At 43.9% G+C, this 72,089-nt stretch overlaps 1 protein-coding gene across 1 annotated transcript; it reads left to right on the top strand.

Annotated features, from left to right (window-relative positions):
- The first annotated feature begins 10,648 nt into the window (after positions 1–10,648).
- kcnj5 (potassium inwardly rectifying channel subfamily J member 5) lies at positions 10,649–28,030 on the top strand. The gene is made up of 2 exons (XM_020533899.2): positions 10,649–11,624; positions 25,543–28,030. Exons 1-2 carry the CDS (start codon positions 10,691–10,693, stop codon positions 25,941–25,943), a joined length of 1,335 nt encoding a protein of 444 aa, XP_020389488.2. The 5' UTR covers positions 10,649–10,690; the 3' UTR covers positions 25,944–28,030.
- The last annotated feature ends 44,059 nt before the right edge of the window (positions 28,031–72,089 follow it).

Genomic DNA, 72,089 nt, shown 5'->3' on the forward strand with positions numbered 1-72,089 from the left:
AAAAATTTAGCGTAGTTAGAAAAAAGTTTGAGTGATCTGGCAGTCTTTAAAATAGATAAATCTCCAGGACTGTTTGAAATGTATCCCAGGTTGTTGAGTGAGGCAAGGAAAGGAAGGAAACAGCAGGGGCACTTGCAAAAATCTTCAATTCCTCTCTGACTACAGGAAAAGTGCTGGATGACTGCCAATGCGGTACCATATTCAAGAAGGAAGAAAGGGATAAACCAGGAATCTACAGGCCAGTCAGTCCAACCTCAGTGGTGAGAAAATTATTGGAAGTAGTTCGGAGACACAGAATTAATCTGCATTTGGGGAAGCACAGATTAATCAAGAACAGTAGAATGGTTTTGTTAAGTAGAGGTCATGTCTGACTGACTTAATTGAAATTTTTGAAGAAATGACCAGTTGTGTAGATGAGGGCAATGATTTGATATAGTCTGTTAGGACTTCAGCAACAATTTTGATAAGGTCCCACCTGAAAGACTGATACCAAAGGTAATAGCACATGTGATCCAAGGAAAATTTAGCAAATTTAATCCACAATTGGCTGAGTGACAGGAAGCAGGGTGATTAGTGAGGGGTGTATTTCTGACTGGAGGCATATGTCAGGTGGGGTCTCATGAGTCAAATTTGGGGCCCATGCAGTTTGTGGTTTAGACTTGAATGTAAGAGGACTAACCAATAAATTCACAAACAATTCAATAATTGGTTGGGGTGGTAAATAATGAGGAGGATAGTCTTAGACTACTCAAGGATATAGATGGGTTGGTCAGATGGGCCAAACAGTGGCAAAATAATTTAATCCATATAAATGTGGGGTGATGCACATGGGCAAGACAATCAAGGCAAGGGAATACACGATGAATGGTAGAACCCTGGTGTAGTGATTTAATGAGGTCAGCCAGCTGGACCTCTTAGAATATGAGTTCCCTGATTGGAGCTGGTCCAATCAGGGAGCCCTAGCTGACATTAAAGGGTGAGTGTCAGGGATACTGGGCCCGTTGCATGCCTGACTCAGTGAGAGGAAATACAGTCAAAGGCTATGCATTTGTAAATAAAAGACGATGGGATGCGGCCTCTGAAGAGATTTTTCAGCTGGGAAGCACCGAGGATCAGAGGGTCCTTAACGAGCCTGTACAATGGTTAATAAGTCATGTGGTATTCTTGCCTTTAATAGCTGAGGCACAGAGTTCAAGAGCAGAGAGGTTATGCTGAAACTGTATAAAACATTACTAAGGCCACAACTAGAGTATTATGTGCAATTCTGGAGTCCACATTATAGGAGGGATGTGATAGCACTGGAGAGGGTTCAGAGGAGATTTACCAGGATGTTGCCAGAAGAGTTTAATTAATGAAGAGAGAACTGAAGACAGACTGGGGTTTGTTTTCCTTAGAGCAGAGGATACTGAATGGGGACATGATTGAAATGTATCAAATTATGAAGAGCACAGACAAGGAAGACAGGAAGAGACTTTTCCCCTTGATGGAGAGATCAATAAGCAGAGGTATAGATTGAAGGTAAGGGACAGGAGGTGTAAAGGGGATGTCAGGAGAAACCTTTATACCCAGACAGTCGTGTGAATCTGAAAGTCACTGCCTGTAAGTGTGGTGGAAGCAGAAACCCTCATAACAGTTGACAAGTATCAAGATATGCAGTTGCAATGCTGAGGCAAACAAGGCCTCTTGGAGAGAAGGCTATGAGCTTAGAGCTAAAAATGGGCTTTGAATAGTTAGGTGGTTGTTTTTGACTGCTGTGGGCATGATGGGCTGAAGGACCTTTTTATGTGCTGTAGATTTCCAACACTCTGTGCCTGAGGACGTACCGGGGCAGCTTTCTACACCCTGGCATAGATGCCATGTTGTAGCCATATTTTACAGCTTGGTCAGGTGTGCAGCAAGTTTTTGAGCCCCTCTATTAAACCCGACCAGTGAAATATCAATGTGCTCTGCACTCATTATTGTACTCAGGGTCCAGGAATGGGGGCCTGGAGCTCATGACCTCCATGGTGTACAGGCTGATGGGAATCGGTGGGTAAAAGACATTGAAGTGTTCAATCAGCTGTGATTGTATTGAACAGTGGGACAGGTTCAAAGGGGCTGAATGGACTACTTCTGTTCCTACAGACAGAACAGGATCAAAGGTTAAAAACACCAAATTTTGCTGTGGTGAGAGCCTTAATTCTCGACTCTCCAGAGCCTCTCAACAAAGTACAAGGTAACATTATCATTCACCTGAAACGTTAGTTCAATTTCTCACTTCAGACTAGCCGAGTTTCTCCAACACTTTCTGGTTTTGTTGCTGTCGGCACATCTTTTGTTTTTGCACTATCACCCCGTTTGCAGTGCACCACCATTTCTGTCATCATTTAATCACGTTCAATGTAACATTCATGAAGTCAGTCATCAGCATTATCCCCAATTCTGTTAGTCATGTACACAGACATATTACCGTTTACACATCACACAGTACGGAGGTGTTCCCAGTCCCATACATTGGCTGAACCTCACTGCATGCAGGGTGGAGGTTCGAGGCCTTGTAGTAACCGAACCAAGAGGGAGCAAAGGCTGCCTGAGGGTTTCAGCATCTGATGAGCTGAAGCAGGGATGGATGATGTTACCTGGGTGTCTGAATTTGACCAATAAAATCGATGCATTCAGATGATTTCAGAATCGGCTTCTTTGATGTTCCGATTTGTCAAATTTGTTATCTCAATTCACAATGGCTTATCATTATTGTAAAGTTATTTTTAGCCTAATGTAATGTTAAGCTTTATAAAAGGTGATAGTTGACTGTGCCACCCTGTATCTTTTGAACCATCATCAGCAAACTGCTTAGGATGTTCATTATTTTACTTATTTTAGCGATCGATATCTTATTTCACATACACTTTCACACATCACCGATAAATAATCATTGGATGAGGTGCTCCATTACCTGAGAAAACGATGCCTAACACATCGAGTCACATTGTGACTGGTCATTGGGGAAACTCAGCAGAATATTTCTCGGTCTTACCTGCTGCAGCAGTTCGGAGTTTCTGGTGGTTTCTCCAATGAAAGTAAAAGTTGCCGTAGGTGGCACGTCAGGTTCTGATAAAGTCGGAGAACAGGTTGAAGCTGTTTCTCAAGCAGGAGGGTCCGTGATTAAGGGTCACAGATTTAAGAGTCATCATGCAGTCAGATGTGAGATGAGAATCTTTCATTTAGGGAGGTTGTCTTTTCTGGAATGTATCTAAAGGTGATCAAAATAGATTGAATCATAATTTTTGAAAGGGAATGGGGCAAACACTTGAATGGGAAAAGTAAAGGGTGGTGGGACTGATCCAACACCAACAGGATGGGCTGAACTATCGCTTTCTGTGCTTCAAGCTTCCATCATTTATTCTTAAATTTGACCATAGTCATTGCTTCAAACTCTATCACTGAATCCTCCACTGAGGGTCACCATTGACCGGAATCCAAGCTTATCTAGCCATTAATATGCAATGGCCACAAGAGGTTAGGAACCCTGCAGTGAGTAACTCAGCTCCCAACACCCCAAAGCCTGTCCACCACCTACAAGGCACAAGTCAAGAGTGTGCTATAAAACATCCCCCTTGCCTGGATGGGTGCAGTTCTAACAACACCAAAGAAATTTGACACCATCCACTTGATTGACACCATATCCACAAACATCCACTCCCTTCACCGCCAACACTCAGTAGCAGCAGTGTGTACTCTCGATAAAATGTATTGTAGAAATTCACCAAAGATCCTTAGCCAACACTTCCAAACTCACAACCAGTTCCATCTAGAAGGACAAGGGCAGTGGATATATGGGAACATCACCATCTGCGAAGTCCCCTCCAAGCCACTCCCCATCCTGACCTGGAAATATTCTTTAAGTGTCACTGGGTCAAAATGCTGGAATTCCCTCCATACTGACATTGTGGATCTACCTACAGCACACGGACTTATGCAGTTCAAGGCAGCTCACCATCACCTTCTGAAGGGTGATTAGGGGTGGGCAATAAATGCTGGCCTTGGCAGTGACACCCACCATCCATTGAATGAAATATTTTTATTAAAAACTGGAAATTGAAAGTTCCACAATGCTTTACATGAAACAGTTCTAGCTGCTAATGGTTTAATTTAATCAGATATGTACATTCCCTCACTCCTCAATATAAGGAATCTATTTACTTCTAGCCCAGCCCATCATTTCATAATTTCAAAGGTTGATTATATCCCCCAGACATGATGATGGCTTGAGTGAGTTACAATGAAACCCCAGCCCCCACCATTAACAGCTGACCCTGTAGTCTCTCTGCCCTGGCGCCTCTGATCTCCCTTATCCTGTTCCTCTTTAACTGCGTCTCTAACTCTAGTACAAAGTGCAGCTACTGACAGCATGAATGTGTTTGTTGCTGTATTTAGCCCACTCTACTGCGCTGCTAGACAACTCTGTGCGCTGTTGTCAAATCCACTTTAGGCTTGGCAGAGACAAAGATTGTGGATTACTCAACTGGGGAATTTGTGTAATGTGTTAATTGATGTTGAACAAGGGAGGAACATGTTACAAAACACTCTCACCCACTTTACTCTGCTACCAAAGGCAGCAGCCATATCAGGGATCGACTTTGGGTGAAGTGAAGTGAAATGTTTTCTATCTGTCCATCTGCTTTCAAAACATGACAATCTGAGGAACTTTCTAGGCCGTGATAATTAGCTTCATTAACCAATGCTCCAGTAAACTTACTGACGTGGCTATGACATAGAATGTGTAATTTAGTCAGGGTCAAAGATGATCAGCAATGTACAGGCTGATGGTAGTTTATTACGAATATCTAATTCCATGATTCAAATGTTTCTGGGATATAACTTTTCATTTGTGGAAAACTGAATTAAAATACCTGGCTCGAGAAACTGGTAAACAAATGTGCTGTAATTATAACTCAAAGAGTAGCCCAGGTTTATTTTAATGAGATCAGACCAGTAAGTATTGGAAACTGAACAGTGGTCTACCTCTCTAAACTTCTGAGCGGAGGTGGGATGTCCACATCTGTCTCAGTAAAAGGCTTCAGTCCTTCCCAGGTTTCCTGAAGCATAGGGAAAGTTTGGGAATTGGGGAAAATTAGCTTAAATTTCTCTATCTCTGACAACAAAGGGGTGTCACATTACCATGGAGTGGGATTGGAGGGAGTTCTTTTTGTGTTTGAGCTTTCATGAGTTGCATGATTTCTCACAGAAGCAGGTGCTGTAAAGGGATATCAAAAAGCAGAGGTGTTTTCTGATTCAGAGTCACTGAGTGGTAGGATCCATACTTGAACTGGGATGCCCACAATCATGAGGTGTTTAAGGACAGTTGAATGTTTTGCTGAATTGTACGCTAATGGAAGGACTCCAATAGATCTCAGCTCAGAGAATAGGAGGAACATGGAGGAGAATCAATGGGTGTTCCTGACAGCTATGGCACACATTGATTGGTCTCACAGAAAAGTGAAGAAATCTGTAAAATATGGCAGAACTCAAGACTGGAGTAACAGTAAGACACAGTAGGTTTATGACAGTTAATGTTAGGTTAATGCCTGGTTAATCCAACAATTGTAGAGAAAAAAGAGTTTTTATTTAAAATGTGCGAACTTGTGGCATAATTCTTTCATTTGATAATTGGAAATTCAGATTTACTTTTACAAGTTACTGATCTCTCCTTAGATCATAATAAGATTTGGACACAAGTCAGAAGTGCATTAGGCTTTCAATGGCACTTTCCAAACCAGTGAACTCTTACATCTAGAAGGACAAGGGATACATGAGAATAGCGCCACTTGTAAGTTCCCCTCCAAGCCACTCACCATCCTGATTTGGAAATATATCACCGTTCCTTCACTGTCGCTGGGTCAAAATCCTTGAACTCCCTCCCTAAAGGCATTGAAGATATACCTGCACCGTAGGGACTGCAGCAGTTCAACAAGAAAGCCACTTACCACGACCAGGGCAATTAGGAATAGGCAATAAATGTTTGCCTAGCCAGAAATTCCCATTTCCCATGAAAAAATAAAGCAAGTGGGCAATTGTCATCTTTCTTTTCTGCATCAAGCAGTACACAAAACACCCTGTTTCACCTATTGTTTTTACTACCTGCAGGCTCCATATCAGCCCCTTTGTAAATAAGTGCCTCTGCCAATGTAGCAGTGATTCTATCAACCATGCAGCTAAGATATGGATTCCTGTCCTGCTAAATGGGATATTGTTATGCCCAAAAAGAGAGTGTCTGTCTTCCACCATCCTCATTTCCGAGGGATTGGCCTTGGCTTCCATTGCATTGGCCCATGCTTATGAGTGAAGAAATGCAGTGGGTTTCTATTGCCTATGACAGAGTGGCTGACCAGAAAACTTGCCCTCTCCTGCTGCCTCCATCAGAATTAGAAGGTTTTACATGCTGGTGATCAACCTGTTTATCGTGACCCCTCTATATTTGGCCAAGTCGTGAACCTGATGCCAGCTCCCTATGAGGAGGACCAGCTAGATACATTGGGAGCCACATCAGGCACCAATACCCAGCTAGCTGCTAACTCCACACTCAAAATCCAGAACCTGATCTCCTGTCAGAGGCCTGAATGCGACCACTCACCCAGGACACCAGCAGCATTCAATGTTCAAGTCATGTTAAAAGGTCAGCCAATTATTAAAGTGATTGAGTAGGCACAAATTCTTACCTTCCTAGCCTTTTCCAAAGCTGTCTCACAAACTCTTAATGAACTTTGACAGAGCTCAAAATGCACGTATTCACATAGAATGAAGTGACAAAGAAGGAGCCAACATCCGAGATGATACACCTTCACACTTGTCCAGTGTTTGATTGGTGCAGTGACAGAAGTTACCCTCACAAGGCCACACTCATTGGTGCATGTTACAGCACCCAGGGGCTGATGAGAGGCCACTACTGGCTGGTGCTGATAGTAACCACGCCAACCCTGTGTTACTTGGTAGCAAAAAGTTCAATCTGAAGGTGGGTCTGGTATCCAGTGAGGAAGATGGGAGATGGGGAGAAAAGGAATTGATTATACACCATATTGTAAGAAGAGAGAGAAGAGAACTGTGTTCATGTTGTATATCGCCAACTGTTTCAGGACTACCCCAAGAATTACACACAATGGATTGCAGTTACTGTTAAGTGATAAATCTTTGTGATAGGATAGTTAATGGATTTGATTTTCATGCCGTAAAACACAGCACTTTTTTGATGATTACATTGCCATGTCAACAAGCAGGTGATAGACTATATATTGCAAGAGGATAGAACATACTTTGGAGCATGTCTCTTGTTCATGTTTACCTCAGCTTTTCAAATATTCTGCTTAAGGAGCAGTTCTGTAAAGCCACATTAATATGTCTTAGATTGAGAGTAATCTGGATGGCTTCAGGAAAACAGTGCTAGGGATCAGCATCTTAATGCAATGACTTGCTATGACTGAATATTGTTATAATGGAGATGAAAGGTGTGCTGTGTTCTTGAAGTACTTTGCTGTGATAATTACTGTGTTTAAATCAATGTAATTAGACCAGTCAGTGGCACTTGTGTTTCAAAAGATCAATTCCACTAATTAGACACATTGCCAAGAAACCAAACAGATATGTACTGTTCAAAGAAACCAAAAACAAATGGACAAAAACCTAAACCAATTAGACACACACTGTCCAGAAAAACCAAAACGAAGTGGACATGCATTTGAGATAGTAGGAACTGCAGATGCTGGAGAATCCGAGACAACAAGGTGCAGGGCTGGATGAACACAGCAGGCCAAGCAGCATCATAGGAGCAGAAAGGCTGACGTTTCGGGCCTAGACCCTTCATCAGAAATGGGGGAGGGGAATGGGGTTCTGAAATAAATAGGGAGAGAGGGGGAGGCGGATAAAAGATGGATAGAGGAGAAGATAGGTGGAGAGGAAACAGACAGGTTGAGGAGGCAGGGATGGAGCCAGTAAAGGTGAGTGTAGGTAGGGAATTAGAGAGGGGATAGGTCAGTCCAGGGAGGACGGACAGGTCAAGGGGGCGGGATGAGGTTGGTAGGTAGAGATGGGGGTGGTGCTTGAGGTGGGAGGAGGGGATAGGTGGGAGGAAGAACAGGTCAGGGAGGCGGGGACGAGCTGGGCTGGTTTTGGGATGCGGTAGAGGGAGGGGAGATTTTGAAGCTTGTGAAATCCACATTGATACCATTGGGCTGCAGGGTTCCCAAGCGGAATATGAGTTGCTGTTCGTGCAACCTTCGGGTGGCATCGATGTGGCACTGCAGGAGGCCCAGGATGGACATGTCGTCTGAGGAATGTGAGGGGGAGTTGAAATGGTTCGCAACTGGGAGGTGCAGTTGTTTATTGCGAACCGAGCGTAGGTGTTCTGCAAAGCAGTCCCCGAGCCTCCGCTTGATTTCCCCGATGTAGAGGAGGCCACAACGGATGCAGTGGATGCAGTATACCACACTGGCAGATGTGCAGGTGAACATCTGCTTGATGTGGAAAGTCTTCTTGGGGCCAGGGATGGGGGTGAGGAAGGAGGTGTGGGGGCAGGTGTAGCACTTCCTGCAGTTGCAGGGAAAAGTGCCGGGTGTGGTGGGGCTGTAGGGGAATGTGGAGCGGACAAGGGAGTCATGGAGAGAGTGGTCCCTCCGGAAAGCAGATAAGGGTGGGGAGGGAAAAATGTCTTTGGTGGTGGGGTCGGATTGCAGATGGCGGAAGTGTCGGAGGATGATGCGTTGGATCCGGAGGTTGGTGGGGTGGTACGTGAGGACGAGGGGGATTCTTTTTTGGTTGTTATTGTGGGGACGGAGTGTGAGGGATGAGTTGCGGGAAATGTGGGAGACACGGTTGAGGGCATTCTCGACCACTGACGAGGGGGAGTTGCGGTCCTTGAAAAACAAGGATATCTGAGATGTACAGGAGTGGAATGCCTGGGAGCAGATGCGGCGGAGGCGAAGGAATTGGGAATAGGGGATGGCACTTTTGCAGGAAGGTGGGTGGGAGGAGGTGTATTCTAGGTAACTGTGGGAGTCGGTGGGCTTGAAATGGATATCGGTTTCTAGGTGGTTGCCCGAGATGGAGACAGAGAGGTCCTGGAAGGAGAGAGAGGTATCAGAGATGGTCCAGATGAACTTAAGGTTGGTGTGGAAGGTGTTGGTGAAGTGGATGAACTGTTCGAGCTCCTCGTGGGAGCACGAGGCGGCGCCGATACAGTCATCAATGTAACGGAGGAAGAGGTGGGGTTTAGGGCCAGTGTAGGTACGGAAGAGGGATTGTTCCACGTAACCTACAAAGAGGCAGGCATAGCTTCGGCCCATGTGGGTACCCATGGCCACCCCCTTTGTCTGTAGGAAGTGGGAGGAATTGAAAGAGAAGTTGTTGAGGGTGAGGACGAGTTCGGCTAAGCGGATGAGGGTGTCAGTGGAGGGGGACTGGTCGGGCCTGCGGGACAGAAAGAAGCGGAGGGCCCTTAGGCCATCTGTATGGGGAATGCAGGTGTATAGGGACTGGACGTCCATGGTAAAGATGAGGTGTTGGGGACCGGGGAATTGGAAGTTCTGGAGGAGGTGGAGGGTGTGGGTGGTGTCACGGACGTAGGTAGGGAGTTCCTGGACTAAGGGGGAGAAAATGGAGTCCAGATAGTTGGAGATAAGTTCGGTGGGGCAGGAGCAGGCGGAGACAATGGGTCGACCAGGGCATTCCGGTTTGTGGATTTTGGGAAGGAGATATAAGCGGGCGGTGCGGGGTTGGGGAACGATGAGGTTGGAGGCCATGGGTGGGAGGTCAGGGTGGAAGCATTTTTGTGTCAACATCAGGTATGAAGAGCATGTTGATCCACTCACCGCAGTTGAATAGCTCATTAGTATTCATCAACTTGGTTCAAAACTGAACACTAGTCAATTGGACCATGCACTGTGTCAAATCCTTAAAGCACTTAACAGGCTGAGAAAATATGTCACCTCGCTTGAGAATCTAAAACATGGATCAACAGTATAGGAATGAGTTATCAGCTATTTAGGACAGAAATGAGGAGAACATTTTTAACTCAAATGTTTGTGAATTCTTGTATTCTCAGTGCCAGGTTGCTGGGACTGCTCAGTCATTGTCTATACTAAAGATAGAGCTGGTTAAATCCTGGATATGTGAGCAGTGTAAAAGGAAGGGTTAAGCTATAAGATGGACATGGTCTGGTTAAGTGGCTAACCAGCTGTGAAAGGTAGTCTACACCAGCTCCAGTTTCACATGGTATCAGGAATAAGTCGATGATGTGATACTCAGTAATGAGCAAGCACCCTATTCCTTTTTTTATCCCTCTTCCATTTGCCACCTGGATTAACCAATGTTGGACATGAATCATTCAAACTGGGTCATTTAGAGATTCCATTTTAATGGCTACAAGATTAGGAGCCTGCACATGAGTTCCCGAGGAAGGGGTGATGAGTTGACGCAGTAGGGAAGATGAAAGCACATTGATACTTACCATAGACATGATAATAACCTAATGGTATCTCAAGACCCGCTCTCTGTAATTTTAATCATGATGTAATATTATTGCTTGTTAGTTAGCCAGTATGTGCTGCTGCACACTCCGTGCAGCAAAATGTTCAAGTGTGCAATTTCACAGCAGAAATGATCTGTCTTTCAGGTGGTAACATTTGAATGAAAACCATCTTAGATCTGAGGGCAGTGCACAATGGCCGGAGATTCCAGAGTGCTCCCAAACAAGGACATGGACATCGCAGCAACTACAAGAGAGTCGAAGAAGTTACCCAAACAAGCACGGGACAACATCTTAACAACAGACAGGACACGGCTCCTCACTGAGCCCAAGAAAATCAAGCAAAGGTATGTTGACAAGGACGGGAAGTGCAATGTCCACCATGGAAATGTCCAGGAGACCTATAGATACTTCAGTGATCTGTTTACCACGTTGGTGGACCTCAAGTGGCGATTTAACCTCTTAATCTTCACATTGGTCTTCACTATTACCTGGCTGTTTTTCGGATTCATCTGGTGGCTTATAGCTTACATCCGGGGAGACCTGGACCATTTGGGAGATCCAACATGGACTCCTTGTGTGGATAATTTGAATGGGTTTGTGTCTGCATTTCTGTTTTCTATCGAAACAGAAACAACTATTGGCTATGGCCACAGAGTTATAACTGAGAAATGCCCAGAGGGGATTATCCTGCTCTTGGTCCAGGCCATCCTGGGATCAATTGTGAATGCTTTGATGGTTGGCTGTATGTTTGTGAAGATTTCCCAGCCAAAGAACCGAGCAGAGACCCTCATGTTTTCAAACCGTGCAGTCATATCTCTCCGAGACGATAAGATGTGTCTCATGTTCCGCGTTGGGGATCTTCGTAACTCGCACATTGTGGAGGCATCCATCCGGGCCAAGCTCATCAAATCCAGACAGACCAAAGAAGGAGAATTCATACCCCTCAACCAGACTGACATCAACGTGGGCTTCGACACTGGGGACGATCGCCTGTTTCTGGTGTCGCCACTGATCATTTCACACGAAATTAATGAGAAAAGCCCCTTTTGGGAGATGAGCCGAAGTCAACTGGAAAAGGAAGACTTCGAGATTGTTGTGATCCTCGAAGGAATGGTGGAGGCGACAGGTAGAGTCTGTATGGCACAAACAACTTGTCTGTGATTAAATAAGTGTGGCAGTGAACTGGGATGAGGGCCTCCCATTTTAAAGGGTGTGGGTGGCTGCTGTGTTGCACCCCAAAAAGGGTGAAACGAGCCCTTGGGGGTCTAAGGAAGTAAGGGCTCAGCAAATGTTGACGGCTTAGACATGCATCAAATCCCATCTGCCCAATCCCAGCCAGCTTCCCGATTCTGAGGAGCGTGTGTGCATAAGCTGGAGGTTGTAGCTAAAAACTCCTCAAGAGTCAGCCCCGAGCTTCCATGTAAAAGCAGTAGGGTTGGGGGGAGCAAACCCCATTGCTTGCTTGTGAAGCCTAGAAGAGCAGTTGGTCAACCTCCAGTAGAAACAGATACTTCCTGGGCCTCTGTAGGCCCATGAATCCCCTCTTCCCAGGTATAGTCTGACAGTGGCAGTATCAGCGATTTCCCTGCCCCGGCCTCAGGGTAAAATATTGGGTCAGGATACAGGAAAGCTGCTGTATCTCACCTGGTTTCCCACATGACGTGTTCAATCAAAGTTCTGCCCTCCTTTGTCAAAGATCACATCACACCATTGAAAGAAGAGCTTTCAAATTCTCCCTTGTGTCCTGGCCAGTTCTTATCCCTCAATTGACATCTCGCTTTCCAAAACAAATCTCTTTTTTATCACATTGCTTTCTGTGACAGCTTGTTGTAGTTGCTATGCTTCATTCGACACAACAGTGACTGCACTTTGAGATAGCAAGAACTGCAGATGCTGGAGTCAGAGACAACACAGTGTGGGGCTGGAGGAGCACAGCAGGTCAGGCAGCATTAGGGGAGCAGGAAAGCTGACATTTTGGATCAGGACCCTTCTTCAGAAAAGTGGGAGGGGGAAGGGAGCTGGGAAATAAATAGAGAGAAGAGGGGTGGGGCTGGGGAAGGTAGGTGGGATGGTAATAGGTGAGTGCAGGTAGGGAGTGGTGGGGATTAGTGGGATGGGTAGGGGGGATAGGTGGGAGAAAACCTGTCTATCCTTGTGACTACACTTTGAAAGGATTTCATTGGCTGTAATGGCATTGTGAAAATCTCTGTATAAAAGTTGCCTTTATGCAGGTATAAGTTAGACTCCACTTGTCAGAATGAAGAACCCATCAGTCATGGCTGACTTCTTGTATGGTCAGGCATTTTAAGCTACTTCACAGTTTCACAGTATTTGCTCAGTGTAACCTGGACCCTGGATCCTGAATCTTGGAGAGCTCCCTCCCTACACTACACCATGGGTGTAGCTTAGGTAAGTGTGTTACTCCCAGGAGCAGGAAATCAAAAGGATCATAATGTAGGAAAATGGCACTTGGACAGATCTAGAATGGCAGAGCAAGTCCAAAGGGTTGAATGGCCAAGTCCTGCTCCTATATATTCAAACTGTGTCAAACATTCTCTCACTATGACATCCCCTTTCACAGGGTATGAATGTTAATGGGAAGGTATTTCTTGCCCATCACTGGGTGCCCCTTGAGAAGCGGGTGGTGAGCTACCTTCTTGAACTGCTGCAGTCCATGTGTTGCAGAGATACCAACAGTGGAAGCTCCAGGATTTTGACCCAACAACAGTGCAGGAATGGAGATATATATTTCCGAGTCAGGATGGTGAGTGATTTGGAGGGGAATTTGGATGGTGTTCCCATATATATGCTGCCCTTGTCCTTTTAGATGGTAGAGGTCACCAGTTTAGAAGGTGCTAAGGATCTTTGGGGAATTTCTGCAGTGCATCCTGTAAATGGTGCACACTGATGGTGGCACAGTGGTTAGCACTGCTGCATCACAGCACTAGGGGCCTGCGTTCAATTCCAGCCTCAGGTGACAGTCTGTGTGGAGTTTTCATATTCTCCCTGTGTCTGCGTGGGTTTACTTCCACAGTCCAAAGATGCGCAGGCTAGGTGGATTAGCCATGAAAAATGCAGGGTAACAGGGATAAGGCTGGGGATGTGGGTCTGGGTGGGATTCTCTTCGGAGGGTCAGTATGGACTAGATGGGCTGAATAACCTGCTTCCACACTGTAGAGATTCTATGCTGCTACTGAGTGATGAATATTGTGACTGAGAGCCCAGTGAGTCAGAACACATACATTCATACTGCACGGAAACAGACCCTTTTCTCCAACTTGTCCATGATGACCAGATATCCTAACTCAATCTAGTTGCTTTTGCCAGCATTTGGCCAATATCCCTTTAAACCCTTCCTATTCACGTATTCATTCAGACGTCTCTTAAATGTTCTAATTGTACCAGCCTCCGCTACTTCCTCTGAAAATTTTGCCCCTCAGGTCCCTTTTAAATCTTGCCCCTCTCACCTTAAACCTATGCCCTCTAGTTTTGGACTTCTACCCTTGGGAAAAGACTTTGGCGATTCACTCTATCCATGCCTCTCATAAACGCCTCAGCTGTGACACTCCAAGGAAAAAGGCCCCGGCCTATTCAGTCTGTCCCTGTAACTCAAATCCTCTAATCCCAGCAATAACCTTGTACATCTTTTCTGAACCCTTTCAACTTTAGCAACATCTTTTCTACAACCAGGAGACCAGAATCGAACGCAGTATTCCAAAAGTGGTCTAACCAATGCCCTGTACAGCCACAACATGACCTCCTAACTCCTATACTCAATGCACTGACCAATGAAAGTAAGCATATCAATGCCTTCTTCATTACCCTGCAACTCCACTTTCAAGGAACTATGAACCTGCACCCCAAGGTCTCTTTGTTCGACATCACTCCCCAGGACCCTACCTTAAGTATATAAGTCCTGCCCTGCTTTCCCTTTCCAAAATGCAGCACCTCACATTTATCTAAATTAAACTCCATCTGCCGCTCCTCAGCCCATTGGCCGATCTGATCTAGGTCCCATTGTACTCTGAGGTAACCTTCTTCACTGTCCACGACACCACTAATTTTGGTGTCATCTATAAACTCGCTAACCATACCTGCTATGTTCACATCTAAGTCATTTATATAAATGACAAAAACTAGTGGACCCAGCACCGATCCTTGTGGCACACCGCTGGTCATAGGCCTCCAGTCTGAAAAGCAACCCTCCACCACCACCCTCTGTCTCCTGCCTTCAAACCAATTTTGTATCCAAATGGCAAGCTCCCCCCGAATCCCATGTGATCTAACCATGTTAAACAGTCTGCCATGCAGAACCCTGTCGAACGCCTTGCTGAATAGAGAACATCTACTGCTCTGCCTTCATCAATCTTCTTTGTCACCTACCAGGCATACAAGGCTATGGGCCAAGTGCTGGACAATGGGATAAGAATAGTTAGGTGGTTGTGGACAGGACAGGCCGAAAGCCTTTATCTGTGCTGTGGACCTAAACGACTCTGAGTCAGGACATGTACTGTCTGACTGTAGTCTGTAGGATGTAACATTGCAGATATTTTGCGGACTTTGCTGAGAAGCTTGCATGTCATGCATGGAACTTTGGAAATGTCCTTGACATTATCCCTTGGTTAACTCCCCTTTGCATGCTTCTGTGGAGTATTGAGTTAGGCTTTGGGCTTCTTTGGACGATTGTGCCAAAATCTGGAAGAAATCCCATTTTTTTTCTGGTAAAACATCCGTCACAAAATGCTGGACCCTGTCTTAGTGGATAAGGCAACTTCTTCACACACAAGATTGAGATGTTTTGCTGAACCCATTAACAGCTGTAGCGTACTGAATGGACCTTAGGCTGCTCACTCACTTTCTTAGCTCTGCCTTGCTCAGTACCTACCCAGATACTCTCAATATCCCCGCCTTGAATGGAGTGGCCTTTTTGCCACCTCAGCCAAAGCTCCAAGGATCACACAACTGCCGAATTGGTCAGGCCGTTGCCATGGACACAAAGCCAGGCAGTGTGCCATGGACACAAAGCCAGGCAGCGTGCCATAGACACAAAGCCAGGCAGCGTGCCATGCTTGTCAGCAGTCAATGGATTCAACTTGTTGCTGCTTGCCCCCTTGCTACACCAATCCTACACCAGTGCCACATGCAAGCAATGTACATGGCAAACACACTGCATGCGCAGCAAGCAAAGTCCCTTTTGGGAGATGAGCCGGTCAACTGGAAAAGGAAGACTTCAAGATTGCTTCAAGGATCATAACAAGTTGAATCCATTGACTGCTGACAAGCATGGCACGCTGCCTGGCTTTGTGTCCATGGCACGCTGCCTGGCTTGAAGTTTTCCTGTGTTTCTAGTGCGGCCAGTCTGGGGACACAGTAATGGAGCTGTATGAAATCAGTCAGGGGTCTGGTCACTCATCACTATAACTGGGTAAGTCATTGAAAGAGATGAGCCATGGTCACTCCAGGGGGTCAATCCACTAAAGGTCAAGGTCACATCAGCTGGTCAGTGCTGTGACAAGGAGACTGGGGAACTGAATGGTAAGGATTCATGGAGTCATAGAGATCTGCCAATCAGAAAAAGGCCCTTCGGACCATCAACTCTGTGCCAGTCAGAAACAAGCTCCTAACTATTCTAATCTTATTTTCCAGCACTTGGCCCATAGCCTTCAGAACAATGGGATGTGGGGGAGATAACAGCGTTGAAGGGAGGCAACTTAATATGTAAAGGGAGGATACAGTAGAACATGGGAGGCAAAGTGGGGGAGGGTGGGGTATCTTCAATTGTAAACGGCTAGATCAGTGGGTGTTGGGGAGTTGGGGTGGGTGAGAACAAGCAGGTACAGAGTGAGTGTGAGCTAGCAGCTAGCAAATGGCGGAACTTAATTCACCTTCTTCCTGCATTGGACTGTGGACTGCACCGACACATCGGACCAGCTGGCAGAAGCTGGTGTCATGGCCTTCTCTGGCACTCCCTGGAGGGAAGAGGACCTCCTTCCTCTGCACTACTCCATACACCAGGACCTCCAGGTTCCTGTCCATGGAGTGTGATGCCACTTTCTCCCTGTCGGCCATCCCTTGTGCCGTTGTGCAGGATAACTCCAGAATGTTAACGCTTGACCGTGTGCACAATGGCGATTTCAAGATGGCATCAGGGATGCCTCTATTCTGGGATATCTGGCCCGTGGTGAGAACTTCCAACTCCTGTCAGTGATAGATTCAGCTCGCTCAGACTAGAGAGATGCCACAGGGATGTGGTACACAGTTATGAGGTAGATTTGAGATGATCACACAAGAAAATGCATTAGGTATCACAGAGAGAAATCCCCTGTGAAACTCAATGAAAATGACATTTTGCTAAAATATGAGAAGATTCAGCCCAGGGTTTTTATTAAGACAGATATCTTGAAGTTTATTAACAGCATTGTTTACACTGTTATGATATCTCAAACTTACCCATGGTCTACACTGAGTGACACTACATTGACTACACTGACTCTGAAAGGGAGGCATTAAAAAAAGACTTTATATATAGATATGTCATGATGTTATATCTTAAAGGTACACTGCCCACCTGGTTCTAGAACCTCTAAAATAACATAGTAATGGAGATTGTGGGTTAGTGCACTTTTGAAACAGCCTTGGTGAAGTACTGGAGGATATCTTATGTTTGGTACACATAGTGTGTTGGTGTTGGAAGAAGTCTTACATTCTTTTTGGAACAATCAATTATTCAGTATTTGTGGTTTATAATTGGTTAGAATTTGGTTCATGTGTATCTAGGCATAAAGACTGCTCTAAGTGAGCTGAAAAACCCATTGGATATCTCCCATCAAGACTAGACTAATCCACCTTTTGAAGTAATAAGGTGTGGAGCTGGACAAACACAGCAGGCCAGGCAGCATCAGAGGAGCAGAAAAGCTGACGTTTCGGGTCTGGACCCTTCTTCAGAAATGGGGGAGGGGAAGGTTGCTCTGAAATAAATAGATGGATGGGGAGGCAGTGATAGAAAGTGGATAGTGGAGCAGATAAGTGGAGAGAAGACAGACAAGTCAAGGAGGTGGGGATGAAGCTAGTAAAGGTGAGTGTATAGGAAGTGGGGGTGGGTGTTGGTCAGTGAGGTGGGAGGAGCAGATAGGTGGGAGAGAAGACGGACAGGTCAAGGAGGCGGGTACGAGAGGGGGATGCTGGTCTTGGGATGAGGTCGGGGGTGAGGAAATTTTGAAGCTCATAAAGTCCACATTGAGACCATTGGGTTGTAGGGTTCCAAAGTGGAATATGAGGTGCTGCTCGTCCAGTTTTCGAGTGGCATCGTTGTGACACTGGAGGAGGCCCAGGATGGACATGTCATCCAGGGAGTGCAAGGGGGAGTTGAAGTGGTTCGGGACTGGGAGGTGTTGTCATTTATCATGAACCGAGCATAGGTGCTCCACAAAGTGGTCTCTGAGCCTCTGCTTGGTCTCTCCCATGTCGAGGAGGCCACATCGGGAACAGCGGATACAATAGATTAGCGGATGTGCAGGTGAACATCTGTTTAATGTGGAAGGTTTTCTTGGGGCCTGGGATGGAGGTGAGGGGGGAGGTGTAGGGGCAGGTGTAGCACTTCCTGCGATTGCAGGGAAATGTGCCGGGGGTAGTGGGACGAGTGGGGAGTGTGGAGCGGATGAGGGAGTCGCGGAGAGAATGGTCCCTCCTTCGTAGTGGGGTCAGATTGCAGGCGGCTGAAGTGGTGGAGGATGATGTGTTGAACCCGGAGGTTAATGGGGTGATAGGTGAGGACAAGGGGAATTCTGTCTTTGTTTTTATTGTGGGGAGGGGGTGTGAAGGCTGAGGTGCGGGAAACGCAAGAGATGCGGTTGAGGGCGTTTTCGACCACTGTCGGGCGGATATTGTGGTCCTTGTAAAACGAAGACATCTGGGATGTTCGGGAGTGGAAGGCCTCATCTTGGGAGCAGATGCGGCGAAGGCAGAGGAATTTGGAATAGGAGATTGCATCCTTGCAGGAAGGTGGATGAGAGGAGGTGTAGTGTAGGTAGCTGTGGGAGTTGGTAGGCTTGAAATAGATATCAGTTTCCAGGTGGTTGCCAGAGATGGAGACACAGAGGTCCAGGAGGGAGAGGGAGGTGTCAGAGATGGTCCAGGTGAACTTAAGGTTGGGGTGGAAGGTGTTAGTAAAATGGATGAACTGTTTGAGCTCCTCGTGGGAGCACGAGGCAGCGCCAATACAGTCATCAATGTAATGGAGGAAGAGGTGGGGTTTAGGGCCAGTGTAGCTGCGGAAGAGGGATTGTTCCACGTATCCTACAAAGAGGCAGGCATAGCTTGGGCCCATGCGGGTACCCATGGTCACCCCCTTTGTCTGTAGGAAGTGGGTGGAATTAAAGGAGAAGTTGTTAAGGGTAAGGATGAGTTCAGCTAAGCGGACAAGGGTGTCAGTGGAGGGGGACTGGTCGGGCCTGCGGGACAAGAAGCAGAGCGCTTTTAGAACATCTGTATTGGGAATGCAAGTATACAGGGATTGGATGTCCATGGTGAAGATGAGGTGTTGAGGGCCAGGGAATCGGAAGTTTTGGAGGAGGTGGAGGGCGTGGGTGGTGTCCTGGATGTAGGTGGGGAGTTCCTGGACCGGTGGGGGAGAAAATGGAGTTGAGATAAGTGGAGATAAGTTCGGTGGGGCAGGAGCAAGCAGAGACAATGTGTCGACCAGGGCAGTCGGGTTTATGGATTTTGGGAAGGAGATAGAAACGGGCAGTGCGGGATTGGGGAATGATGAGGTAGGAGGCTGTGGGTGGGAGGTCACCTGAGGTGATGAGGTTTTGGTGGTCAGGGGTGGGGTCATGATCAAAGGGGCGGTAGGAGGAGTTGTCAGAGAGCTGGCGCCTGGCCTTGGCGATGTAAAGGTCAGTGCGCCATACCACAACTGCACCTCCCTTGTCCGCGGGTTTTATAGTGAGGTTAGGGTTGGGGTTAGGGTTGGACCTTTCGAAGTGTTGTTTTACATCAGGAACAATGGGAGGGAAAGAAGGGAACAAAATAACATGGGCAAGGAGCTCCGCTCTGGAGCTTCTTACATGGTGGTATCCTCCAGGTGGCCCACGGCTTGGTCCAGAGTAGGAATCACAGCTGTGCAACATCATGGGGCTGTGGCTTTACTAAAGCTAGAAGCTTCTGGAAGCTTCATCCTCACAATTTGCATGGTGTCGTACCAGCAGTCTAGCCATTGTGTACATAGCACCACGTGTCATAAACCTTAAAACAACCAATAATTTTAAAAGCATGTGTTATTGCTCATTTAATTTGATCAATACAGATGGAAATTAAGGAGTTATTTCGCAGAAAACTATTATGTTGATTTTATAACAGTCATTAGAATATTTGAAATAAATACACTCTCCTGTATAATTGAAATTTAGAAAATGAAAATGGCCATACTTATTTTCTGATATGAATCAGTAATTTACCTCGATTCCATTTTAAAAATCACATCTACATTTGTCACATGAAGCAGCAAAAAGCCAGTGAGCTATTTCTAGTTTGCTGAGTTCCTGTGACTGCTGGTGAGTTATTTTGTGGTGGTGAGTGAAAGCAGATGGGATGGGACTGGTTGCTAGTCCATGGGAACTTTCGTCCTGCCCAGGTGATCCTCAGATATAAAGGGCTAGGAGCCCCTGTTTTGAATGCTCCTTTTCAAGCCCTGATCTGTAACGAGCATCCGACTGAGTACAGTAACCAGGAGTCCTGCTGCACTGTGATGTGCAGTTGCTTTTTTGGTGCTCCCAGGAATTTACTCCAAACCCTTTATGACCCTCCAATAAGAGGTGTCGCCTATTATTGATGCCTCCAATCAAACCATCTCTGAATGGGATGAGATGGGTGGGTGTTTCCCACACACTATGGCATACCCACCAAGCACTGAAGGGTAATATTTGGCTCACCATGCCTGGAGCAGCTCTACAATTGTTATGCCCACCTTCTCTTTCCCAGAGTTCCTTTCCATTTGAAGTTTTCCATTTTGCTTTGTAGGTTCTGACTGAAACTACTAACCATCAACCTTTCAATGGTGAGTTCCAGTTCAGACAGTTCCCCGTGTGGAAAAAAACACTTTATCTCCCTGCATCTGTCTTCTACTTTTATATCCAGAGGCTCTCTCACAGATAACTGAACATGTTCATTTCTTCCCCCCATGATATTTGGGTGATTTCGTCTACTAACCGCTACCAGTAAATCACCCGAGTATCCAATTGTATCTGGCTCTCTTACCAATTATTTTAAATCTGTGCCACCTGATTAGGAACAGAGGAGGCCATTCAGCTCCTTGAGCCTATCCCACTACTTAAGGTGTAGATCAGTGTGTGGTTAAATTCATGCCACGGTGTCCTTGGAGAGGGAACATGCAGTGTCCATCAGTGCTTCGGATGTCTTTAGAGAGAGGGGGGCACCATGGGGCTTACAGTGCTTTATTTTGCCCTCCAACTTCCATTTTGATATAGTCTCTTCCTTGTCTCCCTAACCACCCCCCCTCACTTTTGATGGAAATATTAATCGGCTGCACAAGTGATTACTGGTGGTGGTTATTCGATTGGGTTACAAAAACAAGAAAGCCACAATGATATTGGTGGTGGGAAGGTCACTCAGTTGGCCTTAACAGATATCTTTGCATCCTCCTTGGCTTCGGGCAAGGTTCCAGAGGACTGGATAATGCCAATGTTGTTCCTTTGTTTAAGAAGGGAGACCGAGATAATCCAGGTTAATTACAGGCCAGTGAGCCTGACCTCAGTGGTGGGGAAGCTGTTGGAGAAGATGACGAGAAACAGAATTTATTCCTATTTGGAAGTGAATGGACTTGTTAGTGATAGGCAGCATGGGTTAGTGTGGGAAGGTCAGATCTCACCAATTTGATTGAGTTTTTTGAAGAGCTGACAAGAATGACTGATGAGGGAAGGGCAGTGGAAGTGTCTATAAGGACTTTAGTAAGGCATGTGGTAAGGTACTTCATTGCAGACTAGTACCGTAGGTAGAGAGACTCATGGGATCCAGGGTGACCTGGATAGGTGGAGACAGAACTGGCTTGGTCGTAGAAGACAGAGAGTAGTGGTGGAAGAATATTTTTTGGAACAAAGATCAGGAACACGTGGTGTTTTGCAGGGATCAGTGCTGAGATCTTTGTTGTACAAAACCACCTGTGTTTGAGTAAAAGCAAGAAATACTGTGATACTGGAAATTTGAAAGAAACGCAGAAAGTTCTGGAGAAACTCAGCAGGTCTGGCAGTATCTGTGGGGAAAGGAGCGGAGTTAATGTTTCGAGTTCAGTTTGAGTTCTGAGGAACAATCTTATCTGCATTTGTGCTTACACAACATTTTACACCAGCCCAAGATTTAATTTACTCTGTCAGGGCTCACCCACAAAAGTGCTGTGCTTCTCATTAAAAATTGCAGGGACTGCACCAATTTCATTGGTTTGAGAAGATTTTTAATTTGCATTCATTTTCCTCAGTAGGATGGGCTCTGATGAGCTGGTTTGGGATGTACTGAGAAAGTAACAAATGTAGAATAATGAACCAATTTAGTGGTTCATCATAGCAAGTCATTTCCAGTGAATTTTAAAATATGCTACTCACATGAAGAATTGGACATATTATGAAAAGTTCTTAGCTTATATGATAAATCCATTTCTTGAAACTTACAGATGACTGCTCTTAAACACATATTTTCTAATAGAAACCAATAGAAAAAAATCAATTGCTTTAGCTTGTGTTACTAATTGATTCATGGAAGATTTTCAGTTTGTGATCATACAAATTGAATTTATTTTTATATGTTCAGTCATGGGACATGGGCATTGCTGGCTGGGTCAACATTCATTGCCCATCCCTAATTGCTGTTGAGAAGATGGTGGTGAACTGTCTGCTTGAACTGCTGTAGTCCACATGCTGTAGGTTTACCCACAATGCTGTTAGACTTCATAGCAATTTATCCAACTGACTGGCTAGCTAGGCCATTTCAGAGGGCAGTTAAGAGTCAACCACATTGCTGTGGGTCTGAGTCACACACATGTAGGCCAGACCAGGTGAGGATGAAAGATTTCCTTCCCTTGAAGGACATTAGTGAGCCAGATGTTTCTTTCCGATGATCGACAATGGTTTCGTGGTCATCATCAAACTTTTAGTTCCAGATTATTTTAAATTTAATTTAATTTCCACTATTTGTGTAAATAAGATTGGAATGGAGCAGAGATGCCATAAATTCACATTGATGTTTTCTGACTCTGTGTAGTTATTGGTTGGACCCATGTCAGGAGCAGCTACTTTAGATCACACACTCTGATCCTGCCGTTGCCATATGGAGGTCCTCTCCCGGGAATATACATCAGAAAAGAAACCATGTACTCCTTGGCTTCTCGTGACACTGCAGTTCTACTGATTGTATGAGGATCAAGACCTGCCCAGTGCATATTGATGTCAGTGATATCAAAGAACAAAGAGAACAAAGAAAATTACAGCACAGGAACAGGCCCTTCAGCCCTCTAAGCCTGGGCCGATCCAGATCCTCTATCTAAACCTGTCGCCTATTTTCCAAGGATCTGTATCCCTCTGCTCCCTGCCCATTCATGTATCTGTCTAGATACATCTTAAATGACGCTATTGTGCCCGCCTCTACGACCTCCGCTGGCAACGCGTTCCAGGCACCCACCACCCTCTGCGTAAAGAACTTTCCACGCATATCTCCCTTAAACTTTTCCCCTCTCACCTTGAAATCGTGACCCCTAGTAATCGAGTCCCCCACTCTGGGGAAAAAGCTTCTTGCTATCCACCCTGTCTATACCTCTCATGATTTTGTGGACCTCAATCAGGTCCCCCCTCAACCTCCGTCTTTCTAATGTAAATAATCCTAATCTACTCAACCTCTCTTCATAGCTAGTGCCCTCCATACCAGGCAACATCCTGGTGAACCTCCTCTGCACCCTCTCCAAAGCATCCACATCCTTTTGGTAATGTGGCAACCAGAACTGTACGCAGTATTCCAAATGTGGTCGAACCAAAGTCCTATACAACTGTAACATGACCTGCCAACTCTTGTACTGAATACCCCATCCAATGAATGAAAGCATGCCGTATGCCTTCTTGACCACTCTATCGACCTGCGTTGCCACCTTCAGGGTACAATGGACCTGAGCACCCAGATCTCTCTGTGCATCAATTTTCCCCAGGCTTTTTCCATTTACCATATAGTTCGCTCTTGAATTGGATCTTCCAAACTGCATCACCTCGCATTTGCCTGGATTGAACTCCATCTGCCATTTCTCCGCCCAACTCTCCAATCTATCTATATTCTGCTGCATTCTCCGACAGTCCCCTTCACTATCTGCTACTCCACCAATCTTAGTGTCATCTGCAAACTTGCTAATCAGACCATCTATACCTTCCTCCAGATCATTTACGTATATCATGGGTTATCATTGGTTGAGGGGGAGACAACCTCACTCAAAATGGCTGCTCCAAGGCGGTCATAAGTCTGCAGTTACAGAGCATTAAACTAAGCAGTTTAAGACTATAAGAAATAGGAACAGGAGCAGGCCATCCGGCCCATGAGTCTGCTTTTCATTTTCCTGTATTTTCCTCGTAACCCTTGATTCCACCAGTGATCACGAATCTATCTGTCTCAGCCTTAAATATACACAAAGACTCTGCTCCCACAGCTCTCCGTGACAAGGAGCTCCAAAGACTCTCAACCTCCGAGACAAGAAATTCTTCCTCATCTCACTTTTAAATTGCCTCCCCTTTATTCTGAGACTATGCCCCCGGCCCTAGACTATCCCATGATGCGAAACATTCTCTCAGCATTTACCCTGTAAAAACCCCTAGAGAATCCTGTGTGCTTCGATGAGATCACCTCTCATTTCTCAAACCTCCAGCAAGTAGAGTCCCAACCTGTTTAGTCTTTGCTGATAAGACAGTGCCTCCATACCTGAGATCATCCTAGTGAGCCTGCTCTGAACTGACTCCAATGAAAAGACAACTTTTCTTAAATAAAGGGACCAAAACTGCTCACAGTATGCCAGGTGTGGTCTCACCAGCACTTTATACAGTTGCAGTAAGACTTCCCTACTTTTATACTGCGACCCCTTTGAAATAAGAGCCAACATTCCATTAGCTTTCCAGATTACCTGCTGTCCCTGTGTGCTAGCTTTCTGTGTTTCGTGCACAAGTTCCCCTAAGTCCCTTTGTGTTGTAGCGTTCTGAAGTTTATCTCTGTTTAAGTAATAATTTGTACTTTTCTTCTCTCTTTCAAAATGAACAACTTCACATTTTCCCATATTATACTCCTTTTGCTAATGTTTTGCCCATTTAGCATAACCTATCAATATCTCTCTGTAAACTGCTTGCATGCCTCTCACAACTTGACATTCCACCAATTTTTATGTCATTCAACAAAGATAAGCCTCTAAATATCCCAATACCTCGCACTGATCAGGCAGCATTGTGTTTGAGGACAACTTCACCATGTTCCAAAATGCTTTACAGACAGGAAAGCACATTTGAAATGTTGTTGAACTGCCGAAATGTAGGAAACACAACAGCTAACTTGTGCACAGCACGCTCTCTCAATTAGCAATGTGATAATGACCAGGTAATCTGTTTCAGTGCTGTTGGTTGAGAAATAAATCTCATCCAGGATGCAGAGGAAAGCTCTCCAGTTCTTCTTCCAATTGTGCTGTGCAAAGTTTTCCATCCACCCAAGAGGCCACACAGGTTCACATATTAACATCACATTTAAAGGACAGCCGTTCTGACAGTGCAGTGCTTCCTCAGTATCAGCTGTGATTTGTCTGCTGAAGTCATAGAGTGAGGCTTGAACCCAAAGCCTTTTGACTCGATATTGAGATTGTAACCACATGCCATGTGGCTATCTCCATATTGGGTGTCTAAGGGGGTCATATAAAGTGTCAGATAGGTGGATAACCATCAACTCTTCTGTATTTCACAAATATACCCCCATCCCCATGTTGTTGGAGCATTTCTCATTTACGTGTCCAATATATTTTCCAACAGGAATGACGTGTCAGGCCAGAAGCTCGTACTCTGACTCGGAGGTTCTTTGGGGACATCGATTCAACCCTGTGTTGACTTTGGAGAAGGATTTTTATGAAGTGGATTACAACAGTTTCCACGAAACCTATGAAACAAACACCCCAGACTGCAGTGCCAAGCAAATGGCAGCGATGCGGAAGGCAGGCCAGCTCCTATCAGAGCTCTCGTTCCCACACCATCCCAGTCAGGATGATCAGGTGCAGGAGGAGGAAAACCCTGATGGAGAAGACCTAATCAGTACAAACAACCCCGTTGCCAAGAAAGAGGAATTGCTGCCTTTCTCTACAACCGAAGACTCTGAATATTGTCCAGGGTTTTCAGCTAAGTTTATACAGGGACTGGAAGAAGCACAGAAACTCTAGTGAGCTGGGGATTCCCCTGGATGCCACTGTCCCATGACTTGTTGACCAAACTAGTGATTAATAACATAAGCAGAACAGGGTGCGAGGTGGATGTGTGCACATATATTTACATATGGAAGCTTAACATTCTACCAAATATGTACAGATTGAATTAATCAGAATTAGGACCTGGACTAGCATCATTTGTACATAAAGAATAAATGTCACCATTTCACTCTGTACCTGCTGATTTATTACTGGATACCCACTCTATGTTTTACCTTTAGGGTTGGGGCTGTTCCAAGATGGCGAGTATCAAATGGAAATTGAAGAGCTGTCCAAAGCTGGGACTGGACACAGATACAGTGCAAGTTCCTCTAGAGGGTCTGGTTTACTCTGTGCCATTAGCAACATCCCTACCATTGATACCAGAATCTGCTCTTTACACTGATTCTACTTAGATTCTGATGGTGGCACAACTTGCATTGACAGGATATAAAGCAGGGAAGTGTCTCCTCCTCTTTCTCCTGGGGAGGTTGGGTGAGTGAGCTGTGATCAAATCTATGGGTCACCACCTCTGCCTTCCCCTCCCACCTCAGCCACCTTACCGCTCCAGTTCTCGAGGCTGTTAATTTTCTGAATGATTCAGATTGTTGTTGACATCGACTTGTGATAGTAGACCCACATGCACCTCTTATTGAGTTCACCTCATGGACAGTGCATGAAGCACATGTCAGGTTAAAGCACCTGATGGCTAACTCACTGCAGCATTTGATTTATCCACCAGGTTAGTCTTGGAGCCCCAAGTCCTTTTCATTTGTTGCCCAGCCTGTTCATTTGTTTTAGCAGCTCAGGACTCAGCCTTTGACCCTTCTGTACAGGATACAGTGGCTGGGTTTGAGTGATGCCAATATCCCTTGAAGTCTGAGCTTGAACCAGCTTTACCACAGCCTCAGTGGTTTACATTTGAGTGGCTATTGACACATCCCAACCCTGCGTGTTCAGACACTGAAAGCTGCCATCTTCTTGTGATTACTTCCTGCTGGAAAATGCTTGGTGAAAAGCAGATGGCATTTGTAAATGTGTCCTGAGATCTAACTTCCTCCCCTATCCTTTAGCCTTGTCCTTATAGACACAATTATTCACCTGTCAAAGATGGCAACAGAACAAGTCTCTCTGTCCCAGTCTCTCTGTTCCCTTTCTCTATCTCTTTGGCCAGTGTTTCTCAACGTCCCTACATGATGGTGAGGGGAAATTACAGGAGGGTTATTACACTGGAGGCCATTCAGCCCATTGTGTATGTGCCTGCTTTCTCACCTAGTGTCACTTGACCACCTTCTGCCCAGATAATAAGCCAATTTTCTCTTGAATGCCTCACATGAGTCTGCCTCTGCTCCACTTTCGGGCAGGACACTCAAGATCCTAACCACTCACTGCATATTAACCTAGTTTCCTCATGTCACCATTACATCTTTTGCCAATCGTCTTGTTCTCAGTCATTCGATTAGTGGGACTAATATGTTCCTATCTGCTGTGTCCAGACTCCTCTATTTTAAACACCTCTTTCAAATTTCCTCTCAACCTTCATTTATCCCCAAGGTGAACAGCCCCAAGTTCTCCAGGTTTAAGTCCCCCTTCCCTGAACTATCTGATGAATCTTTTCTGCAGGCTTTCTGATGCTTTCACGTCTTTCCTAAAGTGTCCAGCATTGCACACAATCCTCCATTTGAGGCCAATTTTTATATAGATACCAGTTTCCATTCTGAAGTTTCTCCCACTAACCCGTTCCAAGCTGTCCTATTGGAATACAATATAGGGAAACTCACTTTATTTATTGTTTCATTCAGAAGGGAGGGAGGCTGGTGTGATCTTACACACAATATAAAAGATTCTGGTTTACTTTTCAGGACATCAGAGCATCCCATGGTCAATGAAATCATTTTTAAAATCGGTAAAAAGACAGCTTGGTTCCTCATTTCAGAACAGCAGGAGATAAACCAAGGGGACCAAAAAATAACAAATACTGGGGATGCTGAAGATCTGAAATAAAAGCAGAAAGTGCTAGAGAAACTCAGCAGGTCAGGAGCTGAGTCACATTGGACTCAACATTAACCCTGTTTCTCTCTGCCAGATGCTGCCAGATGTGCTGAGTTTCTCGAGCATTTTGTTTTTGTTTATGATAAACCAAGGGTGTTCTTTCTCAGTATACCACCATCTCTGTCGTGAGAGCTGTAGTTACAAGGTGAGATGTCAAACATGAAATTATTATTAGAGAGTGACTAGGTGAGAGACAAATCTGTCTAAGTGGAATCAACATTTGTCGGAATGCTTGAGTGCTTCCTAATATTGACATTGAGTTGCCGAAACATCAAAAAACCAATTGAAAATGTAAATTTTGCATTTTATTCTCGTCAGTCTGTGAAGATACAGACTATTTTGTGTAAAATATTCCCTTTTTTTCCCAACGACTTTGAGTATCTTCCTAGATCTTCAGCTATTTGCTGTTATTGATTTTGAGGAAGTGGTCAATTACCTGACTAGCAAACATCGATGGAGTCCATCTCACTCCAAGTGCTGGTAACTACAGCATTCAGTCAGGATGCAACATTTGATGCATTGTCCAACTTTTGAAAATTAGAGCCACCACCGACCTGCGTGGAAAAAGCATGGGAAAGGTGTGTAGAGTGTAAACAGTTCGGCATGGCGTTTTGCCAAGTAACCTCACCCTCACAGAGTTTCCAATATTTTCACACATAAGGTCCATTTAGAAAATACTGTTGAGCACCTAAGGAAATTTAACCCTACAGATTGAGACCAAAATTTATTGTCCTGGCACTGTGCCAAATGGTGATTGGTCCCATGAAATTTTGCAACATAACATTGTAACCAGGATGTTCACACATGTTCCAGGATCACATCACACAATCCATACTCTTGAGTTCTGTGAAAAATTAAATGCAGTGACTGGCAAGCTTACGTTGAGAGTGCAGTGGGATAGAGCTATAACCAGCTGGACACTCATTATATCTCACAATTCCAGGCAGAGAAAAATTGAACAATACAGAAATGCATGTTTCACAGAATTGAACCTGGTATTTTCTAAAAGGCCTTGAGGCACTTTTCCATGTGTTTTGGTCTGTATATTCAAGCTGCCAACAAAAGAATAATTCTGGACAGATTTCACATATTTTAGTTAATAAAGTAGTTCTTGCAAATTAAAATTGACTGAAGATTTTTGTTCTATCAGAAGGTAAGACAGAATACGACAATATTCCATCACGGTGGGGTTGCATAGGACGTCAGTGGTTTCAAACTGCGTCGCAAATTGGAGCAATAAGTGCCAACTGGCAGAACAAGGGTGGTGATGGAGCTTGCATTCGTAAGGGTTATTGGCACAGCCAGTTCCACTTCACAGAGGGCACCCAAGGTTTAATGAATGAACATCAAAAAGAGTTTTAAAAACTTCAGCTTCAAAGTGAGGCTTGAGGCAAGAGATTGAAAGGAATGGATTGTCTCCATTTGATTATCTTGAAGCATATATTCTGCGGCCTCAAGAACTCCAATCGGAAATCTGAGAGCTCAGTGACCGGAATACAGGTTTCCATTCCATGTCATCAAAATCCCACCAATCCATCTAATTCTTTTTCCCAGTTAATGCAGCTTTGTGACCCAATTCAACCAACCCCTGTAGTAATGAGTTCCATGTTCTTGCCACTCTCTCGGTGAAGGTGTACATCCTGAATTTACTGGAGACTAACTTTATTGGCTTTAGTTTTTGATACTGCCATGTGGGAATAACGTCCCTGTATCTATTCAACATACTGTAATGACCTTAAAGACCAATCTTCCCTCCTCGGTCTTTTTCAGGGAGAAAAATTCCAGACTGAAGTAAAAGTCACCAGTCATAGAGAACAGAGACTTCTCTGTGATTGGAGAGAGAGGAATGCATTGAGTTTAACCCGAGGATCACCACACCATATTTCATGGTGATCACAGATGGTACAAGAACCGATGCCATGCTGTTGGCATTAGCCTGTATTACAAACCAGCCACATAACATAGTGAGTTAACCACCCCCCAAATCCACCATGTTCAGGTTGTGAGGGCAGCCCAGGAACACCCATCATAGTTATTAGGATCCCAGCTGACAGTAATACCGGAAAAGGCAGATCCCAGAGTGAAACCTGGCTTGACAGACTATAGAGATAACAAGGTGTAGAGCTGGATGAACACAGCAGGCCAAGCAGCATCAGAGGAGCAGGAAAGCTGACGTTTCGGGTCTAGACCCTTCTTCAGAAATTTTTGATTTGTGTTCATCCAGCTCTACACCTGGTTATCTCAGATTCTCCAGCATCGGCAGTTCCCACTATCTCTTGACAGACTATAGGTTTGATGTTTGCAATGTGGTTATTGTGGATCAGTCACTGAACATACTCATGAGAGGCTGCTGATGTATTTCTAACAAATAAAATCAAAGATTATTACACATAGTAAAAAAACACAAACTATTTTACACTATATGAGAAAGATTTGAAATGGTCTTGTTACAGTATTCTTTAAGAAGAATTCAATATTTTTGCCCTCACATAAACCATACAGATCCTTGAAAACCAGTGAAGGGTCATCCTGTTTCCACCTTAAAGTTCCTTGTCCCCATTGACACAGCTGCACTTGATTTCTTTCTGGCAAGTATATGCATTCTTCTGATGCCATGTTTCTTAGTTACTGTTTCTACATGAAATCCTTAAGCTGTTAACCCAGCCTGCTTACTCCTAAAAATGTGTTCCTTTCACTGATTGATTCAACAGTATATCTTCCTATTGACATGTTAAACCCTTTTGACCTGTTCTCTGACTAAATTCTTACCAACTCGGGACTTCTTTCTTTCTGCCCTGACTATTTTGGAGACTGGTAAACTACACTGTTATTGTTGTAAACCTTTTCTCTGAATGACCCGCTTGTCTCTGAAAGAAACCTTGCACACTCAGTAACCTTGTGGCATCTTTTCGCAGAATCTAGAAATATAAATCAAATATATAGCAATCCACTTCAGAATTCATTTCCAAGTAGTAATATATCATGAACATTCATCGTTTGCCAGAGTGGAATTTTCACACATTTAACCCTGCGTTGTAAACTCTTATTCTTAAATATAGGTGCAGTTAAAGGGAAAATTGGTCAAAGTGGGAAGATCAAAGCAGCTGCAGCAATGAATGTTTCACTTTTATTTGAAACCCCTTTTTGGTCATAGTAGACTCATAATTTTTAAAAATTCTTTTGCAGTAATCCCAGGTTAAGTCCAGCATTTATTGCACATTTCTGCCTTTGATCTGAGTGGCTTGCTAAGCCGTTTCTCAGCAGTTAAAAGTCAAGCTGTGAGTCTGGAGTCACATGCAGGTCGGATTAGGCAAGGATGATAGATTTCCTTCCCTCTAGGTCATGAACCAGATGTTTTTTTTTAAAACAATAAGTGCAGTTGTGATGCTTTCATGGTCATCAGAATTTACTGAATGTAATTAAATTCCACACGGTGGGATTTTAACCCATGCTCCATGGCACTCTGACTTATCCAGGTATGTCACCACTTCTCCAACATTTATTACCAACCATCCCACCTCCCTCACCCACATCTTACCTCAACACCCTACCCCACCCCCACTCTACCTGAAAAGAGTTAGTGGTGGATTGTGAGGCAGATGAGAACAGATCTGGAATGCAAGTGCATAAGTATATGGAGCACTATAAATAAAGCTGGTGAGTGGCAGGCTGACTGAGAGACCAGAAATCCATTTGACTGTTGAAACACCTGAATCCCAAGTAATTTTACAATGTTTGTTTATGCAGGTTTAAGAGTTGGCGTGTGCTTGCAGTTTTTGCTATTGATACTTTTTCTGGCTAGTAGTAAGTTGAAATGAATGGCAAGTCAAAGAATGAATTAAGAGATAGTAGGAAGTGATGTCAGTCAGATGACCATCACTTTTAAAGAAACCAATCAGGATTCAAGAAGATGATATTGAGCAAATTTGTGCATCAAAATGCCAACTGGAATTCAGGAGGTCCGATTGTGTACAGACAGTAGCGGCTAGCAGATGTTAATAGCTTGTGATTCTTAGTGTTCAATGCACAAAAAGGAAGACCAAAGTTAAAAGGAGAATTTCAGTCAACAAAACAAAACAAGGTACAGTGCCCAGTCTTTCTGTGTTATGAACTGGTATCCCAAAGTGGATCAACTGAAAAGTCACTGCTTTTATCACGTATTATTTATCTTGTACATGTTTATGACAAACGTAATAAATTCTGTAAGAGTTGTGAAAATTTAGTTGTACCTGGAATGGATCTGTAACTAGTAAAATTTTACTTTGGCTCTCTCAAAATTCAGACCATGGCCTGAATGGAATGTTCTTTTTTGGCTAAGTGTCTGTTTTATCAAGTTTCACGAGGATTTCTCCCTGTGAGACCTAGTGAGATCTCTTGCTGCATTGTAGCAAATTCACCTCTTAAACCACAGTGAGCTCCTATGATATCCCTCTTGCCCAGTTCTAGCCCATTCTACAGCCTACTGTTCCCTGAACAGCTTGCCACTTAGTGGATATCTGCCAAAAGACCAGTATCCCTGGTACCTACACCCTCTTTAAAAACCCCACGTTGCTCCTCCCAGCAGCTACTCTGCCCATGGCACATGGTTGGTATGGCTGACATTCCCTCACACATACCAGCCCATTCTCTCCCCATGGTCACTGTTTAACCATCAGGCTGCACAGTTTCCCTGTCCTTAGCTCCATCCTGTCTAATCACACTCTCTAAATCACTGCTACTCTGCCCCCAATACCCATTGGAGACCACCAGCTTCTCATTGTCCATCAGGAGAAAAGCAACCAGACAATTCCAGACATGAGCTTTTATGGACACACTGCAAAAGTGAACACAAATGAAACAAGCAGAGCCCGCAGTTCACCTCCACAATGCAAACCAAACGCTGGCACCATGCCCAATGGTGATTGTACAATCCGTGATGGTCTGCTCTCCCATGGCCCTGCTCAAACATGTGACCAACCTGGTGAAGGTACTACACCGGCTGAGAGACCAGCATATTCCATCTAAAGGGGGCACTGCCTGCACTCCGAACCCCTTCCTATCCCAGAGCCACATCGATCCTGAAACGTTCCATTACATTCAGCCCAGACAATCTTTACACTGAAACGACAGATGGTAAGGTGATATTCCTCTCTTACCACAGCCCCATTGGAAGTTTCACAGTTGATGGGAAGCAATTGACCAGCAATCACCTCACTGTTGGTCAGGTCAGCATCGAGATGTCAATTTTTCATTTGCAAGGACTAATGACATGAGGCAAATTGCTGTTGACCATTATTTAAACCCTAAGCTTACTCGCTCTGCATTGCAAATGGCCAAAGAAATGATTGCGAATGAAATATAGTTGCAGATTGCAATCGAATGCTTCCTGTATTTGTTGCTTCAGTGTCCGAATGTGCAGCAGACGTGGATCCCACACTTTCACCCTTCAACGCCGCACTGACTCCGCCTACCCTCTGCATTGTTTCCGTGTGTAGTGAACAGCGAGTGATGGCAGGGTACACAGCTCGTGGTGAACACCATCAGTTCTGGACTCTGCCTGGTCACCAGGTAGATTCACCCACCCAGAGCTTCCATGTCCTGTTCAAAGTTCCACTATCCAACAACCATTCCCACTTATTCCCCCACTGGGGGCATCACCAGATTGAAGTCTGGCTCTAACTGTCCTCCTTGCCTCTAAGCCCCAACATCACACCTTGATGATGTCCACCCTAGTCCTCTATGCTCACCCTGTGGAGGTCACTGAGATGGTCACTAACAATAGCCATCCTCTCTCATAACCTAGCATGCCCTCTGACCCTTCACTGCATACCCCTTTTAGAGTCATAGAGCTTCACAACACAAACATGGCCCTTCAGCCCATCACATCCACATCAGTCAAAAATAACCATCTGACTATTCTAATCCTATTTCCTAACACTTGGCCCATTGCTTTGGCATTGCAAATGTACACCTAAAGACTTCTTCATTGGTTGTGAAGCCTTCTGCCTCTACCACCCTTATGGGCAGTGAGTTCTGGATTCTCACCACCCTCTGTATGAAAAGTTCTTTCCCACCAGCCTCTGTATGAAAAGTTCTTTCCTCACATCCCCTCTAAACCTTCTGCCCATTACCTTAATTCTATGCCCTCTGATCATTGATCTCTCCATCAAGGGGAAAAGTTTATTCTCATCCACCCTGTCTATGACCCTGATAATTTTATACAATTGAATCATGTTCCCTCTCAGTTTCCACAACCCCTGTCTGTCCAATCTCTCCAGCCCACGCAACATCCTGGTAAATCTCCTCTGCATCCTGTCCTATCACATCCCTCCTGTGATGTGGATTCTAGAACTGCACACAATAGTCTAGCTGGGGCCTAACAAATGTTTTGCATAGTTCTAGCATTATCTGCCTGCTCTTAAACTCTACACGTTGACTAATGAAGGCATGTATCCCATGTGCCTGATAAACCACGTTATCCATCTGTTCGTATACCTTAAGGGACAAAAGTAGATGCACACCAAGGTCTCTCTGATCCTTGGTGCTTTGCAGGGTCCTACCATTCATCACATATCCCCTCAACTTGTTTGTTCTTTTGCTGGGAGTTATCCCTTTCACATTTTTGAACCAAAATGACAAATACTTCTGTTTTCTCCCTTCTCCAGCCTTGACTGCCCCACCCCTTTTGGCAATGAGCCTGTCCTGGCTGCAGTCTCTAAGTGCCAGTTACTGGTGCACCGTACATCAGAGGTGTATTATTCTGAAGGGCCCTGCAAACGGGATGAGAGAGGTGGCGTTAGGACACTCAGGGGTTTGTAGTTATCAGATGTTAATGCCAGTGGACAAGGGGCGCATACAACTGGTGCCCAGGATACTGCCCTGTGATCCTGTTGCATGGTGACCAACAGGAAGATTCCCAGCAGTGAGCTGAAATCGCCAGACACCCAATCCAATTCCCACAGTGGGCATTCTCAGAGCCTAGTTTTCTCACTGTGAATGGTAGGATAGGAAGCTACATATTAATGAAGGGAGATGCGTAGTTAATAAGGTTACTAGCAAAATATTATGCTCTTGAAAGGCAACTCAGCACTGTCCAGTGAGAATTTCACACCAATGTGCAAACCCTAGTGAAAAGGTGCACTAATTTGTTCCTGAAGTCGAGATCAGCCTTGTTGGAGTCTGCCACATTTCTCACAATAGCCCCTGTCATTCAGGTCCCTATAATGATCCAACCTATCACTAATTAACTCAGATCTTACGACTAAATTTAGAGAGAGCCTCAACATCTAACAATGGAGAGGGAAGGATGGTAATGTGTGAACTGTGAGCTGGATGGCACTGGAATGAGGTGTCACTGAACTGAAACTAAAAACCCCAGCTTAACACCCAGCTACCCCTATGGTTGACTCCTTCCTGGGTTGGCTGTCCCAAAGGCAGCCCACACCTGGCCATAACTGAGACCAATGGGCAAAGCTGGGAACTTTTCCAATTCCCATTACTTGACTCAAGGATGAAATTCTAGGCCTCTAAGAACTCATGCCAGTTGAACTTTAAAACCTAACCATCACATTTATTTGATTTTGTTCAGGGTTAATTTTATAGTACTTCCATAACGTAATGTAAGATGTATGATCGATATAATTTATTCTGGAGTTTGGAGTTTTCAGTTTGCACTAGTAGCATATGGGTTTTCTGCATGTCTGGTGGAGCTTAATGATTAATCTGTAAGAAGTTCCCTAGCCATGGTAATGTGTTTTAAAAAGCAGTCTGTGGGAGATAGTGTTGAAAGCAAATGGGAATCTTTTTGCACTGGGGCATTTTACGAGCAGAGCTTAAAGCTCTCAGATAGAAGATTCTGGAAATGTTGGGAGTCTTGCGAAATAGTTTAGTTACAATGGGCTTTTTTTCAAGCTTCAATTTCTGCATTTCTGTGGGAGGTGTAACTGTCGCTTGATGAGTAAAGCAGTTGCTCCTGAGAAAAGGAATTCTTGGCTGTAGGTTACCTTAGCGTAAGGAATTTATTTTGATTTAAAAGTTCCAAACTAGAATTGTTTTGTTAAAACCCTGGAGGGATTATGTGAAGTTATAAAAGTCTAGGCTCAGTTATATCATGAATCAAGGAAGAAGCTTTCAGATTCTCAAGACTGGGAATTGAAGCCACTGCTAAATCAGCCCAAGATGTGGGATAAAGAAGGGTTTTTGCACTGTGATTTGAGTGTTACAATGGAGTGCTGTTTGGAGTAAATGGATTGTATTTTTACTGTGTATTTTGAAATCTTTAAACACATATTATATGTAACCAGTTTGGTCTTAAAATAAATGAAGATAAAACAGAATAAACCATAAGGAATATAATTGGAATAGGTCACTCAGCTCCTCAAACCTGTACTGTCATTAAAGAGTATCATGGTTGATCCAAAATTCCTCATATTCACTTTCCTGTATTCTCTCCATAACCCTTGATTCCCCTAGTGATCAAGAATCTAAATATCTCAGCCTTCAATGTACAAAAGAATTCTGCTCCCATAGCTCTCTGTGGCAAGGATTTCTAAAGACTCACAATACTCAAAGAAGAAATTCCTCCTCATCTCAGTCTTAAACTGACGCCCTTTATTCTGAGGCTAACCCTTTTGGTCCAAAACCTTTCCATGCGGGGAACCATCCTCTCAGCATTTACCCCATCAAGCCCCTTACGAATTCTATATGTTTCAATGAGATCACATCTCATCCTTCTAAACTCCAGTGAATAGAGTCCCAACCTGCTTTGCCTTTACTCATAAGACTATTCCTCCACATGGGGATCATCCCAGTGAGCCTTCTCTGAACTGCCTCCAATTAAATATCTTTTCATAAATCAGGGATGAAAACTGCTCACAGTACTCTAGGTGTGGTCTCCCCAGCACCTTGTACAGTTACAGTAAGACTTCCCTACTCTTATACTCCAACCCTCTTGAAATAACAGCTAAAAATTCCATTAGCCTTCCTGATTACCTGCTGCACCTGTGTGTTAGCTCTCCCAAGTTCCTTTGTGTTGCAGCTTTCTGCAGTTTTTCTCTATTTAAATAAGAGTCTGTTCTTCTGTTCTCCTTCCCAGAATGAACAATTTCACAATTTCCCACATTACACTCCATTTGCCAACCCTTTGCCCGCTTAACCTATCAATATCTCTCTGTAAACTGTTAGTATCCCTCTCACAACCTGCCTTTCCACCTATTTTTATGTTGTCTTCAAGTTTGGCTACAGCTCATTCGCTTCCTTCCTCCAAGTCATTAATGTGTTTTGTAAACAGTTGCTGTCCCAGCACGGATCCCTGAGGAACCCATTGGTCACAGGTCGCCAATCTGAAAAAGAACCCCTTATCCACTCTCGCTGTTTCCTGCCCATTCACCAACTCTCTATCGATGCCAATATATTACCTCCAACACCTTGGGCTCTTGTGACTTTTATGAAGTAACTTTTTGAATCTTTTGGAAATCCACAAACAATACATCTACTATCTCCCTTCTATCTGCTCTGGTTGAGATGTTCTTGAAAATTGCTAATAAATTAATCAGTCATGATTTTCCTTTCATGAAGCCAAGCTGACTGGTTGATTAGATTATGACTAAATGTTCTGCTATTACTACTTCTCCAACAAAGATGTCAGGCTAATTGCCTTGTATTTACTCGCTTTTTGCCTCCTTCCTTTTTTGAATAGGGGCATCAGATTGGCTGTTTCCCAACCCTCTAGTTCTTCTCCAAAACTGAAGGATTTTTGGAAACTTACAACCAATGCATCCATTATCTCTAATAGCTACCTCTTTTAGAATCCTAGGATGCAAGTCATCAGGGCCAGGGGTTTATTTGCCTTTTGCCCCATTAGTTTATCTAATACTTCTTCTCTAGTGATGGAGATGGTACTTAATTCTCACCTGTATTCTTTAGTCTTAATGGGATGTTTGAAGTATCTTCCACCATTAAGACTGATGGAAAATATCTGTTTAATCCTTTACCATTTCTATGTTCCCCATAATCATCTCCCCAGATACATTTTCTATGGCCTATGTTCACTTTGACCTCTATCTTCCTTTAATAGATTTGAAGAAGTTCATATTGTCAATTTTTATACTCCTCATCACTTCACCCTCATAGTTTACTTTCTCTCTCTTTATTATCCTTTTAGTCCTCCTTTGCTGGATTCTGAAATTATCCCAGTCTTCAGAGCTATCACTAACTTTTACCTCCTTCCATGCTTTTACTTTCAACTTTATAATCTCCTTAACTTCTTTGGTTTGCGCTAATTGGTTTATCCCTATCTTAGAATCTGTCCTCCTTACCAGGATATGCTTTTGCTGATAGTCATGCATTGCCTCTTTAAACATCTGCCACAGCTTGCTTACTGTCATTCCTGCTAATCTATCCACCCAGTTCACTTTAGCGAACTACATCCACATTTCATTGTAATTCCTTTTATTTAAGTTTAGGACAGTTGTTTCCAATTCAAATTCATCATTCTCAAACTGAATATTAAATTCTGTCATATTATGATCACTCCTTGGACAGGGTAGATGCAGGGATGATGTTCCCAGAACCAGAGGTCACTGTATGAGGAATGGGATAGATGATTTAAGACCGAGATGAGGAGACATTTCTTCACCCAAAAAGAGTAGTTGATGCCAAAACATTGAATGTATTCAAGCAGCAAATAGATATAGCACTTGGGACATTATCTCTTTTGTTAGTAAAGGTTATGGGGAGAAAGCAGGATTAGGCTATTGAGTTGGACAATCAGCCATGATCATGAAGAATGGCAGAGCAGGCTCAAAGGGCCGAATGGCCTTCTCCTGCTCCTGTCATCTATGTTTCTATGTCAGGTCATTTCTTAAACCTGCTTATTACCCAGTAGAAGATATAAGATAGCCTGTTCCCTGGTTGGCTCCATGACCTATTACTCTAAGAAGTTATCCCTAATGCACTCTATGAATTCATTGTTGTTACTGCCCTTTCCAATATGATCCCAGAGGCTGTTGCTAGACACAAAATAGCATAGATCCTTGTTTTCTCAGGTCTGTTCATCCAGCAATTAAGGACCATAAAATCCATCTGTTATCTCCCTTTATCTGACTCTTTCTCCCAAAATTACTTGTTTTTCCAGTAAACAGTAAACACAAGATATCCACAGTTCTCTTGTTTCCAAGAAATCTTATGATAAAGCCTATTTATCTGAGTAGTGGCCAAACAGTTCCATGTCCCAGTTTCTCATAATCCATTCATAAATACAATCCTAACAGTTGGTTGATGTTGATATTATGTTGAATTTAGTTAACTTACTGAAGTAAAGTATAATTTCAAAAAGTAAAATCTTGACCATTCTGTTGGCTTCATGGGGATTCCTTTCCTTTAAAAGTTATTGATTTCTCTGGAGTTTCTTGTATCAAACAAACTGGCAACTTGGAATCCTTCTGCTGGACTAATAATTTGTTCTTGGTGAAAATTTGCCATTTAAGCTTTCTCTGCTGGGTGCTTTTCTCTCTGTGCGTTCACAATCAATGAGGTCATTTATAACAGAAGACCCTGTTGAGTTCATGTTACATTAACCCTGTTTCTGCATATAGCTGCTGCCATTCCTGCTGAGATTCTCCAGCACTTCCTGTTTTTATTTTAAATCCAATTGAGTATCCAGAGTCAGGTACCTTCCTTTCATATTGACTACCTTCAATGTGTTTACCATTTTGCTTTTGCACAGATAATTTATATATTGAATCCATGTAGTATTTTAATTACCTTTCACCTCTTTACTTTTAATAAAATTAACAATGTTTTGAATCCCCTAAATGCTTCCCAACGCAGCACCCCATCCACACCCCTTCCGACTCCCATTCTCCTAAGGTTGGCAACAAAGGTCGAGGGAAACCTACAATTACTGACATGTTACTTTCAGCATGCCATTCCTGGAGCTGCACCGGGTGCCCATAGGTCAGGAGCGTCAGGGAGGTGATGGCCTACAGGTATTATCGCTGGACTGTTAATCCAGAGACTCAGATAACATTCTGGGGACCTGGTTTGAATCCTGCCATGGCAGATGATGGAATTTGAATTCAATAGAATATATGGAATTAAGAATTTAATGATGACCATGAATTGATTGTTGGGGAAAAATCCAGCTGGTTCACTAATGTCCTTTAGGGAAGTAAACTGCCATCCTTACCTGGTCTGGCCTACATGTGACTCCGGGCCCACAGCAATTTGGCTGACTCTGAACTACCCTCCGGGCAGTTAGGGATGGGCAATAAGTGCTGCCAGCCAGCAATAGCCTCATCCTGTTAATGAATAAAGAAGAAAAAATTCAACCACAATTTTAACAACAGCCCCTTCAAAACAATTATAAAGGGACTGCAAACAGATGCACTCAACATAAATGCGAAACATCATCTCCTCCAGGCAACAGAACGTGCATGTGGCCTGGCACCCAGTCATCCTGCTCAGTGGCCCGTTATGCAGCACTCTCCACCTCAGATCCCCGATGTAAGAGGGGAGGACCCCTTCTTAGAGAGCACCCCGCTAGGGATCTTCGCCTCCAGATGGTAAAATGTCACACCGAGGCGTATCTGGGCAGAGGGTGAAAGCATGGCAGAGGACGAAAGCATGGCAGTGGAGAGTGTGAAGCATCAACCTGGACAAATAACACCTCCGTGCCATTCAAAGGAACACCGGGAGGATATTGCTAAAACGGCTCAGATTGCAGGGCACCACATCACAAGGGAGAGTCCGCAGCGAGAGGTCAATGTCGAGTTCCAGGCAGAAAGGGGTCAGTTCATCCGGAAGACCACCACATGCCTGAGCTGCCTCGAGGGCACGCAAAGTGTCAGGGCCGAGTGTCTTGTCCATCAGGCTCTGGATAGCTCGGGTCATGAACCGGAACATCCTGAGCTCTCTCCTCCCTCGGCCATTGCAAACCACGCTTGAGGAGGAACCTGTTCCTGAGCAGTGGCTCTCTGACGAAAGCCACCACTTCCATAGGGGGACAGCACCGGCGCAAGCCAACCGTGTCTCTAAGTGTGATCCAGGTAGAAGACAGGCAATTTGTTGAAGACAACCTTATGCAGGGATCTCTCCATTTATAGAAGCTGCGTGTGGTAACAGAGGCCGCGCACCTGACGGAAGAAATACATCATCAGGCCGCACCACCCTGTAGGAGGCTCAGCGTAAAGGTATCGCTGCAGGGCCTGAAGGCAGAAAGGCACTACCTGGGTAGGAAGGTACACCAGTACCTAACTACCCTCCTCAAGCAGGATCTCGGAACCACAGCAGCAACCCAGTGTTGCCTTTTACTCCAGAAAAACTCAACAAACGTTTTCTGGATGGTGGTGACAAAGCCAAGGGAAGGGACCAAAGTTACCAGCTGGTACCACAATATGGCAGCCACCAACTGGTATCTGACCAGCCCTCACGCCCAAAAGCACAACACTCAGAGCAGTCCTGTCTAGCGTGCTAGGTGAGCGGTCACCCTGGTTTCCAAGTCAAGCCAGTTTGCTGGTCAGGATTCATCAGCAGGGCAAAGATGGACTCTCAAGTTGAGGAGGTGAGTGGTACTCCACATATAGCAATGGAGCTCCTCTGGCAGGGAGTCCATTTACCATGCAAAACTTGCAAAAAGTCCTGGAGTTTCCCAACGGGGATGAGGGGGCATCGTCCGCAAACACCGTGTCCCTCTCTGTCTAGTCTAACTGGGCAGTACTCGTCCAGTCCTCCTCCAGGTGATCGCCTGACACTTCCTCGGCATTGAGTGCACGTTGTGGTCTGGGTCACCAGTTGGACACACCCCTGCTTATATTCTCCCCCACCCCCCACCACCAGGGTTGACAGTAAGTAGATCCTTTGCAGGGACCTCCACGTCTCCGATTATGTTAGACTCAACTAAAATATTGGGGCCCCTGGGTGGCAGTGGTTCGGAAACCTGCTCCACTCCCAGCACCGGGTCACCCCCTGTATCTGGGAAAAGATCCCCGGAAAGGATGGAGGTGCCTGACATGAAGGCGTAGGAGGGAGCAAGGAGGCCTGGTCCTTCATCGCTGCCATCCAGGGTGCCCTCAGAGTAACTATCCCCACCACAGTCCCAAGCCAGCGTAGAAGGCACCTCGAGGCCTTCCAGTTCTTGTTGGCATGGACAATACCTCAGCAGTCATGCCCACCTCAGCCTCCGAGGTGCCTGGCCCAGTTGTAGTGGACTGCTGTGGTGGGTTCAGGTCCTCCTCACCTAGCAGGGAACAAGAGGGGTTTCCGGGGAACGCTACTCCCTCATTCCTGAGGGGGTATTTTTAGTACTGGATCCCTCCTGTCCCTCCGACCCCAAGGTGTGGCACTTTTTCCAGGAGGGTGGGGGCACAAGAGACACTTACGTCTCTTCACTCTCCTGCTACCCCACCATCCACCTCAATCGTCCTCCCTTTTTCCTTGTCCCTCACGGATTTTGGGCACACGGGGTGGTGGGACCAGGGGAAACTGAATGCTCCATTTGCTCACTCAAGCTTTCATGATCGACTGGCCCAAGGCCAGGCTCTAAATCCTGTATCTTCCCAACAGGCCCAGGACTGCTATCCGCTGTGAGGCGTTCCCTCCCCAGGCTGTGGGCCCATGGTCTCACGGTCATCTAGGGAATCCTCCTGGGAGGCCACCCCCAAATGTATAGTCTTCCTTCCAGGCTCTCATCCGTGGCAGACGCTCTCCCGCCCACCTCACTACCGTCTGTATCCGAGGTAGCACCCTCTTGAGGTGGGGACGAGGGGAGGGGGCGACTATGCCAACTGCAGCTGCTCAGGTGTTGGCAGTGGCCTCTAAGGCAGGGCAGTTCTTCCAGAGTTGCCCCACTTTCTCTTTTTCAATTCATTCACAGGAATGAGGACATCGCTGGCTAGGCAGCATTTATTGCCCATCCCTAAGTGCCCCAAGGGCAGTTCAGAGTCAACCACATTGCTGTGGGTCTGGAGTCACATATAGACCAGGTAAAGATGGCAGTTTCTTTCCCTAAAGGACATTAGTGAACCAGGTGTGTTTTTCCAACAATCGACAATGGATTCACGGTCATCATTAGATTCTTAATTCCAGATAATTATTGAGTTCAAATTCCACCATCTGCCATAGGGGGATTTGAACCCCTGTCCCCAGGATGCTATCTGTGTCCCTGGATTAACAGTCCAGCGATAATACCACTAGGCCATTGCCTCCCCTTGCAGGCATATCACGGCACACATCCTCCACCAGTACACCCAGTAAGCAGCACCCTCGTGCTCAACCATGAAGGTGCCCTCCATGACCTCCTGGCAGATGAAAGCCTGTCACCAGAAGGAGTAAGTTTGTGTCAGACGGGCCTCCTTCAGACCAGGCAGTAGCGGCACCATGCCCGATCTCACCTCCCCGAGCTGGCAGAGGTGGGGGGAGAAGGAGCACAGCTGGAATAAAAGTTGTTTTAGAGGGCCTCATGGTCGCCATCGCCCCTTCCAAACCCAGGACCAACACCTCCCCTCACACAAACATTAAGTAAAGGAAACTGAGAGAGTCCCATTAGGCATGGTCCCTCACCTGCCAGTCTAGTCTCCTCAGGCAGCAGTGTCCTAACCTGGCCCACCAACCCACAGGTCAAACACAATAGTTCCCAATGCCCAGAGGCAATAGGCACTGGCGGCAAACAGGCCATAGTCACACAAATAATAATTAGGAGATGGCCCAGTCTCTGAACTGTTCCAGGCCTCAGACTCCAAAATACTCACTACAAGTGTTAAGGCCCCAAAGCAATCAATGTCCAGGCCTGAATCCCCTTACAGAGATGTTCAGGCTCCAAGAACAGGCCTCCCTAGGCACCAGCTGAACAGAAGTGCGGGCCACACATGCTTCTCATGGTAACAGCAACAACAGCAAGTCCCAAGCCTGAGTTCTTCCAGGCAGGTTGCACCACCCGAGGCCCCAATCCACAGCAGCTGCTATTACAGCAGTCTTCAACTCACTGAGGAGAAATGCAGGCCACCAGATTTCTAAAGGCAGCAGCAACAGAGAATCCCAGATTGGAGCGTCTCCAGGCAGGCAGGCAGCAAGCACCAGAAGCTGCAGGCTCTAGGCCTCAATCAGCTCCAGCTGCTCCCAGTTGTAGCAGGTGTTGCCACTTCAGCCCCCAAGCTCCAATGATAGCAGCAGAGTGCAGACTCCCGATACACTGCCTTCTGAAGGAAAAGCCACCCTCTGTCTCCTACCTGCTTGACAATTTTGTTTCCAAATGGCTAGTTCTCCCTGTATTCCATGTGATCTAGCCTTGTTAGCCAGTCTACCACAAGGAACCTTGTCGTACACTTTACTGACATCCATGTAGACAAGGTCCACCGTTCTGCCTTGATCAATCCTCTTCGTCACTTCTTCAAAAAATTCTGTCAGGTTGGTGAGACATGATTTCCCATGCACAAAGCCATGTTGACTATCCCTAATCAGTCCTTGCCTTTCTAAATACATGTAAATCCTGTCCCTCAGAATTCCCTCCAACAACTTGCCTACCACTGATGTCAGGCTCATCGGTCTATAGTTCCATGGCTTTTCCTTTGCACCTTTCTTAAAAATGCCACCACATTAGCCAACCTTCAGTCTTCTGGCACCTCACCTGTGGCTATTGATGATACAAATATCTCAACAAGGGGCCCAGCAATAACTTGCCTAGTTTTCCCCAAAATTCTAGATACACCTGATCCAGTCCCAGGGATTTGTCTACCTTTATATGTTTTAAGATGTCCAACTCCTCCTTCTCTGTAATAAGGACACTTTTCAAAATATCACTATTTATTTCCCCAAGTTCTCTAGCTTCCATATCTTTCTCCACAATAAACAGTGATGCAAAATACTCGTTTAGTATCTCTCCCATCTCCTGCAGTTCCTCACATAAGCAGCCTTGCTGATCATTAAGGGGCCCTATTCTCTCCTCAGTTACTCTTTTGTTCCTAACATATTTGTGGAATCCCTATTTACTAATGCTATGTCATGTCCCCTTTTTGCCCTCATGATTTCTCTCTCAAGTATACTTCTACTGCACTCTCCGAATTCACTCGATCCCTGCTGTCTATATCTGACATATGTTGCCTTCTTTTTCTTGACCAGAAGCTTAATTTCTTTAGTCATCCAGCATTCCCTACACCTACCAACCTTGCCCTTCAATCATACTGTCCCTGGATTCTTCATTATCTCATTTATGAAGGCTTCCCGCTTTCTATCTGTCCATTTATCTGCAAATATTCACTCCCAATCAACTTTTGAAAATACATGCCTAATACTGTCAAAACTGGCCTTCCTCCAATTTAGAACTCTAATTTGTAGATCCGGTCTATCCTTTTCCGCCACTATTTTAAAACTAATAGAATTATGAAAACTGGCCCCAAAGTGCTTCCCCTCACGTCAGTCTCCTGCCCTGCCTCACGTCCCAAGGGAAGGTCAAATTTTGCTCCTTCTCTAGTAAGTATATCCACATACTGAATAAGAAAATTTTCTTGTAAATAATTAACAAATTCCTCTCCATCCAATCCCGTAACACTATGACAGTCCCAAGTCTATGTTTGGAAAGTTCAAATCCCCTACCATAACCACCCAATTATTCTTGCAGATAACTGAGATCACCTTACAAATTTGCTTCTCAATTTCCCGCTGTGTTGGAAGCTCTATAGTACAATCCTAATAAGGTAATCATCCCTTTCTTATTTCTCAGTCGCTGGAATATCCTCCAATGTTATCCCTAATCAAAAATGCCACTCCACCTCTTCTCTTGCTCCCCAAGCATCTATACCCTGGAAAATTAAGCTGCTAGTCCTGTCTATCTCTGAGCCACGTCTCTGTAATTGATACAATATCCCTGTCCCATGTTCCTAACCATGCCCTCAGTTCATCTGCCCTACCTGTTAGGCCTCTTGCATTGAATTAAATGCAGCTTAATTTATCAGTGCTACCTCATTCCTTGCTTTGCTCCTGCCTGCCTTGATGTTTGACCTGCTCCTTTTCCCAATTGCCTCAGAGTGCTGTCTTTTCTTACTATCTCTCTGGGTCCCACCCACACACCCTGCCCCCTTACAAGTTTAAATCCTCCTATGTAGCTCTAGCAAGACTCCCTTTCCAACTCAGGTGTAACCTATCCTTTTTGCACAAGTCACTACTACCCCAGAAGAGATTCCAATGATCCAAAAATGTGAATCCTTCTCCCCTGCACCAGCTCGTCAGACGCGCATTGATCTGCTCTATCCTTCTATTCCTACCCTCACTAGCCCGTGGCACTGAGAATAATCCAGATATTACTACCCTGGAGGGCCTACTTTTTAACATCCTGCCTAACTTCCTATATTCTCCGCTTAGAACCTCATCCTTTCCTCTTCCTATGTTGTTGGTTCCAATGTGTACAATGACTTCCTGCTGGTCTCTCTCCCCTTTAAGAATATTCTGCACTATCTCTGACATATCCTTGACCTTGGCACACAGGAGGCAACATATCATTCTGATATCTGTTGTTGGCCACAGAAACATCTGTCTGTGCCTCTCACTAAAGAGTCCCTTATCACAATCGATCACTTGGAACCTGGCATATCCCTTGTTACATTAGAGCCGGTCTCAGTACCAGAAACCTGGCTGTCAGTGCTACATTCCCCTGACAGTCCATCACCCCCTTCAGGTAACCCATTTACCTGAATGTATCTGCAGTTTTTCTACCTTCCTGAATTTGCCATTCATCACACCCCCAGATCCTATAAATTCCTCAGTGCCTTTAACTGCCACTCCAACATATCCATGCAATCCAATAGGATTCGCAAGCAAACACACTTCCTGCAGATATAATTATCAGTTACATTGAAATTCTCCCTAATCTCCCACCTCTGATAGGAAGAGCACATCACCCTACTAAAAGACATTTTTGCAGCTTAACAATCGACAGACCCAGAAAGTAGCCCATTCTTACTGCTCTAGGGTAACTTGGTACCTATATTTTATATTTTTAAAAAAAAGGTTTCATATAGAGACAGATCTCAATACAACATATAATAACAATTCTACTCACTATTAACTTTCCAAAAAAACAGAGTATGATTAGACTTAACAAACCACTTAGCTGTTCCCCCTGCTGTGAGGAGCTCCCGATACTGAGTTCACCAAGGTCAGCTGTGATTTTCACTGTTTATGTAATTTTCTTAGACAGAACCGAGGTCCAGAGATACTTGAAATTAAACAGCGCAAGCAGTCAGCTGCGAAAGTTCATTGCTCATTTTTCTTAATCTCCCACGTGACACCTGCTCACTGTCTTGTTTTATTATACCATTGTTTTGATTTCTTTTCCAAAATTCCAAAACAATGCAACAGCTTGTAAAACAGCAATTACTGCTCCAAGAAATCGAGGAAATCATCTCCAAGATTGAAAAAACATCTCAAAAATGGAGCAGCTCTTACAGCCACAGTTTTGCTCCCATCCTCCATCTTGGATTGACCCATAGATTTTTATTACAGAAACATAGACTGGCAACTTAATACTCCAGTGTATAGATGCTACCAGAAGGAAAGAAAGGGAGACAAGAGAAGAGATGGAATAGTGTTTTTGTTTAAGAATAACATTACACTCTAATTAGGGAGGATATTCCACGGAGACCATCCAGTGGAGTCATTTGGGTAGAACTGAGAAATAGGAAAGGGCTGATCACCTTATTGAGATTGAACTGCAGGGTCCACAATAGACAGCAGAAAATTGAGAAACAAGTATGTAAGGAGATCTCAGATATCGGTAAGAATAATAGGGCTTTAACGGTAGTGGATTTTAACTTTCCAAACATGGACTGGGACTGCCATAGTATTAAGAGCTTAATTGGAGAGAAATGTGTTAAGTATGGATAAGAAAATGTTCTTATTCAGTATGGGGACATACCCACTAAAGAAGGAGCAAAGCTTGACCTTCTCTTGTGAAATACGGCAGGGCAAGTGACCGAGGTATCAGTGGGGGAGCGCTTTGGGGCCAGTGCCCATAATTCTATTAGTTTTAAAATAGTCAATGAAAAGGATAGACTTGATTCAAAGTTAAAGTTCTTAATTGAAGTTAGGTCAATTTTGATGGTATTAGGCCAGAACTTTTAAAAGTTGATTGAGAGAGGTTATATGCAGATAAAGGGACTGTTAGAAAGTGGGACACCATAAAAAATGAGATAACGAGAGTCCAGGGACATTATGTTCCTATTAGTGTGAAGGGCAAAGCTGGTAGGTATAGGGAATGCTGGATGACGAGGGAAATTGAGGCTTTGGTCAAGAAAAAGAAAGAAGCATATGTCAGGTATAGACAGCTGGATTGAGTGAAAACCTAGAGGAGTATAAGGACAGTAAGAGTGTACTTCAGAGGGAAATCAGGAGGGCAAAAAGGGCATTTGAGATAGCTTTGGTAAATAGGGTTAAAGAGAATCCAAACAGACTCTACAAATACATTCGGGGAAAAAGAGTAACTAAGGAGAGAATACGGTCCCTTAAAGATCAAAAGCCGACAATGTATGGAACCACGGGAGGTGGGTGAGATACTATATGAGTATTTCACATCAGTATTTACTGTGGAAAAGGATATGTGAGGTAGAGGGCTTGGGGAAATAAATAGTGATATCAATTGTTGATATTACAGAGGAGGAGGTGCTGGACATCTTAAATGCTTAAAGGTGGATAAATCCCCAGGACCTGATCAGGTGTATCCCAGAACTTTGGGGGAAGCTAAGGAAAAGGTTGCTGGGCCCCTTGCTGAGATATCTATATCATCAATAGCCACAGGTGAGGTGCTGGAAAACTGGAGGTTGGTTAACGTTGTGCCATTAACTTAAGAAAGGTGGCAATGAAAAGCCATGGAACTATAGACCAGTGAGCCTGACATCAATGGTGGGCAAGTTATTGGAGGGGATTCTGAGGGACAGGATTTGCATGTATTTGGAAAGGCAAAGACTGATCAGGGATAGTCAACATGGCTTTGTGTGTAGGAGATCATGTCTCACTAACTTGATTGAATTTTTTGGATTGACAAAGAAGATTGATCAAGGCAGAGTGGTAGACATTGTGCATGGGCTTCTGTAAAATGTTTGACAAGGTTCCGCATCGTGGACTGATGGGTAAGGTTAGATCACATAGAATCCAGAGGGAGCTAGCTAATTGTATACAAAATTGGCTTGAAGGTAGGAGATAGATGGTGGTGGTGGAGGGTTGCTTTTCGGACTGGAGGCCTGTGACCAGTGGTGTACTACAAGGCTCATTGCTGGGTCCACTGCTTTCCATCGTTTATAGAAATGATTTGGATGTGAATATATCACGTTTAGTTACTAAGTTTACAGATGACACCAAAATAGTATCAGTAATCTATCCGAGAGTCATGGCAGGGCCAAGAGGTGGGCTGGGGAGAGCGGGAGTATGTGGGTGGTGGTGGAAAGGGGGAAGAGGTCAAAGGCCAGTCAGAGGTCACATTCGATGGAAGATACAGGAGGAAGGGTTTGGAGGTGAAAGACTGGATACACTGGGCACAATGACAGCATTCCATTTGAACAGTTTAGAATGGCTGGTGACTCCGAGACCTGTCGTTCCTTTCTTCACCTGTACTTGAGGGATGACAAATCAGATTCCAGCAAAACAGTCATTACCACAACAGGCTAATGTTTATCAAACATCAGAGTTAATGATCCTCTGACCCAATCAGAACCCTGCATTGTCAGGGTTAAATGCAATATGATACTGAGGCTTGTTTTGATGGTACCAATGATGCCAGTTGTTAGATTCAGTATGAGCGAGTATACAGCGTTCTGAAGGTTATAGATTCTGATAACTGTATCAAGATTCCTGAAGTGAAGATGGAGGACTAAAGAGAGTGAACAAAAGGCCAATGTAATAAAATCATCAAGTCAGACCCTAAAGCTAAAGTCCTATCCAAATCATGACTGAAATATCAGTTTTACGCAGGTCGTTAGATGATGCTTCCACAGTTAGTTTAGATTAGTTACTGTCACTGCACCCTGGTGCTTGGTGTAGACAGTAATGATTCTTTAAGAGTTCAGTTTTGAGCTCTGCTAAGCTCCATCCAGTCTGATAATGTCATACAGCCTCTGAATGGAGAATCTGGAAGCATCACCTGATGGAGATGCGGGTGTTTTCTCTATCTTTACTTAGTAACAGTTGATGTATCTCAGATTTAAGATAATCTGTGTGTAATGACTGCTACATAATAAACTATATCTTCTTGTGAAAGGCAGCAGCCTCATCTGCTGAGACTTATATATGTTTCACCCTCCACTACAGACCACTGCACAGCCTTTTAGACCTACAGAAGGAAGGAGGATTGGTTGGAGCATTCATTCCCGATCACATGCCACCAGTGGTTAGTACCAAGGAACAAGAATATAACATAGTGCCAGCATTGGGCACAACACCAGATTATAACATTGTTGTTACCCAATCCAGCTGTTGTGCTGCTGTGGTAATGAACCGAATAAGATCTTGAGCAGAAGATGGGAAAAGTGTCTGTGAACCTCTGAGAATCACAAAAGGAGATCAAGGGAAAACAAAGAAACTCTCATTTCTGAAATGAACTAGGTTCAAATTTATTTGAACTTCCATTCACCGGTGACTGTTTCAAGCTCACTAGAAATCCGGTCCGTGATAGAATCAGCTTCAAACGTATCTGAGTGATACCTTAGTTCTAATTTGATTACAAACTCACAGAGAAGTAGATGATCTAGATAACAAAAAATTGAAAAGCATGTTGTTTCAGCTGCCCTGCAGATTGTCCATTACTCAATAGTCACAACATTTCAAACCAGGAGCATCAACCTAGCCGACCAGTACTTCCATATAACTTCCATTTTCATAATTATTATTCATGTTTAATTTACCAGCTCATAGGAATAAACATTTGTTCAAAGTTATTTTCTCCAGTCAATAATTATTATGTTATTATACCAAGGAAATCTTATTCTGATGAAGTATATTGCTCTCAGCAATACTACTGACCTCACACAGCGGGCACTTGGGAATCGATAAGAGTAGGAGTCAGAGAAATTGAAGGGGCAGATCAGAAGAAGTGACAAGAAACAAGATCCAAGTTCGAACACATCGGGCGAATAAGGCAGCACACCTCCTCTGTCCCATTGAAATTTATTTATCTGGTGCGCAAAGCATGAGAAATAAAAAAAACACACAATTACAGACCAAAGGGCATGGCGTAGTGGCGATCATTGAGATACTGTACACAACCGGATGAAAAATCTTTCAAATTAGAACAGTCAATGTCATTGGAAAGGGAGAATGAGCAGCCAAAATTGAGAAGATAGGGATAACAGAATTCAAAAGAAGACGTCATTGTAGGGGAGGGGTCAATGTGGGGGAGGGGTTAGTTGGGGGAGGGTTCAGTGTGGTGTGAGGTCAGTGTGAATGAGGGGGTCAGTGTGAGTGAGGGGTCAGTGTGGGGAGGGTTCAGTGTGAGCGAGGGTTTGTTGTGGAGAGGAGTCAGTGTGAGCGAAGGGTCAGTGTGATTGAGGGATCAGTGTGTGCGAGGGGTCAGTGTGAGCAAAGGGTCAGTGTGTGCGAGGGGTCAGTGTGTGCAAGGGGTCAGTGTGAGCGAGGGGTCAGTTTGTGTGAAGGGTCAGTGTGTGCGAGGGGTCAGTGTGAGCGAGGGGTCAGTGTGTGCAAGGGGTCAGTGTGTGCGAGGGGTCAGTGTGAGTGAGGGGTCAGTGTGAACGAAGTCCACACCGACTTGCAGAGCATCCCACCCAGACCCATCCCCCTATAACCCACCTAATCTACACATCCCTGAACACTACGGGCAATTTAGCATGGCCAATCCACCTAGCCTGAACGTCTTTGGACTGTGGGAGGAAACTGGAGCACCCGGAGGAAACCCATGCAGACATGGGGAGGATGTGCAAACTCCACACAGACAGTCGCCTGAGGCTGGAATCAAACCCGAGTCCCTGGTGCTGTGAGGCAGCAGTGCTAACTATTGAGCTACCGTGGACCATCTTACATTTCATGAAGAATAATGGACTTGAATTCATCAGCAGTCTCACATTGGAGAAGCACCTCCCTTAACATAGCCATAATGTGGTAGAATTCAATATCAAGTCTGAGAATGAAAGGCTGACTCTGACAGGAGGAAACAGAAATTAACAACAGCGCACTGGCTAAAGCTATTAACCATAAAAATTACAACTGTGGGAGGTGTTCAAAATATTTGATAGAATACAAGACTTTGACAGAATGTCCTTCAGGGGAGGAAATCTGCCACCCTCACTGGTCTAGCCTACATGTGACTCCAGACCCACAGCAATGTGATTGACTCTCAACTGCCCTCTGAAATGGCCTAGCAAGTCATTCAGTTGTACCAATCGCTAGAAAGACTCAAAGAAATGAAACCGAACGGATCACCTGGCGTTGACCTCGGCACCGGAAAAGACAACAGCAGAAACAGCCCTGTCGATCCTGCAAAGTCCTCCTCACTAACATCTGGGGGTTAGTGCCAAAATTGGGAGAGCTGTGTCACAGATTAGTCAAGCAACAGCCTGACATAGTCATACTCACAGAATCATACCTTACAGACAATGTCCCAGGCACCATCACCGGTAGGACAGACCCAGCAGAGGTGGCGGCACAGTGGGATACAGTCGGGAGGGTGTTGCTCTAGGAGTCCTCAACATTGACTCCAGACCCCATGAAGTCTCATGGCTTCAAGTTAAACATCGGCAAGGAAACCTCCTGCTGATTACCACATACCGTCCTCCCTCAGCTGATGAATCAGTACTCCTCAATGTTAAACAACACTCAGAGGAAGCACTGAGGATGGTAAGGGCACAAAATGTACTCTGGGTGGGGCATTTCAATGTCCACCAACAAGAGTGGCTCAGCAGAACTACTGATGGAGCTGGTCGGGTCCTAAAGGACATAGCTGCTAGACTGGGTCTGCGGCAGGTGAGAACCAACAACCTTCTCATCCTCACCAATCTGCCAGCTGCAGTTGAATCTGTCCATGACAGTATCGGTAAGAGTGACCATCGCACAGTCCTTGTGGTGACAAAGTCCCGCCTTCACATTGAGAACAGCCTCCATCATGTTGTGTGGCACTATCACCCTGCTAAATGGGACAGACTTCGCACAGATCTAGCAACTCAAGACTGGGCATCCATGAGGCGCTGTGGGCCATCAACAGCAGAATCGTATTCCAGCACAATCTGTAACCCCATGGCCCGGCATATCCCCCACTCAACCATTACCATCAACACAGGGGATCAACCCTGGTTCAATGGAGAGTGCAGGAGGGCAAGCCATGAGCAGCACCAGGCATACCTGAAGATGAGGTATCAACCTGGTGAAGCCACCAAGCAGGACTACTTGCACGCCAAACAGTGAAAGCAGCAGGTGATAGACAGAGCTAAGCGATCCCACAACCAACGGATCAGATCTAAGATCTACAGTCTTGCCACATCCAGTCGTGAATGGTGGTGGACAATTAAACAACTCACTGGAGGAGGAGGCTCCACAAATATTCCCATCCTCAATGATAGAAGAGCCCAGCACATCAGTGCAAAAGATGAGGCTGAAGCAATCACAGCAATCTTCAACCGGAAGTGTTGAGTGGATGATCCATCTCAGATCCCTCCAGTGGTCCCCAGCATTGCAGATACCAGTCTTCAGCCAATTCGATTTACTCCACGTGATATCAAGAAACGGTTGGAGACACTGGATACTGCAAAGGCTACCAGCCCTGACAACATTCCAGCAATAGTACTTAAGATTTGTGTTCCAGAACTTGCCGCTCCCCTAGCCAAGCTGTTCCAGTACAGTTACAACACTGGCATCGATCTGAAAATGTGGAAAGTTGCCCAGGTATGTCCTGTACACAAAAAGCAGGACAAATCCAAGCCAGCCAATTACCGTCCCATCAGTCTCCTCTCGATCATCAGTAAAGTGATGGAAGGTGTCATCAACAGTGCTATCAAGCAGCACCTGCTTAGAAATAACCTGCTCAGCGATGCCCAGTTTGGGTTCCTCCAGGGCCACTCAGCTCCTGATCACACTACAGCCTTGGTTCAAACATGGATACAAGAGCTGAATTCCAGAGGTGAGGTGAGAGTGACAGCCCTTGATATCAAGGCTGCATTCGACCGAGTGTAGTTGGAGTCACACCTGACACAAAGTGTTGTTTGTGGGAGGTCAATCATCTCAGCTCCAGGACATCTCTGCAGGAGTTCCTCAGGGTAGTGTCCTAGGTCCAACCATCTTCAGCTGCTTCATCAATGACCTTCCCTCCACCATAAGGTCAGAAGTAGGGATGTTCGCCAATGATTGCGCAATGTTCAGCACTATTCATGACTTCTCAGATACTGAAGTAGTCCATGTTCACATACAACAAGATCTGGACAATATCCAGGCTTGGGCTGACAAGTGGCAAGTGACATTCGTGCTGCACAAATGCCAGGCTATGACCATCACCAATAAGAGATGATCTAACCACTGTCCCTTGACATTCAATGGTGTTACCATCACTGAATCCACCACTATCAACATCCTAGGGGTTACCATTGACCAGAAACTCAACTGGACTCACCACATTAACAGAGTGACTACAAGAGCAGGCCAGAAGCTAGAAATACTGCAGCGAGCAACTCACCTCCTGACTCCTCAAAGCCTGTCCACCATCTACAAGGCACAAGTCAGGAGTGTGATGGAATACTCCCCTCTTGCCTGGATGAGTGCAGCCCCAACAACACTCAAGAAGCTTGACTCCAGCCAGGAAAAAGCAGCCCGCTTGATTGGCACTATATCCACAAGCATTCACTCCCTATGCCATTGACGCTCAGTAGCAGCAGTGTGTACTATCTGCAAAATGCACTGCAGAAATTCACCAAAGACCCTCTAACAGCAACTTCCATACCCGCAACCACTTCCATCTAGAAGGACAAGGGCATCAGACACATGGAAACACCGCCACCTCCAAGTTCCCCTCAAGTCACTCACCATCCTGACTTGGAAATATATCACCTTCCTTCACTGTTACTGGGTCAAAATCCTGGAATTCCCTCCCTAAGGGCATTGTGGGTCAACCCACAGAAGGTGGACTGCAGCAGTTCAAGGAGGCAGCTCACCACTACCTTCTCAAGGGCAACTAGGAATGGGCAATAAATGCAGGCCAGCCAGCGACACCCACATCCCACCAATGAATAGAAAAAAAAACTTCTTTAAAGGGCAAGAGGCCTATATTTGAATTACATAACAAAGATTAACAAAGTGAAAGATCACATGAAACTAAATATTTTTAGATAGCCATTGGAAATGCAGAACTTCAGTATTGTTAAAAAGGATACATTTGTGAAGCATTTCGTCTTGTATTTATCAGGACAGTTTGCAAGAAATACCAAAGTAATCAGAAAACTAGCAGTTGGCTGTTTGTAACAAGTTAGGTACTGAGTGTAAATCCACAACGTGGTTTCCACCATTTGATTTGGATTGACAATTGGAAAGCAAAGGATTATATTGACAACCCCAGTATAGAATTGTTAGTCAGGCTCACAATGTGGTGCTCTTGCATGTACTGGAAGCTACATACATGGGCTTTGTCTATTTAACTCAAACAAATAGTACACAGCCATTCTATGGTTGATTTTCAGAGCAATGCCTTAACCCATCAAAGTCAACCTGCTTGGTTTAAAAATTAAACAAAGTTGGCAAATTTATTGTCAGGCATCATTAACTGATGTATTCTCCTTGGCAATACCTCTACCAAACAAAGTCAAATAGCCAACCAATCAGCACTCTCCTCTCATACAGTGTTAATTTTGTTTTCCCTTTACTTTGGTAATTCTTGTGAATTGTCTTGATGAGTGTAAGAATGGCTCTTTTTTAACAAAGTGATCAGTGAAATGCAAGAAAATTTTGCAGATGATATTAATGCAAAACTAAAAGTGCTGCATTTGAATAGATGAAGCTTCTTATAAGATGGATGAATTCATGACAGAAAATGTTAAAAAAATGAGTTGCTGTGGTAGCCAAGTCGACTGGGCAGACCCAATTTCAATGTAAACGTTCCAGTGTACTTGTCTTTCAGAGGAGATAGGCAAAATGGAAAAGATAGTGGTACTAGCCCTGATAATAAAGAATGAGGTAGAGGCTGTGATGAGAAAGACTGAAATGAGAAAATCAGGACAGAGCATCATTATGGATGGAGCTCAGTAACAACAGAAAACAATCCTTGAAACAGTTTATAGACCCCAGAGCAGCACTCATAGTGATGATCAGTGTATAACTAAGGAAGTTAGTCAGGCATGTCACAAGAATGATGCAATGAAGATTGCATATAAACTGTGTAACCTAATTGGCAATAATATGTTGGACAGAGTTTTTAGAACAATATGTTAAGGAACCTGTCAGATACCAGGCTATTTTATATCCAGCATTTTGTATCAAATTAGGTTTATACCTTCTACTAAAATATCCTGTGATGAAGAATGATCATGATTTGTGAATTTTGTGTCAAGCTTAAGAGTGAAATGGTTAAGTTCAACATCGGGACCTCAAATTTAAATGGTACTGATTAGGATGGTATGAGGATGCAGCATGGATTGGACCATTGTATTGACTGACTCAGGCAAGGAAATTAGATCAACAGGTAATGCAGTTGATAATAGAAGCTCATAAAATAACTCATAATCCTCAATTATGGGCAAGAATAAAAACTCTATGGGAAAAATGGTACAGCAATGACTAATTTGTAAAAGTATTGGTAAAGGTACAAATTAGTAGCCAGTTTTAGAATAAGGGAGAAAAGCTTAGAATGTCCCCAATGAATAATAAGTCTGAGAATTGGGAGGATTTTAAAAATCAGAAATAAATGATCAAGCAGTAAATAAACAATTAGAACATAAAATATTAAACTAACAATAAATATGCAAACAGATTGTAAAAGTTTTACAAATATGTGAAAGAAGAGATCAGCAAAAGGGAACAACAACAAAGTTGCTGGAAAAGCTCAGCAGGTCTGGCAGCATCTGTGAAGAAAAAAATCAGAGTTAACAGTTTGGGTCCGGAGACCCTTCCTCAGAACTGCGAAAGGGAACTTCAGTCCTTAAAATGCTGACAGGATTTATAATGTACTTAAGGAAATCGAAGGGATATGAAACAAAGGTTTTATATTTTTCTTCACAGTAGAAGGCACAGAAATAGATTGGAAGTAATGGAGGAGCAATTTACATTGGTTAATATTATGAAAGAGAAACTTCTGAAGAAATTAATGGGACTAAAGGCCAAGACGTCCCTCTGACTTGATGGCCTGCACCCTAAGGTCTGAAAAGAGCCTGCTGCAGAGATAAATGGGTTTGCTTTGATCTTGCTGAATTACCTGGATTTTAGAACGTTCCCTGAGATTTGGAATTTCACAGATGTAGCCCTTCTTTTCAAAAAGAAGGCAAAAGAGAGAAAACAAAACAACAAGCTGGCTGAGAAATATGAAAAATTTTAAAACTTGTTATTAAAGACTTGGACACTGAGCACTTGGAAAATATGATTAGGCAGAGTAAACATGAGATTATGGTTCGGCAATTGTGTTTAATGAATCTATAAATGTTTTGGATGGTGTAATTTATTGGGTTAGATAAGGGGTTTAGATTTTTTGGAATATTTTAGGGATGGAGAAGACATGAAGAACAAAGAGCAATACAGCACAGGAACAGACCCTTCGGCTCTCCAAGCCTATGCTAACACATTTTGCTCTTCCATACTAAAATTGTCTTCACTTACAGGACCCATATCCCTCTATTCCCTTCCTATTCATGTACTCGTCCAGGTGCTTCCTGAATGCTGTTAATGTGTCTGCTTCCACCTCCTCCCCTGGCAGTGCGTTCCAGGCACTCACCACTCTTTGTGTGAAAAACATGCCTCGCGTATTTCTTGAAACTTTCCCCCTTGCACCTTGAACCTGTGTCCCCTAGTAATTGACCCCTCCACCCTGGGAAAACACCTCATACTTTCTACTCTATCCATGCCATCCACAATCTTATAAACTGCTATTAGGTTGCCCCTCAACCTCCTGTGTTCCAGTGAAAAACAAACGCAGTCTATCCAATATTTTTTCACAGCTAAAATCCCCCATACAGGCAACATTCCGGTAAATCTTTTTTGTACCCTTTCCAAAGCATCCACATCGTTTGAGTAGTGTGGTGACCAGAACTGTACACAATATTCCAAGTGTGGACTAACTAAAGGTCTACAAAGCTGCAGCATAACTTGCCTATCCTTATACTCAATGCCCCTTCCAATGAAGGCAAATATGCCATACACCTTTTTTTTAACTACTTTATCTACCTGCTTTGCCACCTTCAGTGATCTGAGGACCTACACACCCAGATCCCCCTGCATTTCAATACTCCTAAGGGTTCTGTCATTCACTGTATAATTTCCACCTGTACTCAACCTTCAATACAATATTTAGAATTTCAGGAGGAATTTGACAAGGTTAGCACACAACATTGGAGCTCATGGGACTTGGAGTAATGTGGGAGCATGGATAGATAATTGGTTAATAGACAGAAAACATAATAGGAAGAAATCGGAGATAGTAAGAACTGCAGATGCTGGAGTCAGAGATAACACAGTGTGGAGCTGGAAGAACACAGCAGGCCGGGCAGCATCAGAGGAGCAGGAAAGTTGACGTTTCAGGTGGGGACCCTAACGTCGACTTTCCTGCTTCTCTGATGCTGCCTGGCCTGCTGTATTCATCCAGCTCCACACTGTGTTATCTCATAGGAAGAAATCGATTGTTTTTAGTATGGTAAACTGTGTAAAATTTTCAGCGAAACATAATTGTTACAATTCAAGCTGATTCCCAAATTGCTAGATAATCAATGTTTCATTGCAACAGGCAATGTAGAAATTAATCATAATATACACAATTCATTAGCAACAATTAGCTGTCAGTTTGAGGTACTGCACATAATTATGCTAGACAGGATAATATGTGTAGATAAGCTTTTGGCAGGATTAATTGCACTGTTTAGAAGCTTAGACATTTGACATGTTGGTCTACACTTACTTTTTCCTGCGCTTTTCTTTTGAAAGCCCATTTCCTTACACCCCTTTCCCTTAGCTTGGTAAAGTTAATTATTCTTTTATCTTGCTTTCTAGCACTTTTGAGCCTTGAGACCTTACATCATCTAGTATAATGGTCACCCATTGTGACCATTATCAGTTTAACTTAGCAGTTTGTCACAAACAAATCATTAACCAGAAGCATTTTTGTAAAAATCACCATTTTTTTTGTGGGGACAGCAATAGAGTTGTCTCAAGAATTGCATAAGTGAGATTTATGGAAATAAATGTTTATGGAGGCAGCTAGCCATTTAAGTCATCATTTGTCTCTACTCTTGTGTGATTTTGCGTGAAACTTGAAATGTGCAGTTTAGACCAGATAAGAGTTAGCCTTCCAGATACACAATGTCCCCCTTTGGATGTAATTCTGTTACACCTTTGGAAGAGTTAAGTTACATTTAAAGAAAGCTGCCTTTAAGAAGTGGCATGGTCTGCCTTTGGGAAGGATCAGGTACACTTTGAAATTGTCAAAAATTGACATGTTTGCTTGTAAAAAGTGCATAAGCTCATTGAAGCTGTCAGATTGTCAAAAAATTGTTTAAGCTACCAACAATGCTTTCAAAGGGCCCTGTCAAGGCATTTAAAAGTCCAGCCCTTTTATTCTTTGAAAAAAAAGAGTCTGGAGATTTTATTTAAAAATTGATTTGTATTCCATCCTATTGACACAAGCTGAAAGTAATCATTACTGGATTCATGCTGTATTACTGATTTTGTGTCCCTAGCTGCCCTCAAGAAGGTGGTGGTGAGCTGCCTCCTTGAACTATTGCAGGCCATATGATGTAGGTAGACACACCTTAAGGAGGGAATTCCAGGATTTTGACTCAGTGACACTGAAGGAATAGTGGCATATTTCCAAGTCAGGATGGTGAGTGGCTTGGAGGGGAATTTCAGGCTGGTTGTATTTCTATGTATCTGCTGCCCTTGTCCTTCTAGATGGAAGTGGTCATGGGTTTGGAAGGTGCTGACTAAGGCTCTTTGGTGAATTTATTCAGTGCATTTGTGGACCGTATGCTATGCCACCACTGAGCATTGGTGGTCGAGGGATGTGGTGCCAATCAAGTGGGCTGATCTGCCCTAGATGGTGTCAAGCTTCTTGAGTGTTATTGGAGCTGCCCTCAACCAGGCAAGTGGGGAGTGTTCCATCACACTCGTGACCTATGCCTTGTAGATAGGCTTTGGGGAGCCAGGAGGTGAGTCGCTCACTTAGCCTCTGACCTGCTCTTGTGTACACTTTATTTATATGGCTAGTCCAGTTCAGGATGTTGATAGTGGGGGATTCAGTGATGAGAACACCATCGAATGTCAAGGGGCAGTGGTTAGATTGTCTTTTATTGGAGATATTCATTGACTGGCACTAATAGTTGCAGCAAACAAGGAAGAAAGCTTGGTCTTACTGCAGTTATACAGGACCTTGGTGAGACTGTACCTGGAGTACTGTGTGCAGTGTCTATCTCCCTATGTAGGAAAGGATGGAGTACAGCAGAGGTTCACTAAGCTGATATCGCGAATGGCAGGACTGCCTCAGGAGAAGAGGTTGGTTTGAGCTAGCAGAATGAGAGGAGATCTAACTGAAATATATAAAATCTGAACAGGGCTGAACAAACATGATACGAGGGGGACTCTTCCCCTAGTTGGAACCAAAAGGCACACTCTCAGGAAATAGGGTAGACCATTCGGGACTGAAATGAAGAAACATTTCTTCACTTGAAGAGTAATGAATCTGTGGAATTCTCAACCATAGAAGGCTGTGGAGTCCTTGTCACTAAATACATTAAAGAAAGGGATAGACACTTTTTACATTTTAAAGGAACCAAAGAGTATGGGGAGAATGTGGGAATATAGTATTGAGATAGAGATTCTGCAATGACCATGTAGATTGATAACTCAAGTCTGAATGGCTAAATGGTTTACTCCTGGTCCTGGTTTCTAAGTTTTTATTTGTAAGCCAGTTCAGTTCTCCTCACCTGGAGGCTTGCCAGTTTATATAACCTGTCTGGAAACATATTAAACTTGGGAACCTTAGTAATCATCCTCTTGATAAGGAGGTAGAATCTGGTAAAAAAGATACTTACTGAAAAGACATTCAACACCTTTAGACAATGCCAACAGTAACTGTGATAACTGTGAGTGGACTGTTAGTCTCTAAGTCTAACAGGGAGGTGTTCAGAATGTCAAGATTTGTAAGTAGTTATATTTTAGACTGTATATTCAATTTCATGTTAGAATCAATTTGGCTTCTAAATATTCAACAATTAGTTTTTGTTCTATGGCATGTCATTCAGGTACGTCTGCAAGAATAAGAGAGGGAAGGAGATGGAAAGGTGGAAAGAGATAGACAAATGTAGAAAAGTAAAGAGGCAGTCTTAGAGAGGTAGTAAGAATTGCCGATGCTGGAGTCTGAGATAACAAGGTGTGGAGCTGGAGGAACACAGCAGGCCAGGCAGCATATTAGCATCAGAAGCTGACGTTTTGGGTCAGGACCCTTCTTCAGAAATAAAGAGGTATTGACTTTGGCGTCTTGACTCCATGATTGTTCCATTTCAACATCAAAACTTACAAGAATAGCATGGGTTTTTGTTCCATCAATGAGCAATTGATTTGCAGTTCTGTAATGAATGCCTGCTATCCCAGCAGTGGTCATAATGTTTTCACCCTGCATCAGTCAGCCCTACACACCGCCTTGGGTATTCCTCGAAGATCCCGAAGCGACTGTTCCAGAACAAGTGTTGTGCCCTCTGTGCATGACCAATTGTCCCCAACCAGCATCCGATCGGTGAGCAGAGCTAATCTGCAATGAGAGTCATGATGCCACTCGGTATATCATCCAGTCAGCAATCAGCCTCTTCAAACAACAATGTGACATCCTTAACCACTCAGGCACACCAGAGCGAAGCTCAGAATTTTCAACACTCTAACGTCCACCCACCCTAACCCTAACTCTAACCCTAACTCTAACCCTAACCCTAACCCTAAACCTAACCCTCACCCTCCATTGTGAGGGTATTACCTCTAGGGATCCAGAGGCTGCCACAAGGGGAAGAAGAGGAGAAGGAGAGCAGGGAGAAGGCATCTTCGATCCCTTTGAACCAGACAGGCTGTGGGGACAGCAGAAAATCAGGTTCTGATTTTGTTGATACAGTTCTCAGTCCAATACTAACCCATGATTTCCCATTTTACATTGAAATGCCCCATTCATGGAGACTCCTTGGCTACCACCCCACATGCACTTCTTCCAACATGACTGCCAGGCCCTTGAGGTCAGATTCTGGGCATTTGCTGCCACTTTTGGTTTCATTCCTTTTGATAAGTGTGGCTTGAGGTTCTCCAGGCCTCCCTTCAGATACTTCTCCTCCTACCTCAAGTCCACGTCCAATGCCAATGTCTCCAGCTCAACATCTGAGAATCTTGGAGCATGTTGTACGTGTTTGGTTCTGAAAAGGTTAATGCCGAGGAGTGTATTTTAACCTCCAACCAATATGATTATGCCTCAAGGATTTGGATCAGGAGAACAGCTCTGGATCTCAAGAGAAATATCTAAGCCTCCCCATTGACTCAGTAACAATTTCTAACTGCAATGTAATTTGTTTTCATGCAATAAACTGCACCTCGTTTAAGACAACAGCCTCTTCTCAGTAGACTTCATTGTCATTTTCTGCTAAGACATGAGGCAAAGCAGGATCTGTAAATCTTCACCTAAAATGGCAATGATGGAAGGAAATCTATCATGATGAACAACAGCCCAGATAGCTCGCATGACCTGCTGAGCAGCGGAATTGGTTTCAATTTGATTTATCTGCATCACACAAAATTGCAGACATCACTGCAAATTCCACTGAACTCAGAACCATTTTCCAATTACAACTTAGAAAGAATGACGCATGCAAACTGTTGGCACTTGAAAGAACTGAGCATTTCATAAGTCTACAGAAGAGCAACTTGTGGCATGATTCAATGGGAATTTTTGGTCAATGTTGATAAGAGAAGTACAGAAGAAAGTTTAAGGATGGGGCTACATGGAGCTACAACATGAGCCATACTTGTAGTTACAGATCACTGTAAGAGTCCCAAATTGAGATTCAGCTGGAGATGGGATGGACATTGAAGGCCCTATGATTAAAGTTGAAATCCCTGGCAGGAAAAGGTAAAATCTTTACTAGTATGGAGCAATTAAAGGCTGAGAAAGCTAAAAGTAAGCAGAGGGCTTGCAAGTCAAAGTGGGTATCACTGGCAGAGTAAGCTGACACAGCCATAATAAGAGAAATTAAGAGGCACAAAAGAAATTTAAAAACAAGGTCATAGTACCAGAGATGTAATGAAACCAGAGTAAATGTGATAAAGGAGCAATCTAGAAGCCTTAGCAGACAGTGTCTAATGGAAGAAGAAAATTAAACAACTATTGAGATCACAGTAAGAGTGGTAGGTTCATAACTGAGACCACAGTAAAGGTGGAAATTCAGACAATGGGATTAACTCAGTAAAACCATTAAAGGTAATATGAATTGTTTATTAGAAGACAGGAATCCAAATTTTTAGCTGCAAAAAGAAAAAAAAAACTTCATTTTCAACACAAAAGCATGAAAAAACCTTTAATCAAGGCATTATGGGTATACAGTAGATTTAATAACCTTTAAAGTAAGGAGAATAAACTGATATAATGCAGAGTTGGAATTCTTCAAAGTGAAAGGAATATTAATCACATTAGGAAGAAGTTTTAATGGAAATAATATTGCCAGGAAGGTTTGACTTCAGAGACGATCCAAATAAAACACAGAATTGGACACCTTGAAGAAAATGGTTCTGAACATACAGAATTGTTCCAAACAGGCACAAATCAGAAGATGAACAAGTAAGCATATTTTTGATTCCAATTGAAAATCTAACTGATGATATTCCTGCTCACCAAAGCATAAAAAAGACAGATCATTTTGATGAAATTCTACAAACTTTTGAAAATTATTTTAATCTTAGAACAAAAATAAAAGTTTTAAAAGAGCAAGGATTACCAAAGAGTTCAGCACCCAGGTGCATGCACAGATAAACTAATTAATGAGCTCTAAAGATTGGCAAAAAGTTGTAAATGTAGAATTTTAAAATCAGAAATTACTAAAACTAAAATTGTCTGAATTGTTGATGAATTTTTGACAGGATTATCATAACCCAAAGAATATTTTACTTTAGAGAAAGCTATTAGGACGATGCTGAAGGCAGAAATCAGAAATAACCACAGAGAAATCTAAAGGACATCTGTGTGACAGGAGAACAACAGAATCTATTCAGTTTGTAACCCTAAAAATATAGATGAGAAGCTCTATGCAGAGTATGTCAGGCAGCAGATACTAAAGATGGAACCTTATAGATGTGTGAGTGATGTGGGCTATGGCAAGATATGTGGCAGAATTAGGCAACATGCATTTTAACTACAAAAGCATGAGAGAAACCATATAACAGCAATATGGATACATGACAGAATTAAAAACCCTTAAAGCAAGGAGAGTAAAGTAGCATTGATACACTGCAAAGTTGGAATTCTTCAAACTGAAGTGAATATTAATCACATTAGGAAGAAATGGCAGCAGAAATAATATTGACAGGAAGGTTTAACTTCAGAGATGGGCCATATAGAACACAGAATTGGACATTTTCTGAAGATTATAAAATTATTCAAAGTGCAGGAGTTCCATTTCAACACTGTGAATAAAGTATACCATATTTTATGCTTTTCACTAGTGCTATGGTGAGATTTTTGCTAGGCAACAGTGAATAACCTTCCAAGAAAAGCTCAATGCAGGCTTTGCCAAAGAAACATAAGATTGAACTCCAAGCATCAATCTTGGTGCTATGGAACAAGAAAACTCCACAGGTATAATCAGTGCCCAGAATTTCAAATGGATCATCCCACAAAGACATTGGTGAGGCAAACCAATCTACAATAGAAGAGAAATCAAATGTATTCTGAGGGAAAATTAGTGATCCAAGAGAATAATTTTGGCATCAATATATTTATGTTAATTGACATCTCATTAATTTTAAGCTTGAGACAAGGATGAATATCATTATATTTTCAGATTCCACAGATCAAGATACAGAGGTCACAACCTACAATAATGAAATCACATGGTGCAGGAGGTGCAGATGTCAAGTTTTAAAGAAATGCCAAAAGCAACTCTGAAACATAGGGCACATCAAAGAGCAGGCAATGCTTCACAATCTTTACTTCACAACCTTTAACACGAGTGATGACTCCTGATCTTAATATTATCCAAATGGTGGAAGGAGTGGAACTTTTTATAATTGAACTGGTCATATTCATTGATAGTAGGACTGACGCCACCACCAAAGACGTTTTTCCCTCCCCACCCTTATCTGCTTTCCGGAGGGACCACTCTCTCCGTGACTCACTTGTCCGCTCCACACTCCCCACCAGCTCCACCACCCCCGGCACTTTTCCCTGCAACCGCAGGAAGTGCTACACCTGCCCCCATACCTCCCCCCTCAACCCCGTCCTAAGCCCCAAGAAGACTTTCCACATCAAGCAGATGTTCACGTGCACATCTGCTAATGTGGTATACTGTATCTGCTGTTCCCGTTGTGGCCTCCTCTACATCGGGGAAACCAAGCAGAGGCTTGGGGACCGCTTTGCGGAACACCTACGCTCGGTTCGCAATAAACAACTGCACCTCCCAATCGCGAACCATTTCAACTCCCCCTCCCATTCCTCAGACGACATGTCCATCCTGGGCCTCCTGCAGTGCCACAACGATGCCACCCGAAGGTCGCAGGAACAGCACCTCATATTTCGCTTGGGAACCCTGCATCCCAATGGTATCAATGTGGACTTCACAAGCTTCAAAATCTCCCCTCCCCCAACCGCATCCCAAAACCAGCCCAGCTTGTCCCCATCTCCCTAACCTGTCCTTCCTCCAACCTATCCCCTCCTCCCACCTCAAGCCCCACCCCCATCTCCTACCCACTAGCCTCATCCCGCCTTCTTGACCTGTCCATTCTCCCTGGACTGACCTATCCCCTCCCTAACTCCCCATCTACACTCACCTTTACTGGCTCCACCCCCGCCTCTTTGACCTGTCTGTCTCCTCTCCACCTATCTTCTCCTTTATCCATCTTCTATCCACCTCCCCCTCTTTCCCTATTTATTTCAGAATCCCCTTCCACTCCCCCATTTCTGAAGAAGGGACTAGGCCCGAAACGTTAGCTTTCCTGCTCCTCTGATGCTGCTTGGCCTGCTGTGTTCATCCAGCTCTACACTTTGTTATCTTTGGTCATATTCATTCACTGGATGTGGGCATCACTGACCAATATTTATTACTCTCCCTAATTGCCCAGAGTCAACCACATTGCTGTGGCTCTGGAATCAGATGTAGGCCTGACCAGGTAAGGATGACAGATTTCCTTCTCTAACGGGTATTATTGAACCAGATGTGTTTTTTCCTGACAATCGGCAATGGTTTCTTGATCATCATTAGATTCATAATTTCAGATTTTTGGTTTTGAATTCAAATCTGGGATTCAAACCCTGGTCCTCAGAACATTACCTGTGTCTTTGGATTAATAGTATAGCAATAATACCACTAAGCCATCAAGTTCCTTGGCCATACTATGACTATTCAAGAAAATGCCAGTCTGAGAACAACGGATAAAGAAACAGCAACTTATGGAACCACAGACCAAGGAAATTTTTGTTGCTGAACAACAGTGAAAAGAATACTGGTAGAAAAATTCATAGTGTTTCCTAGAATCTTGCTGGAATGTAAAAGAAGACAAAACTCATTGAGATTATTTATGTTTGCTGAATAAAATTGCTTATGTTATCAACAGGATATTATTGCAACAACACAATGCCAGCAAAAGTGTTTTCCACTCCTATTAATACTGAGCCTGTGGAATTCTCAGATACAGAAAGCAGTTGAAATCAAAACATTCAATGTTTTCAAGGAGAAGATGAATATTGTTTTTAAGGTTAAAGGGGTCAAAGAAAATGGATAAACTGTCACGTAGAAAGGCATGGACTTGTCAGGGATAGTCAGTATGGCTTTGCTAAGGGAGGGTCATGCTTTACAAGTTTGACGGAATCCTTTGAGGAAGTCACAAGGAGGATCGATGAGGGTAATGTAGTGGATTACATGGATCTTAGTAAGGCATTTGACAAGGTCCCACATGGCAGACTGGTGTAAAAAGTAAAAGCCCATGGGATACACAGTTATGTATCAAATTCGATCCAAAGTTGGCTTAGAAACAGGAAACAAAGGATAATGGTCGACGGCTGCCCTTGCGAATGGAAAGCAGTTTCAAGTGGTGTTCCACAAGGTTTAAACATTAATGATTTGGACTTGAACATGGGGAGCAGAATTGGGAAATTTGTAGATGAGTCAAAAATTGATGATGTAGTGGATAGTATAGAAGATAACTGTACCTCCAAAATGATATGGATGGGTTGGCAGAGTGGGCAGGAACATGGCAGATGGAGTTCAACTCTGAAAAGTGTGAGGTAATGCATTTAGGGAGGTCAAACAGTAAAAGGGAATACACAATAAATGACAATATACTGCGAGGGATAGATGAAGGGAGAGATCTTGGTGCGCAAGTGCACAGATTTGTAAAAGGAGCAGTACAAGTCAATGACGTTGTAAAGAAGACATATGGAATACTGGTCTTCATTGGCAGAGGAACGGAATACACAAGTCGGGATATAATGCTGAAAATGTAGAAGACACTGGTGAGACCATAACTGGAGCATTCTGTGCAGTTGTGGTGATCACATTACAGGGAGGATGTAATTGCTCTGGAAGGAGTACAGAGGAGATTTACTGAGTGTTACCAAGGCTGGAGAATTGTAGCTCCGAGATGAGATTGGAGAGGTTAGGGTTGTTGGAACAGCGAAGGCTGAGGGATGATATGATTGAGGTATACAAAGCTGTGAGGGGTAAAGATAGAGCAGACAGGAGGAACCTGTTTCCCATGACAGAGAGTTTAAAACCCAGTGGTCATAGATTCAATCTGAGTTGGCAGAAGGATTAGAGAAGATAAGAGGAAAAACCTTTTTATGCAGAGGGTGGTGGGTGTCTAGAATTTGCTGCATGAGTTGGTGGTGGAGGCAGAGACCGTAAACTTTTTTTAAAAGGTACCTGGATCTGCACCTTAAGTGCAGTAAGATGCAGGCTGAGTGCAGGAAGATGGGATTAGGAAGGACGCCTGGGTGTCTTTGGATCAGCATGGACAAGATGGGCTGAATAGCCCCCTTCTGTGCTGTATCATTTCTATGGTTCTATGGTATGGGAAGAAAGCAAGGACAGAGTATTGTTCATGGAGATGGATGATCAGTCATGATCATATTAAATGACACAGCAGGCTCGAAGGGCCGAATGGCCTACTCTTGCTTCTTTTTTTCTAAGTTTCAGAGTTCAGATGACAAAAGTCAGCAAAGTTTGCAAGAAGGGGCAAACCCTGAGAGAGATAATGTGCAGTATGAGTCAATTGAGCTCATTGATAAATCTTCAACTGTAGCAAATAAACTGTGAACAAAACATTATGGCAGAGGCAAATCTGATGTCAGACATGTAGAAAATTAAAATCCCAGGTGATATTTCAATTCTCTATCTTCCAATGTGGAGCCATCAGTACCTGTGACAGAGATCATGCTGAGTGTGCTGCATTGCTCAAGGAGTATGGCTGAGGGAGTGGACATGTTGGGCTCACGAGCAAAGCAACCACATTGGGTCAATACACACACACAATATCATCATCCAGTTTGAAGTACATAGTCTACATACTGCAGGGCACAGGTTGGCTGGGAGAGCGAGAAGGAAGATTAGCTGACACAGGCAGATTACATACAAATCAATGGAAGCCACTTCAGAGATAGAAGGACCAACGTCCACAGAGTATGGATGCAGTCAAGAAGAAATTCCCTAACCCAGAGATCCAGGGTATTGCAAGGAAGAAGATATATGCTTCAATAAAAATAAAAGTTTAATCGGTTTAAAAGGACATAAACACCTTACATGGTCAAGAACAAAATCAGTGTAAATACTCCTCAATCCAAAGACCAATCGATCTTCCAAGTCCAAACAGAAAGCAGTAGGAAAGTATAGTGAAACCCTCAGACTACCTTGTCAGGTGTTTCAAGTTTCTTCACTTTTAGTTTGTAAACATGAGTTATTTACAGCTTCAGTTCTATCAGGATAAACCTTATGTTATTTATTTTGGCTCAGAGCAAGTCACGTTGGGACTTTTGGAAGGTTTCTTTTTCATGAAGCCAAGTGGGTTTTCTGGCCATGTCTTACTAAACTTGCCTCATTAACCACCTACCCCACCCCTACAGCTTTCATCATGTTCAATGCCAGCCATATCCTACCATTGACCGTTTGCAGAACAATTCATCAACAATCAGCAGCCCTGGAACCTACATCATCTTTAAAAAGCTGCTGTGCACCCAGGTAAGAACTAATGTTCTGAAACTGCCGTTATTGACATATTTTGAAGATACCTGAGAGTTATGTCCTGAGATGCTGTTTGAGTGTTCACAACATGGTGGTCTTTTGGAGCAAGAGAAATGCTAAATCCGCCAGGTATCAGCTCTGATTTCCAGGTCAGATTTTTGCAATGTCTAGCTTGTTTGTGCATTTTTCAAGTGAGGAATATTGATGAGGTGGATTGGTCTGTCAATAAGGCAGTTAGTAAGCAAAAATTCCCCATTAACTGTCAACTTGCTGTCGCTGAGGGAGAAACTCACTGTGATGCTTGTGAATAGTATAAAAGACAGAGTACGATTCTCCCAACATCAAGATCGGCCTCACTGGACTTCTCATCCGATTCTGCCAAAAATCTCACCATAACCCAGATTGCTCAGACCCTTATACGTTTCAGGCCATAGAAATATAGAATGTTTACTGGACAGAAGGAGGCCATTCAGCTCATTATGTCGCTTCCAACCAAAAATAGAACAAAGAAGGGTTATCCCATGTTCTAGCACTTGTATATTAATATGATACAACTTCAGTCAGTGAGCTCCAGACATCTACCCTTTGGGTGAAGATAAAGTTCTCAACTTTTCTTTATTCATTCACAGGATGAGAGCAGTGCTGACCAGGCAACATTTATTGCCCATCCCTCATTGCCTAGAGGGCAGTTATGAGTCAACCACATTGCTGTGGGTTTGGAATCACATGTAGGCCAGACCAGGTAAGGATGGCAGTTTCCTTCCCTAAAGGACATTAGTGAACCAGATGGGTTTTTCCCCCCTGACAATGGATTCCAGATATTTATTGAATTCAAATTCCACCATCTGCCATAGTGGGATTTGAACCCAGGTCCCCAGAACATTATCTGGGTCTCTGGATTAATAGTCCAGCGATAATACCACTAGGCCATCGCCTCCCTTAGGTTGTTGATCTAATCATTTTACCAATTTTTTTAATCCTATGTCTGCTGACTACTGATCTCTCTTTCCAGGTGAAAATAGATTCTTCCTATCCTTTGTTTACAGATCCTTTGTAATTTTCTGCACAACAATTCAATCTCTTCTCAGCCTCCTCTGTTTAAAAGAGGATAACGCCAGCCTAGTTGATCTTGCCTTATAGCTAAAATTCTCTCTTCTTGACAATATCCTCATAAATCTCCTCTGTATTCTTTCACATCTGTCCTGTATTGCAGTGGCCAGAAGTATATGCAGTTCTCTAGGTGTGGTCTAACTCATGCTGTATATATTTCCAATATTAGCTCAGTGTTCTTTTAGTCAGTGCCTGAGCTAACAAAGGATTATATCTAATATAGTTTCTTAACCTGTCCTGCTTTCCTCAGGGATCTACGGACATGCACTCCAAGGCCCTTCTGTTCCCTCACATATCTCACAATCCTCCCATTCATTGTGTATTTTGTCACTTAGTTTGCTCTCCCTGAATGTATTAACTCTCACTTCTCCAGATGAATTGCATTACTGCATCCTGCCCACCTAAGCAGTTTAATTGGTAACACCCTGCAATCCACAGTTTTCTTTGCCACAATCGATTTTTGCATCATCTGCAAAGCTCTGAATTATGCCACTTCTATTTACCTCTGAGTCAATGATATATACCATAGAAAGGAAGTAGCCCTGTGGAGCCTTACTGGAAACAGCCATCCAATCACTAAAGTAAGCATTGACCATGAGCTTCAACTCTCTGCCATTGTGTCAATTTAGGATTTGACCAGCTTCCACTTTTACATGGAGCCTCTGGGCTTTAGCTATCTGATTTTTCCATCATGTAAGGTCTTGATGAAATTAGCTGGTCTCACAAAAGTTACAGCTTTTATCCATTTTATCCAGGAAAAGAGATTGTAACCCTGTTTCAGAAAGACTTCCTGTAGGCTGAGCAGACCAGTGGATCAGCTGTGAAATTATTCAGTTTAGATGTTAAGACAAAGAGTGCGAGGTTGTACTGAAGAACGTTTAAATAGAAAGAGACACAGAACGTCAAAGAGAATAGCCAGCGACCCGGCCTTCGCCTGACTAAAAGGGGGTGCACTGTTGCAAGTTCGAGAAGTGTGCCATACCTCACCAGTCTCCACTGCCCAAGGCCTGCCCTATGCCAATTTCAGATGAAGCAGTGAATTGACACACAACAAGGATGACTCTTTCAGATTGAACTCTGACCAAATATGTAAATTGGGATTCTATAATATATCAGTGCATAATTAAAAAATGCATGTCATTGTAAGTACTAAATCTTGTTTTCAATACTACTTTCTGAATAAAATTACTATTCAATATTCAGAAATATTGTCCATTGTCCAGGAAGCTAGATTCTCATGATTCAGAATCAAGCCTGTGTTGAGAGCTCTGGTTTGTGTGAAGAGAATTAGTTATGAAAGGAGTGCTGAACTGAGAGTGATTTGAGATCACATGCAGAGAGACATCTGCTTACCTTCTCCTGATCACTGTTCAATGACACTGTCACCGGCAGCCTAGAGTCAAGGCAT

The sequence above is a fragment of the Rhincodon typus genome, chromosome 32, assembly GCF_021869965.1.
Source record: "Rhincodon typus isolate 14 chromosome 32, sRhiTyp1.1, whole genome shotgun sequence".
In the NCBI taxonomy this organism is placed as follows: domain Eukaryota; kingdom Metazoa; phylum Chordata; class Chondrichthyes; order Orectolobiformes; family Rhincodontidae; genus Rhincodon; species Rhincodon typus.

Coding starts and splice junctions, on each gene's coding strand:
- kcnj5 (XM_020533899.2), top strand. CDS start 10,691: ATGGCCGGAGATTCCAGAGTGCTCCCAAACAAGGACATGGACATCGCA. Junction 11,625..25,542: donor AGGAATGGTGGAGGCGACAG/GTAGAGTCTGTA, acceptor ATTTTCCAACAG/GAATGACGTGTCAGGCCAGA.